General features: G+C 43.2%; 1 protein-coding gene across 1 annotated transcript; it reads left to right on the forward strand.

Annotated features, from left to right (window-relative positions):
* Window positions 1-1,041: 1,041 nt before the first annotated feature.
* Window positions 1,042-21,154, forward strand: RNASEL (ribonuclease L). Its single transcript, XM_080825287.1, is given in 9 exon segments — window positions 1,042-1,149; window positions 3,636-3,750; window positions 4,039-5,682; window positions 12,619-12,704; window positions 13,891-14,096; window positions 15,124-15,256; window positions 18,017-18,150; window positions 18,802-18,910; window positions 18,912-21,154. Coding segments are annotated over 7 exon segments (2,415 nt in total). The 5' UTR covers window positions 1,042-1,149; window positions 3,636-3,750; window positions 4,039-4,208; the 3' UTR covers window positions 19,185-21,154.
* Window positions 21,155-72,089: the final 50,935 nt, after the last annotated feature.

Here is a 72,089-nt window from a genome sequence, read left to right on the forward strand (position 1 = left end):
GACCCCATTGTGTCCTGGCCAAGATTGAGGAAGAGCTTCTGGTGAGCCAAATGCAGTTTTCTCTCTCTTAGAGCACATCCTTGCAGCCTCAGGGATCTTTCTGGACCAAAGAAGGGGAGGGTGAGGACACTGTGTCCACATATCAACATGTTGTGTGTGGAAAGGGGACACCCAAGGGATGGAGGGGGACAGCCTTACATTTATAGCCTTGGCCTAGGCTTCTCTGCATGTTCTCCCCCTTGGTTTCCCACCAGCTCCCGGGCTTGCTTGCTTCTGCTCTTGGTGGTGGCTCCTTCTTCGGTCTGGAGCTCTGGACCCAGCCCTGTGGCTGGGGTCTCTGGGCATTCTGAAGTCTCCTCCTACCAGAACACGTGTCACTCCCCACATGTCTCTTGGGCCACCCCTCCTCGATTCTCCTGGCTCAAGATGGTCAGGAGTTGGTCTCCCCATCAAGATGGGCTATTCCTTGAGGACCGGAATATTTCCCACGGCGGCCTTCAGTACACAGTACGCACCTCCATGCTAGGAAAGTGGCAAGAACAGAACTTCTAGAGCAGAAGGAATGTTAAAAAAACATGTTACATGGGAGACCTGAGACTCCACATGGTTAAGCCATCCACCCATCTGAAGTCACTCCCCTAGAAGTCCACCGCGCTGGCTACAGGACCAACTGCCAGGCTGGTGGCCTTCTGGGCAGTGAGAGCGTTGCGTGTGCCCAGATGAGTGAGCGAGCTCGGGCTCTGAGTTTATTGAGCTTCTCCGAGCCTCAGGTGTATCATGATCAGGACTGTCAGGGGTCAACGGGGGTCATGTCACTTGCAAAGCAATGGGCAGGAAATGTTTCTTTACCACTCATTTCCCTCAAACAGGTAGGGGATTTGGAATAAGGTCCAGATGACGCGGGAAGCTGTGGCCTGGAAGCCTCAAGGGCGGGAAGGCGATGGGCTGGGAGTCGGACCCTCTGATGGGCCCCCCGCCGTCCCGCCAAGGGTTAAATGCGCCCCGGCTCCTCCTTCACTCATTCTCTCTCTCAGCCCCGCCCCGCTGGCCCGGCGACAGCCAGAGGAGGTGCTTTCCTGCGGGCCCCCACCTTCGGCGACCGAAGGCTCTCCACGGAAGAGCCGAGGGCCGGGCGTCCGAGTTCAGGAGGTAAGAGGGGCCCCAGGAGGGCAGCGGGGCGGCTCGCGAGGTGGTTCCCTCGGAGGGATTCCCTGGGCTCTGGGGCGGGCAGCGAGTGTGCGGCTCCCCACAGAGCAAGGACCCCCGACACAAGACTCGATCCCAGGACCCTGAAACCATGACTTGAGCCAAAGGTAGACACTTTACTGACGGACCCCCCCGGGAGGGCCGGGGTTCGGCCGCAGGCCCCGCGGCCCCCAATCACCCCCTCTCCCGGCAGCCCCGCTGCGGAAGCGAGAAAACGGAACCGGAAGCGGCCCCTTCCTCGAGGCGGGGTCTCCTCGCTCCCGCAGTCCGTGAGGAGGAAGCGGGGGTCCTCGGCTTCCTCCCCTGCGCTGCTCCGTTATTCCCACCTGCCTGCCTCCCACCTGTGGTAGCCGGAACTTGGAGCACGAACAGGCGTCTCCAAGTTTTCATTGCCGGGCGATGGCGCTTTTGATTTCGGTCTCTGCCGGCGGGGGCTTGGCGACTGTCCCCGCAGCCGGGTGGCAGGAACACGGGCGCTTCCGGGCTCCGGAGCCGGTAGAGTCTTACCGATCTGCGGGCAGCAGGGCGTGGCTGCTGTCCGATGGCTGAACGGCCGCTCTGTTGCCCACAAGGGACCGAGGGCAGCTGGACTCCGCACCACCAGCACCTCCATCTGGGCAGGGTGTGTGCGCGCTCGGAGGGCGAGAGTAGGAATCGCTGAATTTTGTTTTTCCTGAAGGGACGCGATTCAGTCTATCATTTATTGAATGCCTAATTTTCGCCATACTTTACACGCAAGAGGGAGCGGAAAATTGAGAATAACCTAATGTTACACAATTAGGAAGTAACGGCCTGAAGTTAAATGAGCAGGGGTTCAGACTTAAATCTTGGGAGTTTGGAGTCTAAGCTCTTTCCAGTTCTCTCTACTACTTTGAATAGAAGCGCACATGCATAAAGAAGACAGGCCCAGAGCCAGCAAATGCACCGAGAGGTCTAAGACATGCAAATAGGTGTAAGAAATGCAAATTGACACAAAGCACATTCCCCCCCCCCCATATATGAGTGTTCTTTTTCTTTTGAGAGACCATCTATTTCTAGTGAGAGTATGTTAATATGGAAGATATTTATTAACATAGCCTGAGAATTTTTGATATCGTTTTGTTACCGGACAGAGAACGGGTTCCAGACCCAGGTTTGGTTGTTGGCTGCTCACGAATCTGTACCGGAGAGGCCGGTGATGGTGGGAAAGGAAAGGCTGCTTTATTCAGGATAGTGGCAGCCTGGGAAGATGGCAGACTAATGTCTCAAAGGCCATCTTCCCCATCCTAGGGGAAGCAGAAGGGCTTTAGGGGACAAGGGATGGGAAAGACGGTGGGGGTGGGGGGGGGGAAGCTGGGAGCAGGAGTGGCAGGTGGCTGGTCAGTCCTAAGTCAGTATGACCCTGAACAGGCAGGCTGGCGTCTCTGGCAGCTGTTCCCGAATGTAGTCAGGACTTATCTTCTGGGAAATTCTGGTCCTTCACTCCTCAAGGCCAGTGGTCTGCAAATCTCAAGGAAAGTATGTTAGTTCTGCTACAGATCAGGGGACTTAGGTCGGCAAGCAAGAGTGGAGAAGCTTGAAGCCAATTAACACCTCAGACCTGTTGGCATGCTGTTACACTTTGACCGTTCAGTTCTTGGAAATCTATCATAAGAAATCTATGATAAGATTTAGCATAAGAAAACAAGCTTTAAAACATGAAATTTACTGCCACGTTATTTAGAATTGTTGAAAAATCCTAACTTTAAAAGTCTTGTTTAAAAAATTGTTTTTAAAAACTGTTTAGTAATAGGGAAATGAAACAAGTGATTGGTGGCATATTGCAGAGCCATTAAAAGTGTTTGCAAAGACTTTGTGATAAATAGGAAATTATTTATACAATGGCATTAAATGAAAGAAAGCAGGATATTTATACAGTATCCTCACATAACATGATCTCCAACTATTTTTTTTTAAAGATTTATTTGTTTGTTTAGTTGACAGACAGAGATTACAAGTAGGCAGAGAGGCAGGCAGAGAGAGAGAGAGAGAGAGAGAGAGAGGGGGAGGAGGAAGCAGGCTCCCCGCTGAGCAGAGAGCCCAATGCGGGGCTCGATCCCAGGACCCTGAGATCATGACCCGAGCCGACGGCAGAGGCTTTAACCCACTAAGCCACCCAGCTGCCCCAATCTCAGCTATTTTTTAAAAATTTATAGAAATTTACTAAGATAGGGTGGTTCAGTTGGTTGGGTACCCAACTCTAGATATCGGTTCAGGTCATGATCTCAGGGTTGTGAGACTGAGCCCTGTGGCGGACTCTATGCATAGTGCAGAGTCTGCTTGAGATTCCCCCTCCCTCTCCCTCTGTTCCTTTCCTGCTTGCACTGTTTCTCTCTTTAAATAAATTTTAAAAATCTTAAAAAATAAAGAAATATCCTAAAGTCTTTTTAAAATATTTTTTTATTTGTCAGAGAGAGCACAAGCCGGGGGAGCAGCGGGCAGAGGGAGAAGCAGGCTCCTCACAGAGCAAGGACCCCCGACACAAGACTCAATCCCAGGACCCTGAAACCATGACTTGAGCCAAAGGTAGACACTTAACTGACTGAGCCACCCAGGCATCCTCTGAAATCTTAACAATGCCTATTTCTGGGTGGTGGGACTACAGTGTAATAATTTTCTTGTTTTTAATTTATATATGTTCATAATATTCTACAGTAAAAAGTATAGTATAGCAAAGTATAGTATAGTAAAAAGTTCTGTATAAATCAGTAGATGTATTTTGAAGAAGTCGCTAGTAAAATTAACTTTTCTGATTCAAATGCTTTCTTACTCTTATAAAATTACAAAATGGCTCATCTCCTGGTGGAATGTCAGAAGACTTCCAAGAATATTTCCTTCTTCCTAGTGCTGGTCCACAGCCAGATAATCCCTGTTTATCTTGATGGTTCAAAGAGCTCCATGGCTCTTTGATCAAGTCCCAAGGAGAGAAGTTTTCATTTTCTCGAAGAAAAGGCCCGGAATTGTAGCCAGTGGTAATCACTGTCATGGAGACCAAGAGCCCTAACAGCCTTCAGGAGAGTCCCACACCCTCCGGCACTGAGAGGACATCAGGGGATGGCGTTCAGTTACTCAAGGCTGTTAAAGAAGGAAACATCGAACTGCTCCAGCAATTGCTGGAAGGAGGGGCTGAGGTCAACTTCCAGGATGAATGGGGCTGGTCACCTTTGCATAACGCGGTACAAAGTTGCCGGGTGGATATGGTGACTCTTCTGCTTCATTATGGTGCGGACCCTTGTCTAAAGAAGAAGAATGAGGCCACTCCCTTCATCATTGCTGGGATTGTGGGAAATGTGGAGCTGCTCCAACTTTTCCTTTCTAACGGAGCAGATGTCAATGAGTGTGATGCTAACGGCTTCACAGCTTTCATGGAAGCTGCGGTGAATGGTGAGGAGGAAGCCTTAAAATTCCTGTATGAGAATGGGGCAGAGGTGAATTTGAGTCGAAAGACAAAGGAGAATCAGAAGAGGCTTGGAAAAGGAGGGGCCACAGCTCTAATGGATGCTGCTGAAAATGGACATGCAGACATCTTGAAGATCCTCCTTGATGAGATGGGGGCAGATGTCAAAGCCCGTGACAATATGGGCAGAAATGCTTTGATCTATGCATTTAGGAACTCTGATGATAGAAGCATGGAGGACATCACTCGCCTTCTGCTGCACCATGGGGCTGATGTCAATGTGAGGGGAGAGAAAGGGAAGACACCCCTGATCTTGGCAGTGGAAAGGGAGCACTTGGATTTAGTGCAGATGCTTCTGGAACAAGAACATATAGAGATTGATGACACAGACAGTGAGGGCAAAACAGCGCTTCTGTTGGCTGTCGAACTCAAACTGAAGAAAATTGCTCAACTCTTATGCAACAAAGGAGCCAGCACGGACTGTGGGGATCTTGTGATGATAGCGAGACGCAATTATGATGCTCCCCTTGTAAAACTTCTTCTCTCTCATGGGGCCAGAGAAGATGGTCGCCCTCCTGTGGAAGACTGGAAGCCTCAGAGCTCACACTGGGGGGAGGCCTTGGGACATCTCCGCAGAATATACCGCCCTATGATTGGCAATCTCAAGATCTTTATTGATGAAGAATATAAAATCGCTGACACTTCTGAAGGGGGCCTCTACCTTGGGTTCTATGAAGGGCAGGAAGTAGCTGTGAAACGATTCTCTGAAGGCAGCACACGCGGACAACAGGAAGTCTCCTGTCTGCAGAGCAGCCGAGCAAACAGTGACTTGGTGACATTCTATGGGAGTGAGAGCTACAAGGACTGTCTGTATGTGTGTCTTGCCCTCTGTGAGCAGACCCTGGAGGAACACTTCGCTACATGCAGGGGGGAGGCTGTGGAAAATGAGGAAGACGTGTTTGCCCGAAACGTCCTCTCGTCTGTATTTAAGGCTGTTGACAAACTCCATCTGCAGTGTGGATACACACACCAGGATCTACACCCACAAAACATCTTAATAGGTGAGTCCGCAGTCTTCTCTTAGAAATCGTGGGGTCTTTATTTACAGAAAGAAAGGATATTCATTACAGGTTGGAAAGGAGTAGAGTAAATGTGGGTCATTCAGTGTTTAACGCAACAGATTCAGGATTATAGTGCTGACTCTCCTGCTACCAGGTAGAACCTTACCCCACATGGAGGTCGCAGATGCCAATGATACCAGGCTAACTTCATATTTCCTTTGGCAAATACAAGTATGAAGGTTATGTCTTGGATGGAGTCAGCTCCAGAATTTTGAGTTCCTAAAGTAGCCTGCAAATCAGAGAATCCTGAAGGTGTGTTCCTTCAGCCAAGATGGTAGACACTGTGAACTTTTTTTTTTTTTTTTAAGATTTTCTTTATTTATTTGTCAGAGAGAATGAGAGAAGACACATAAGCAGGGGAAGTGGCAGGCCGAGCAGGCAAAGGGAGAAGCAGGCTCCCCCACTGAGCAAGGAGCCCAACATGGGACTCGATCCCAGGACCCTGGGATTATGACCTGAGCCAAAGCCAGACGCTTAACCAACTGAGCCACACAGGCACATTTAATGGCAAAACCAAGGTCAAAATTGGGTGTGCCAGGATAAGATACAGGCAAGTGGGCAGAACGAGTCAGCACCCACTGGCCTCAGCCAAAACTAAAATCAATGAAAGCAACATTAACGGAAAGAAGCGGAGCTGAGTGTCCAGTCCCAGGCCATGTGGTGCAGCAGAAAGAGTCTTGGCTTCAGTCACGTGTAGGGAGGCTTGCAGCCTAGTCCTACCTCTTTGTAGCTTTGCACCCTCCAGCAAGTCACTTAGTTCTGTGAGCCTTAGTTTCCTCACGTAAGATGGACCAGATGTCCATCATAAGGTCGCTATGAGGTGCACCATGTTAGACAAGTTACCTGTATGTTGTAGGTGCTCAGCAAAGGCCAGGTACTCGTCCAGAGGGCTAAGCAGAAACAGATACCTAATCTACAGGCATGCACTGAGATTTAAGGTAGGTGTAAGGGAACAAGACAAAAAACGGTTTCAGATATTGAGGGCAGAGAATAGTATTTAAGGTCCTGGATGAGACCTGGGAAGAAGTAGGTGGACATCAGAATACAACTGGAATCTGGCTTTTAGTTTGAGAACAAGGGCTAGCTAGTGGCACTCCTTCCTGGTTTTAAGCAACTTTGCTGGGGAGACTGACAAAGGCCAGAAATATGTGCAGCTCTACAAAGTGAGGCAGAGTCCTCAAGATGCAGGCAAGGGCAGGGTCCTTTTCAGTTCTAACCGCTGATCTTGATACAGAAGAGTCACATATGTTCACATATCAAGTTCACAGCCACATATCACTAGCTCTTCTTTGGCATTTCTGATACCACGTCTTCTATTCTTTTTTTTTTCCCAAAGATTTTATTCATTTATTTGACAGAAATCACAATTAGGCAGAGAGGCAGGCAGAGAGAGAGAGGAGGAAGCAGGCTTCCCGCTGAGCAGAGAGCCCGATGTAGGGCTTGATCCCAGGACCCTGGGATCATGACCTGAGCCAAAGGCACAGGTTTTAACCCACTGAGCCATCCAGGCACCCCCACCTCTTTTATTCTTAACCTTGAACAATAGAGAATTGAGAATTGCTTATATTTCTGCCTCCAGGTGGTGAACCTAACACATACCACAATCTATTCCTTGTATTAAATCCCTAAAATGACAGGAGAAGATTGTTAAATGAATTTCTAGCTGGGGTCAAAATAACCAAAGAAGTTTTACAGGACAAAATCTTTGAGGAATTGTAAAGAGACTGAACATGATAGGATGGGATGAGAGAAGGACGCAGAAGCCCAGGACAAATGCAGGATGCCACAACTAAATATTACTCATGAAAAGTGGGAGTAGTGCAAAGAAATGCCACTCAGGAGTGATGGAAGCCAGAAGCAGGAGAGGACACAAGACCAGCTAACAGGCAGATTGCTGCATCAGTAAAAACTAGGAAGATCACACCCTGTGCATTCCCCACAGACCAAGCATCTGTGCCCGGCCTGTCTGTCTGCAGACTGGGCTACTACTTGAGACACTAGATGGTTGATGATCTCAAGAGAAACAAAGAACAGTTAAATCCACAAGATTTCTGCCAAAATACCCTACTAAGTGGCACGTCCTGCTTACCTCCAAGTTTCACTGAGTAAAACGCAAAGCAGAAGTTCTGACAACTGCCTCCATCTCTGCCCTGTGTTGGGCGGCATTAACAGAAGCAGTTCAAAGGGCATCAGGGATTCCCAATTGCAAAGTAAGGCTTACGGTCAAAAATCACTGAAGATATTTATGATGTGCTGATACCATAAAAGAGGTGCATGAAAAAGAAGAACTTAGACCCAAAGAAACAAAGCTAATTGAGTATGTTAGTTTCTTATGGCTGCTGGAATAGATTATCACAAACCTGGTGGCTTAAAACAGTAGGAATTTATTCTCTATATCAGATACATGATTTGTAAATATTCTTTTTCCATTCTATACATTGTCTTTTCATTTTGTTGATGGTTTCTTTTGCTGTGCAGAAGCTTTTAGTTTGATGTAGTCTTACTGGTTTGTTTTTGCCTTTGTTGCTTGTGCTTTTGGTGTCGTATCTAAAATATCATTGCCAAGAACAATATCAAGGTGCTTTTTCCCTATGTTTTCTTCTAGGAGTTTTATGGTTTCAGGTTTTACATGTAAGTCGTTAATCCATTTCAAATTAGTTTTTGTGAGTGGCATAAGATAGGGGTCTACATTCTTTTGCATGCAACTATCCAGTTTATCCAACATCATTATTTGAAGAGATTATCTTCTCCCCATTGAGGATTCTTGGCTCCCTTGTCAAATATTAATTGACTGCATATATATGGTGGGTTTATTTTTGGGCTCTTAATTCTGTTTCACTCATCTGTGTGTCTGGTTTTATACCAGTACTGTATTATTTTGATTACTAGGTTTTTGTAATGTAGTTTAAAATCAGGAAGTGTGATGCCTCCGGTTTTGTTCTTTCTCAAAATTGCTTTGGATGGATAATTGCCCTTATAAAAAGAGCTAGCTAGTTGTCTTTTTACCATACGAGGATACAGCAAAGAAGGTGGCTGTCTATACACCAGTATGAGGGCCCTCACCATGAAGCCAATGCTGTTGACACCCTGAGCTCAGATTTCCAATGTTCAGAGCTATGCGAAATAAATTTCTGTTGTTTAAGCCACACCCATCTACTGTAATTTGTTATAGGATCCAGAATTGACTAAGACAACTATCAAATTATTATTGTTCACACATGATTCAAAATAAATACAATATTTTGATATTTTTAACATGCAGTGTTACATTAGTTTCGGGTATACAGTATAATGAGTCAACAATTCTATACATTGCTCAGTGTTCATCATGAAAAGTTCATCATTAATTCCCTTTATTTCTCCCATTCCCCCACTGACCTCGCCTCTGGAAACCACCCGTTTGTTCTCTGTATTTAAAAGTCTGGTTTTTTGGGACGCCTGGGTGGCTCAGTGGGTTAAAGCCTCTGCCTTCAGCTCAGGTCATGATCCCAGGGTCTTGGGATCGAGCCCCGCATTGGGCTCTCTGCTCTCCAGGGAGCCTGCTTCCTCCTCTCTCTCTCTGCCTGCCTCTCTGCCTACTTGTGATCTCTGTCAAATAAATAAATAAAATCTTAAAAAAAAAAGTCTGGTTTTTTGTTTGTCCTTTGTTTGTTTATTGCTTAAATTCCACATTATGAGTGAAATTATATGGTGTTTGGCTTTCTCTAACTGACTTACTACACTTAGCATTATACTCTCCAAGACCATCCATGTTACCACAAAAGGGAAGATCTTATTTTTTGATGGCTGACTAATAGCCTATTTCATATATATATATGCCACATCTCTTTTACCCACTCATCTATTAATACACACTTGGGATACTTCCATATCTTGGTTATGGTAAATAATGCTGCAGCACATAAGGGTACGTATAAATTAGTGGTTTTGTTTTCTTTGGGTAACTACCCAGTGGTGGGATGGTTGGATCATAGGGTAGCTCTATTTTTAACTCTTTGGGGAACATCCATACTGTTTTCCATAGTGGCTGCACCAATTTAAATTCCCACCAACAGTGTGCATAAAGGTTCCTTTCTCTCCACATTATTGCCAACGCTTATTATTTCTTGTCTTTTTGATTCTAGCCTTTCTGACAAGTGTAAGGTGATATCTCTTCCTGGTTTTGATTTGCATTTCCCTGATGATGTATGATGTCGAGAATCTTTTCATGTGTTTGTTGACTGTTTGTATGCCTTCTTTGGAAAAATGTCTATTCAGGACCTCTGCCCATTTTTAATCAAATTGTTTGTTTGTCTGTCTTGGTGTTGAGTTGCATATGTTCTTTATACATTTTTTATATTAACCTGTTATCGGATATGTCATTCACAAATATCTTCTCCCATTCAGTAGGCTGCCTTGTCGTTTTGCTGATAGTTTCCTTTGCTGTGTAGAAGCTTTTTATTTTGGTTTAGTTTTGCTTTTGTTTCCTTGCCTAAGGAGACATATCTGGAAAAATGTTCCTATGGCCAATGTCAAAAAAATTACTGCCTGTTTTTTTTTCCCCTAGGGGGTTCAGATCTCACATTTAGGTCTTTAATCCATTTTGAGTTTATTTTTGTGTATGGTGTAAGAAAGTGGTCCAGTTTCATTCTTTTGCCTGTAGCTGTCCAGTTTTCCTAAGCATCATTTTTTTTTTAAACATTTAAGGATCCAGGAAGACTTTCTACCCACAGACTATATATGAAAGAACTGCTAGAGGATATGCATAAGGAAGGAGAGAAGGAGCCTGGAAGAAAACAGTGACTTATAAGTAGCACAGAATAAACAAACAAAAAAATTGTTTAAGTAACCTAATTATGTGTTATTTAAAAATTTTTTAATAAAAATTATTTTTTAATTAACATTTTTGATGAAAAAATATCATCTTAGATGGTATCCCTTGGGTGGGAGTGAGGAGGAAGGGGTTCTTGATTCACCGACAGCAGGGTGGGATGTGCAAATCTTATCCTAACTCTGCCCATCAACTCCTAGCAGTCTATGATTCTGTAAGTGCAGAAACTAAGTGTAAGAGTTTAAAATTTTTATAGCACTCTAACAGTCGATTGAATCTAAAAATAAAAAAAAAAACAAAACCTGGGGCTTGTTAAAAAAAATTAAGTGTTAGAAGAGTTGTGAAGTGTTCCATTAGACACTTGAAATTTAAGTAAGAGAACTCAAAGTGGCTTTAACAGTGAAGGGGATTTATCAGTTCCAATAGCTGAAACCAGTCCCAGGTTTCCAAGGTGCACCCTCTACCCCTTGAACCTCATTGCAGGCTCCCTTCCAACTTCTTCCCTCCTCTCCAGGCTCTTGGGCCTCCTTGCTGTCAGAGTGAAATTCCTCAGGTTCCTTTCTGCCTTTGGAAATGCTATGTAGAATTCTCTCTTCCCTGTTCCACTCATCCATGTGAATTCTACTGATCTCTGTCCGAGCGTCCTTCCTTAAGGAAACTTCTCTCCCACACACAGCCATGTGTCTCTTGTTATACCGTTTTCGAGCATTCCGCACTTTTGGCTAGCATTTTTATTTTTATTTTTTATTATTATTTATTTATTTTTTAAAAATATTTTATTTATTTGACAGACAGAGATCACAAGTAGGCAGAGAGGCAGGCAGAGAGAGAGGAGGAAGCAGGCTCCCTGGGGAGCAGAGAGCCCGATGCGGGGCTCGATCCCAGGATCCTGGGATCATGACCTGAGCTGAAGGCAGAGGCTTTAACCCACTGAGCCAGCCAGGCACCTTGGCTAGCATTTTTAAAGTTGCAGTTGGGGCACCTGAGTGGCTCTGTCGGTTAAGTGTCTGCCTTTGGCTCAAGTCATGATCCCCTGGTCCTGGGATCAAGTCCTACATGGCGCTCTATGCTTCTCACGCAGAGTCTGCTTGTCTCTCTCTGACCCTCTCCCTCCTTGCTCTCTCTCTTTCGGAAGTCAATAAATAAATCTTTGAAAACAAATAAAGTTGCAAGTAATTTTATACTCACTCGGCATTTGTCTCCTTGCTCAGAGACTCAGAACTCCAAAGGGCCTGGTGCTGTGTTCCCCTCCTTCACTGTCATTCTTCCCCTCTCTGGACCCTTGTTGAATAATTTAATGGGTTTGTTTTCGCTAGACTGTGAGTTTCCACCCAACTTTGATATCTAAGTTCAGAACCAAAGGGGTTTGAGGAGCACACAATTGTGCTGACCATCCTACCGCCCAGAGTCACCCGGCGGCTTTCTTAGACACCTTCAAGCCAGAAGCAGGAGCCCCTCCTTCAAGGACGCAGCACAGACTTGCTCTCCTCTTATCTTGCTCCCGACCTCGCCCATCCATGCATCCTTCTTCTGGAGGACGCAGCGGCTTCCTTCAAGGGAGAACGATTCTGAAGAGGACCAATACGCAGTGGCTCATTTCAAGCACAGTTAATCCGTGATAACTGATGACAGTATCACAGCGGCTGGGGTTGGTGGGCTTGACTGAGTGGGGGGCTGTGGCGAGCTGCTCTTGGATTTGGCGTCTCGTGGGTTAGCTGTTATTTAGCTTCAGGAAGTCAACTGCACCTCCTGCCAGCAGCTCCTTTATAAATCTGTGCTCATTGCCCCCAGGAGTTGCCCGAGCAGGGAACTGGTTAAATTTATCCTCAACCTTCCCCATCCCCAGGCCTAGAAAAATGGAAATTTAAATCCTGCCCTTGGCAGATACCTAACAGGTCAAGTGACACAGTGTACATGACTCTTTTGAGGAGTAAACAGCCATGCAGATATAAGCTTTCTTATTGCCTTCTTCAGAGAGGATAGCGCATCATGGTACATATTTATTTAAGTTAATTACAAGGTGAAGAGAGAGGATATTCATGGCATCTCTACAAATTGTCCCTTAGATTCCAAGAATGCTATTTGCCTGGCAGATTTTGATGAAAGCCTCAAGTGGGCTGGAGAGCCGCAGGAAATCAAGAGAGATCTGCAGGTAACTTCTGCAACTGGTTTACTTTCCTACCTTTCTGCTTCCTTATTTGTTTCGTTCCTTCCCTTATTTCCTGTGGTAAATTAGACATCATTTCTATTTTAACTCTTCTAACTGACTTTCAAGGCGTTCCCTCAGGGCTCACTGCCTTCACCCCCTTGCAGACAATGGCATCTCTCTGGGCCGCAGTGGCTCCTTTCCCTATCTCTTTGGTTTCCTCTCTTCCTCCACCAGCAAGATAGTAAATGAATTGAGCATGCCACAGCGCTTCTAAAATTACCTCCAGGAGATATGTCCAGATGACCTCTAGGGTTCCTGCAGGAGGTACTTCCTGCCCAAAGATAAAGCAAATGGGATCCCCCCCCCACCATTCCTTCAAACTTGTATGCTGAACTCCTAGGAGGGCCAGATATGAAGGCCTTCTGAAACCCATGGGAGGGATGGGATTGATCCCCCGCTTGAAAGAGACTAATCTTGGCCACAGAGGCGAAGAGCCTGAAATAGCTGTTTTTCCTGGGAGGAGACGGCAGAAACAGAGCCTGACCCCTGGGGACCAAAGCTCCCAGACTGACTCTGACACTGTCCAGGCAACTTGGTCCTGCGGGCTTCTCCAGGATGCAGAATGTTCAACCCTGGGGCAAGAGCTCTCCAGCCACCTCTGGCCCTTGCTGCTAAAAGGATTTTAGCTCCTTCCTTGAGTGGTGCCTTGACTGCTATAGGAAGTGCCTATGCTGGCCCCCTCCTTGGCCTTTTTTCCCTGTCATGGCCTAACTCTTGGGGCTGTCACCGTGTCCCATGGACCTGGACTGGCTCCTTTTTCTGCCACCTGACATAGTCCCAACCCAAAGTCCCTGTTTCCAGCCAGAGTCCTGGCATTTCCCTTGTTGAAAACAGTTTTCCTCTCCTCTGTTTATTGACATTCGATCCATACTTTAAGGTCCAGCTCACATTCCTCTTCCTCTAACCACTCTGACCTAGGATTACCTTTTGCTCCTTATAATCCTAAACCATGGGGACCACATACTGTCTTGAAGGGTTCTCCATGCTGAACCTGTGTCTTCTCTCCTTAACAAGCCTGTGGACTCCTCGAGATTTCTCCCACTTTCCATTTGGTCATAACCTGCATCACACCTCCATACGAAGTGATGATTCCCAGATAACTTTGACTTGATTTGTGGCTTTCCTGCAGGCCCTTGGATGGCTGGTCCTGTATGTGGTAAGGAAGGGAGAACTCTCTTTTGAGACACTGAAGACTAAAAGTAATGAAGAGGTGATTCAACTTTCTCCAGATGAGGAAACTCGGGACCTCATTCGTTGCCTGTTTAACCCAGGAGACAACGTGCAGGGGCACCTGAACGGCCTGCTGGGTCATCCCTTCTTTTGGAGTTGGGAGAAGTAAGTAAAAGCTTATTGCATATTCCAGGCCTCCTCCAGAAGAGAGACAGCGAGTGTATTCGTCATGATATCTATCTATCTATGTCCAAATGATAAATATAAATATAGATTTATTTATTTAAAAATATTTTATTTATTTACTTATTTAGAAAGGCATAAGTAGATGCTGTGCTGAGGAGGGAGCCCGATGTGGGGTGCTGTCTCAGGACCCTGAGATCATGACCTGAGCTGAAATCAAGAGTCAGGCCCTTATCAACTGAGCTACTCAGGTGCCCCCCCCCATATATATATTTATTTTTTTTTTTAAATAAGGAAATGGCTCATGCAGTATGAAGGCTGAGAATTCTCACCATCTGCCTCTGTAAGCTGGAGACCCCAGGAAAACCCACGGCGTAACTGAGTCCAAATCCAAAGGCCTGAGAGTCAGGGGCACTGAATGTGGGTTCTGGTAAGGGTCTGAAGGCCTGAGAGCTGGAAGGGCTGAGGCCAAGAGAAGACTGACAGCCCAGCTGAAGAAATCCGATAGGCAGGGGTCAGTTCCATCTTCTGTGGGTTGGATGAGGCCCCTTCACATTGGGGATGGTGATCTGCCTTACCGAGTTCAGCAGTTCAGACGTGAATCTCGTCTAGAAACAGCTCACAGATACACCTAGAATAGTATTTAATCTGGGCCCCTTGTGGCCAGACAATTTAGCACACAGTATTAAGCATAGTGGTAGGGTGGTATGAGAAGGAGTCAGGCTGGGAGTCAATAGACCCAGGCTGTCCTCTCAACTTGGCCTTTCCTAGCTGTGTATCTTTGCAACAGAGACTTAACCTCTCTGAATTCTGGTTTTGTTTTCTGAAGAAGAGAAAAAGAGAGGGAGAGAGAGAAAGAGAGAGAAAGACACCCGCCTGCCTCTCCCATCACGCAGAATTTTTAGAGACACGGTTTTACTCCTTTCATCAAACACCAAAACGTAACATTGTTTTCTTTCTGAAAAGAGAGGGCAGAACGGAATGACCCTGATAATTCTGTCATCCTCAGCCGCTATAGGACCCTGAGGGATGTGGGAAATGAATCTGACATTAAACAGGGTGTGCTTAAAAGCAAGATTGTCCAACTACTGCAACCTGAAGAATCTGAATGTTCCAAAAGTTTTGCCAAGTGGACTTCTAAGGTATGAACCGTTTCTATGGTCTGGAAATCATTCTAGGAATAAGGATCTATGTAATGTGTTATGTGAGTTTTTCTAACTTTTTTTTTATATTGTAGGCCTGGCTCAACCAAGGGGTGGAAAAGGTGATTTCCCTGCCTTCCTCTCCAGCCCAGTTCCCCTCTGCCCTGTTGGGTCAGAGGCCAGGCCCTCCTGACAGACAGACTCTCTCCTAGACTCCTCCTTAGGATTCCCTTATCCCAGGCCAGGAGACTTTTTCCTTTCTTAGGGCTCTTTCCCTCCAGCGCTGGTTCTGAGAGAGGCCTGGCTAATGATCCTATTACCGTTGGGACAAGAGTAGCTGATTAAATGAGGTTAACCCTGAGGAGCTGCCCCACCGTGAGGCTTCTCATCCAGGGAGAGCCCGGCGGCCGCTGCTGTGTACACCCCAATTCTGAGCAGCTGTACACACCTCCCTTCTGCCTGAGAAAACGCACCATGAAGAAAAGGGGATCTTTCAAATTCCTCCTCTTCAGGAGAGGGTCCATTTAATGAACCAAATATAGTAAAACATAAAAAATCAGTCATCATCTTGATCTAGTCAGTGCTAGCAGAACTTTTTTTTTTTTTTTTTAAGATTTACTTATTTATTTTCAGATAGAGCGAGAGCAAGAGAGCGAGCAGGGAGGCAGGAGGGGGAGAGGGAGATGGAGAGAGAGAGAGAGAGAGAATCTTAAGCAGACTCTGTGCTGAGCGTGGAGCCCAAGGCAGGGCTGCATCTCTGAGATCAGGACCTGAGCCGAAACCAAGAGTTGGATGCTTAACCAACTGTGTCACCCAGGCGCCCCCTCCCCCCCCCCCCCCGGAACTTTCATTATTATTACTTAGCAGACATCTATCAAGTACCAGTTACTTGCTGAACCTACACGAGCCCATGGGCATGTGAAACAGAATACAGCATGGTCCATGGGGGGCTGAGAGACCCACAGAAGCATTGCCTGTGTGATGCACGCTGGGGAGCTCAGAGACTGTGCAAAGCACTATGGGAAAATCCATAATCCTCAGGTCTTTGACCGAGACCCACAGCTCTATCCTATGCCTGATCTGGGATGGCTTCTCCCACACCTCTTTGTTTCTGGGTCTCATTTTGCTTTCCTTCCCTCACTTACCTCTAGCTGATACATCACACTCGTAATTGCTGCCTTGGCGTCCATCTTTCCTGCTCCCCTTTAAATTCCACAAGGGAAGAGACTGTCCATTGTCTTGTCCACTGCTGAATTCCTGGCATGGAGTAAGTGTGCCATGACTCTGCTAATGAATGTCTATAAAACTTCAGCTAAGGGGTGCTTACGTGGCTCAGTCAGTTAAGCATCTGCTTTCAGCTTAGTTCCGGATCCCAGAACTATGGGGGGGGGGCTCCCTGCTCAGCGGGGAGTCTGCTTCACCCTCTCCCTCTGCCCCCTTCCCCCTGCTTTCTCTTTCTCTTGCTCTCAAATAAATAAATAAATAAATAAATATTTTTTTTTAAGAAAAACTTCAGCTGAAATGTAAACCTGTAGGAACAAAGACGTTGGAAACCAAAGCAGATAACAATAACAGCTGACAATTCTCTGGTGCTGACTATATGGTGGTTATAGTTCCCAGGACTTTCTGAGAGTTTCCACAGTTCATCCTTATAATAGCCTTTGAGCTAATAACCTTCATGTCACAGGTGGGCCCACGGAGGCACAGACAAATAATTTTTCCAAAGGTCCAGAACCAGCCCCAGGATCTGCTACCAGGCAGTCTGGCTGCTGAGGCCGGGTGCTAAAGCTGCCCACTGCGGGAGGCTGTGATGCCATCAAGTCCACCAGTGCATTTCACGGCTGAGCTCATGGAGACTCAGACGTGTGACCTGAAATAGGCAGGGCTGGAGAGGCGGAGGTTGGCACAACTGGGATGGAAAACCCATTCTTTCTTTTCCCAATTCATCAGTTCTTTCCCCTAAGCTTCACTGACTTATGTTGAATTCTGAGGACTTCAAGTCTTATCTCTCAGTTCCCCTGTGAGATTTTGATTTTCTGTTGCTTTTTGTGACTTGCCCATTTTCATGGTTGGTCGTTCAGTTTTGCGACTGCACGGAGAAGCCAAGTTTTCCAGTGTTTGCCGCTGCCTCCTCTCCACAGGCCGCCCCGTCCTGCCACACAGACATGCTTTCTAAGTATGACAGCTATCGACAAGGGTGCATGCAGAAAGAGAGAGGCATTGACTTGAGAGAAGCTGCTCTGGGACACTTAGAGGCAAGGAGAAACATGACACGTTTGGAAATAGAATTCAAAACAAAGCCAAACAAAAACAATGACACTCATTTTGGCAATGGCTGCCAGGTCTGATGTTAGTCTGAATGAATCCTCTTCAAAGGGGAAACGTAACCAATTACCAACTTGGATGGGTGGCCACAAGGATAAAAGTACTGCGTAGTATGATGAACAAATTTCTCAGTATAGTAGCCAAAGAATTCCTAAACCATGTTTCAATACATTTAGTTTCTCATGGAAAATAGTTTGCTGGGAAAATAGAGACTGGAATATAGAGTTACTTATGATCCTTCATCCAGACAGAACTATGGATAGCATTTTGGTGTATGGTATTTACTTCCATTTGTTTCTTTCTATTAATTTGCATTATTAATTAGTGGTAATTTGGGCATATATCCAAATTTGCAATTTGCCTCTTTGTATTAACATCCCATGAGGATTTATTCTGTGGTGCTACCACATTTTTGTGTAATGTTTTGTTTTTTAGATTGACAAATATGTTATGCGTAAAATGAATGGGTTTTATAAAACTAAAGAGCGTGCTTATAAGAACACTCTGAGTGATCTGTTAAAGTTCATCCGGAATTTGGGAGAACATATTAATGAAGACAGAAATAAAGAGTGAGTATTATTTCTGTTCCTGGAAGTCATATATGACATGAGGATGATTTAAAAAATCCCATTCTAAATTGATATCTGCTATTTGTTAGAAGGAAGAAGATGAAATGAAAAGTAATTCCTTTCCCCTGTTTGGAAAAGGGCCAACACAAGGGTCTTACAATGAATGGACGTGCCCGGCAAGCTCTCTTCTTCCTTCTTAGCTTTTGCTGAGCCCTCTTGAACAGAAGGGTGGTAACTCCCTTGTGGGGAGCAATGTTAGGGACTGGGCAGCTGGGTAAGGTGAATGTAGTGTTGTAAACATCTAAAAAGTAGACCCGTGTTAGTGAAATCAGATTTTGCAACCCAAAATGGTAGCTGCCACAAAAAAACTTGCAGCTTTTATGGCTCTTTTGGATTTTGGAACTGTAGGTAAGAGATTGTGGAACTGTAATATCTTCATGTTCTGGATGATAAAACTGGGGTTCACGAAAATTAAGTTGCTAGTTAGCTGAAGATTTGTTAGGACATGAATCTTGTTCTGTTGGATTCCAAAATCCTTACTTGCTCTGCTCTAGAAATGGAGGGAGCAAAGAGATCTCCGGGCCCAGATGCTATAAAGGGGGAAGATGATCTGGGGGGCAATCACGTGAATACATTTATGTTTCATTTCAGCATGAAGCTGATAATTGGAGAACCTTTCCAGTATTTGCAAAAGAGATTTCCAGATCTGGTCATGTATGTCTATAAGAAACTACAGGACACGGAATACAGAAAGCATTTCCCCAAAAACTCACAATCCGAAAAAGCACTGGCGTGATGAGGTCAGCCCCAAGTGGTGGCTGAGGCTTTCGAATTCAGGGAGGCCCTTATTTAGGCCCAATTCTCTGGGCCTCTCAATTAACCTGATTGCGTGTGAGGATGTGACAGGTCCTGGCGCAGTGTTCAGTATTCTCCACATGTTTATGACCGAACAAGAATACGCTCAAACTACCCTCCAGGACCTTTTCACAGGTAAAGCTTACTGGCAGGAGCTGGGGGGTGGGGTGCCCTGCTAAGACCTCTTTTGTCAGTTGCACCAAAGGAGCCAGTGCCTAGACCTCTAGGGCTGGATTATCTCATTCGGTTCTCCCAATGACCTTGCAAGCTAGGGTTTGTTATCTCCACTGAAGAACTAGCATGCCTGGGACGCCTGGCTGGCTCAGTCGGTAGAGCATGTGACTCTTGGTCTTGGGGTTGTGAGTTTGAGCCCCATGTTGGGTGTGGAGATTACTTAAAAAATAAAATCTTTAAAAAAACAAAAAACCCCACAAGAACTGGCAGACCTGAGACTCAGAGAATTGGACCTACTTGCCCAAGATCATACAACGTGCACAGAGCACTATATAAATGCATGTAGTGTTATTGTTATTGCTCACGTGGGTACTTTTGAACTTAATTACTAGCCCAGGGATCTTCTGGATGGATCCCAAAAGGAATATGTCAAGGGGCTTCCAGGAAGCTCATTCATTCATTGAGTCCACTTACTCATTCATTCACTCTTTGTTGATCACCAAGAATAAGCCTAGGAATGGATTGTATGAACTGCATTCCTTCTAGAACCACCTACACTGGTTTTCCATGACCTTATGGCAGTAGTTCTCAACTGGGGGCAGTTTTGCCCCTGAGGGGCCATTTGGCAGTGTCCGGGTATGCTTTTGGTTTCAAATACGGGAGATAAGGGGGTGTTACTGGCATCTGGTAGATGGAGGTCAGGGATAATGCCAAATATTCTACGATGCACAGGATAGCCCCCCATACAAGGAATTATCCAGCCTAAAATATCAGTGGTGCCAAGACTGAGAAACTCTGCCTTAAGGGATTGGGACACCTTTGAACTGACTTGGGGCCCAGGACCATGGATTATGTGGACCACCTCACAGAGGAGTGACTTGGATTTGTTTTCTTGCTTCTGAATTTGTAGTGAAATAATTCCAGTGTCACCTCCCAAGAAGTCCCCTGAACACCCTCACTTTCCACACCCCAGTCAGGAGCTCTCTCTGGCTCCCTAGCACCCATAGCCACACCAGAGCATGCTTCTCTCCACCTTCACATGCTTCTTCCCTACTGGAATGTAAGATCTCAAGGGCCAATATAGCAGATATGTAGATATATCGATATCTATATATCTATATAGCTATCTATATAGATATAGATAGCTATCTATATAGCTATCTATATAGCTATCTATATAGCTATCTATATAGCTATATAGATAGCTATCTATATATAGCTATCTATATAGATATATAGATATAGAAAATGAGACAGATATCTATAATTTATTTGTATCATTAATGCCTAGTTAAAAAGTCTGCCACATAAATATTCATTGAAAAATGAATGAACCATCTTCATACATGAATTAACAATGCTACCTTACATTTTAATGGTGCTTGATAATTTATAAATTACACCCACATATTTTCTCTCTTAGTTTTCAAAACAATCCTGTGAGGTAGATCTCTATCCTTACCTGTTTTGCAGGTAAGGGTAGAGACATGTTGATTTACTCTAATACATAGCTAGGAAGTACCAGTGTCTTGATTTGAACATATTTTTGTCATTAAGTCTGATGTATTTTCCACTCATTCTTGTGGTGGTGGTCAAGGTGGAGCTTTGTAATGGGAAGATCAAGGAAAACAAAACTAAACAAACACGGGATCATAGGTTCTTTCTGAAGAGATGGTGGCCTGAACCAGGCTTCACTGACTTCATTTAAAGTCGAGAAGTGTTGGAGTTAAACTAAACAAAATTGACATTGATGTCTTCTGCTCTCACCCGTAATTGTATGGATCATTCTCTCCTTGCTTAAAAAAAGGGAAGTACTGGAAGAAAGAAATTTTAGGCTGTTCTATAAGGTTTTAGGAGCAGGAATATTGCTTTGGGTTTTAAAATTACGTTTTGGTTTTCCAGTTTGTTGTAAATCTCTGGATATGTCAATCAAAATGCCCATTTGTAAAGCATATTCAATAAAACTTGGAATCATCTAATTAAGTCTGATTTTCTCAATGTGATATTTTCACTATAAAGAGTAGTGATAGCTATAATAGAAAATGTTCAATGAGTAATCCTGGGTAAGTTTTAAGAAAGGGCATCTTGCTCTTTAGTAATGGGAAAAGGAGCCTATTTTCAGCCCTCCAGTAATTCTGTAACAATAGGCAGCTTGGGTGTCTTTGTAGAGAGGGAAGGAAGGAACTCAACATTTTAACCTCTGCTTTAATTCTCTGAAGGTTTCTGTGGACACTCTGCAAATACGTCTCATGTAGTCGCCATTATCACAAACATTTAATTGAGTCTGTGGCTTGTGTTAGGTGCTGTGTTAGGCAAGGTGATTCTATGCCTGAGCTTGCCAAGCAGAAGCATCAGTTACATAGAGTTGAGGGGAGGCTGCCTGCCTGGAATGTATTGGACAAACCCCATAGGAGAGAAAATTACAGTAAGGTCACAATCTCCACTTCTTGAGCACCTGCTAGTTTCCAGTGCCGAATGCTTTCGTACATGACATCTGGCAACACCCAGGGCAATGCTATGAGATGCAATTATTCCCATTTTACAGAATAGGCAACTACTGTGCAGAAAGAGTTGATAAGTTGCCCAAGTTCATGTAAGGGGTAAGTGGAAGAGCCAGGATGGAAAACTCAGGTCTGCAAACCCATAGGGTGTGGGCTTGCTGGAGTGCCAAAGACAGTGAGTTCGGAGGGTTGCATGATCACTGTGAGTAGTGGTTATTGGGGCTTTTATCTGTTCCCCTAGTGAAGCATAGACGGTCCAAGTTACCCATGACCTTCAGAGCACCAAATCCAAAGGCGTGTCTCTGTTTTCATCTAACAGCTGGCCACTCTTCTGCTTTGTCACCTGTCCTTAGCACGATGCTCACCTGCTTTTTCTCCCCATTGATTGCTCCTCCACGGTGTCCTTTTTTGCCAACTCCTTCTCTGCTCATCCCTAAACATTGAGTGTCCCTGATTTAATCTCTGAACAACTCACCTTTTTCCCTTTCTCCTTAGATGACCTCTTCAAATACCATGACTGATATCATCACAAATTGGCAGATGATATCCATGTTTGGAAATACAGGTTTACCTATGACAGTTACTACCATCCTCTGCCTAATTGCCCCCAAATTACTAGTTTTGTTTCTTTTTTCCAACCTCTGAACATCCAATCTATTAAGTCCAGTTGGTTCCCCGTCTACAATAAATCCCAAATCTGCTCAAAACATTTAGTGTCCACTGGCTGGGTCAAGCCACCATGATTTTTTTTATTGGACTGAAGCATAAGCCTCAAACTGATTATTGGGTTTCCATTCTTGTTCCCTAACAAGTATTTCCTCAAAAAAAAAAAAAAAAAAAAAAAAAAAAGAAGAAGAAGAAGAAGAAGAAGAAGGAAATCAGGTTAGGTTACTTTCCTGCTTAAAATCCTTCAATGACTTTTTTTTTTTTTTTAAGATTTCATTTATTTGTTTGACAGACAGAAATCACAAGTAGGCAGAGAGGCAGGCAGAGAGAAGGGGGGAGGCAGGCTCCCTGCCAAGCAGAGAGCCCAATGCGGGGCTCGATCCCAGGACCCCGGGATCATGACCTGGGCCGAAGGCAGAGGCTTTAACCCACTGAGCCACCCAGGTGCCCCCTTCAATGACTTTTCATTGCAGCTAGGATAAAACCAAACGGTCACCATCACATGCATGGCCCATTGCTTTCATTCTCCTGTTGTGCAGGCTCACCTCCTCCCATCCTGACTTTATCTCTGTTCCTCAAGAATGCTGACACCACTGCCTTCTCAAAGGCGGTGGCTTTTGTGGTCCCCTCTGCCTGGAGTTTTATCCTGCTGATCTTGGCGTGGTAATTCCTTTTCATCTGCTAGGCCTCAGCTGCTGTCCTCTAACAGGCCGTCCTTCTCCAAAGTTGTTCACAACTGTCATTATTTTTGAAGACATAGCACTAATCATTACCAGAAATTATCAAACATATTTGTTCACACTTAGAAAACAACTTCTTCCACATCATGAAGGAAATCAGGAAAATCTTATCAGGAAATTACCTGGCATCTACCTAATTCCATAGCTTAACCTACGCAAGTGGGCATATTTCCCCGGAAAGGTAGAGCTGGGCATGTATGGACTTCTTACCAAGGTGGGCAGGGTTGGGTTGCTGGGCTACGTGCAAGCAGGAGACACCAGGGAGCCCTGGTTGCTGAAGCCTGGGGCTGCATCGGGTAGGCAGTCCAAACGAAGGTTGGCGGTTGGTGTTCACCAACTAGTTCACCGGTTAAAAGTCAGCACCTAGGAAGGATTTCCAAGGGCAGGGCTCTCTCTACCCTGAGGCCAATCAAGTGCTTGGGGTGAGTCCTGAGTTTCACAGGCCTGGAGTGCCCCGTGCAGGCCCAAACTGGCTGACAGCCCGCGACTGCACAGGCCTGGGCATTGCGAACGGGGTTATAACCAGGCACCCGGATCCCGGCAAAGTCAGAGAGGCGCGGTCACAGGAGGGGCCTATTAGGAGTACAAAGCATCTGCCTAATTCTAAGCCTTAACCTACACACACGTGCATCGTACCCTGAAGGCGGAGGCCTGACTGCTTTACCAGGGCTAAATCTGGCGGGCTGGCTGGGGTAACCTCCAATAAGAGACTCCTGGGAGAACTGATGGCACCAGAAGCTGGGACCCTATCGGGTAGACAGTCCACCTGGGGCCTGATTGTTGCCCACTTCAGCGGCCGCCTCAGAGCAGTTTGGCGGGGGAAGGGCAGAGGGGTGGGCTTCCTCCACCCGCAAGGCGATGCAGGTGTTTGGGGATGAGCCCTAGTTCCAAAGGCCTGAGGGTCCCAGCGGCCCAAGTGCAGCTGATGGGGGGGGGGGGGATATATATATATATATGTGTGTGTGTGTGTGTGTGTGTGTACATATATATATGTATATATATGGCACGTGGGAGGCGCACTCGGGACCAGCAGAGAGCTGCTGGAGGTCCAAAACGTGGGCCTAATCTCAAGGCCAGTCTAACAATGTGGAATATTTAATGCAAAGCGGGAGGTTTTTCAACGGCCTTGCGAGGGAGGGGCCAGGCGGGCAAGAAAGGGCATCCTGGTTTTGGTGACACCTGGGAGTCCTGGTTCCCGGAGAAGCCCTGTACCCCACCAGACAAGCAAATCCGCACGGAGTCCTCACCCGTTTGCAGCTGCTGTCTCAGGGCGATTTTTAGAATGTTGGTTCCCTCCATGCCTGAGGCTCTGCTACAGCCTGGCTGGAGCTTCGGAGTGGCCTGAGGCTGGTTTATGGGGGTCTACTGCGCATGTGTGGGCGGTGCTGGACCGGGTAGCCAAGCTGCTGCAGAGCGCCAGCCTCCAGAGCCGCCGGGACCCCGGAGCGGGCTTTCGGGGTTACAAGGCAACGGCCTGGTGATGAGCTTCACCTACCTAAGTGTGTGTATTCCCGCCAAAGGCCAAGCCAGAACCATCAGGACTGCCTCGCCAGGGCTGGATCCCATGGGCTGGCTGGGTATCGTGAATAAGAGACACCTGGGAGCCCTGATTGCTGGAGAAGCCTGGGACCCCAGCACGCAGTAAGTCCACACGGGACTAGGGATGGGCCTTAGCTGCACAGGCCTGGAGGGCCTCTGCCTCCCGAGGATGGCTGATGGGCTATGAAATACACAGGTGTGAGATGCGTTGCTCAGGGAGCCTGGAGAGAGGGAGAGAAGCTAGGTGAGAAGGGCAGGCTCTTGGAAGTACCAGGCATCTGCCTGATTCTAAGCCTTCACCAGCACGAATGGGCACGTTTCGGCTGAGGGCAGAGCGGGAGGATCTGGACTGCTTTGCCATTGTGGGCTGGGAAGGCTATTTGATGCATCCTTCAGTAAGAGACCCCTGGGAGACTTGACTGCTGGAGAAGCCCGGGACTCCATTAGGCCTCGAGTCCCAGTGGGGACTGCCTATTGCTAGTTTCAACCTGTCACCACGGAACGATTTGGGGCAGTGGGCTCCCTCCATCCTGAGGCCATTCAAGTGGTCAGCTTCTGGCCGACAGTACGCAGATTTGGAGTGCCCCTGCAGCCCGAGTTTGGCTGACAGTGGGCCGACTGTGCAGGTTCGGGCAGCCAGGCTCCTGGAGCAGGTAGGGCCGGGTCACTGTAGGGGGCTATTGGCTACGGGCCCCATGGGGACTAACTATCACCCATTTGCAGCTCTGGGCTCAGAGTGATTTTCGGAAGCCTGCATGCCGGAGGCTGCAGGTGGTTGGGGCCCTGCCAGTTTCACAGACTTGGATGGCCCTGACTCCCCAAGACCTGTCTGTGGGCTGCAGGCTGTGCATGTGCGGGCCTCCCAGGTCAGGTTAGCAAGAAACCTGGCAGAAGGAAGGTGGCAGGAGCGGGCTCTTGTACTTACAAGGCTGCCTAATTGCAAGCAGGTACCTACACAAATGGACATATTCATGCTGAAGGCAGAGCTGGAGGACTCTGGACTGCCTTGCCCAGGGTATGCTCCAGTAAGGGACACCTGCAGCCTTAAAAGCCCAGGACACCAGCAGAAAGCTGGTGAGTTGGTCCACACCTGAACTGACAGTCACCAGTTTAAAGCTGCCACTTCAGAATGATTTCTGGGTGTGGGCTCTTTACCCTGAGCTCCACAGGCCAGGAGGACCACGGCTCAACAAGTCTGGGGCACAGGGTGCATACTGTTCATGCAAGGGATTTACATCTCATAATAGCCAGGGACGTGCACCTGGGCAAAATTGGGGGATTCAGGTCTCATGAGTGGGCTCTTTGGGGGGTCCATGGCATCGACCTAATTTTAAGCCTTAATGTAAACAAATTCACACGAAGTTAGTAAAAGCTGGAATCACCTGGATAGCCTTGCCGAAAGGGGGCAGGTGGCCTGTCCCGAGCTATCCTCCACTGAAACGCCTGGGACTTACTGGTAAGCCTGGGACCCCAATGAGGCAGCCAGTCCAAACAGGGGCTGGTTCTTTCTAGAATGCCTCAGAAGGATTCTCAGGAGGCATGCACCCTCCACCCTAGAGGATATGCAGGTGGCTGAGGACCAGCCAGAGGTGCAGAGGCCTGCCGTCCCCTGGCTGCCCAGCGTTGATTGAGGGATGATGGAGTGCCTTTTGTGCATGCTGGGATTGAGCATTTAGGATGCCGGGGCCTCGCTGCAGGGGAGGTGTAAGGAGAAGCCTGGTCACAAGGGATGGCTGGTGGGGTATACAGCACCTGCATAGCCAAGCTCTAACCTACACAAATGTTCGTGTATCCACAGAAGGCAAGGCTGCAGGAAACCACACTGCCTTGCCAGTGTCAAATGTTTTTTGGTAAATCTGAAGCGCCACTTGGCCTTATTAAATGATTTGTGAATTGGGCAGCAACCCATCTAGCAAGCAGAGGAGAGCTCCATTGAGCTAAATAAGAAAAAGGATTTTAAAGGCAGAGAGAAGGCATTAAAAAAAGAGAGAAAGAATTTATTAGCAAGGAATGCTATGTTTAGGTAAGGTTGCCTTCCTGTAGGGAGTGGAAGAGGTTTATGGGTAAATTTCCTGATACTGACCAGGAAATTCCATGTTGGCTGGTTAAAGGTCACATTCCTGGGGTAGGGGTGGGGGTTTAAGCTGCAATTAGGTTGCCTATTAAGTGTGGTTTACTGACTTGGTGCCTTCACCCAGGTGATGGTATTTTGGGCCTGCGGTTTTCTTTTAATAATTTAAAAATTTTAAAAATAAATAATTAATTTTATTTAATAATAAAATTATTAAATTTTAATAATTTTCCCCTTTTGATCAGCCCCAGGTTAACTGAGAGCTGTGATCAAAATTTCAGGCATTAGCGCCACTCTCAGCCTCGGCCCTACAGTTCTTGATGTTTCTGTGGTTCCTTTGCATGGTATGCATAGGTCGTGACTTTCTGGCTTAAATTGTGATCTTTACAGGTTGAGACTTGAGGTTTACTTTCTTTAATTTGGCCATCCTCTTCTTCCTTTTTTGACATTCCAGGTTTAGGGTGATCGTTTGCTTGGTGGTTAGTGGCTATACAGATGTATTTAAAGCTTTTGATGGGTTATTAGGATTACTGTAACCATAATTCCCAATGTTTGGAGAGCAGTTTGAAGCCATGGTACCTAAGACCCAAACCAATTAAAATTAAATAAGTCAAAGTAAAACCCCTTGTGGAAGGAGTCCCCTCCTAAAGCCAAGTGGCTTGTTTTGTGACCTGGTGTCATTGAGTTTTAACTTCCCCAGCAGTGTTAATGCAGGCAGGCCTAGCAGGTGCTGCTGGCCACAACATAGACACCTGCTTGCTTGTTAGAAAATAATCAAGATCCATCCTATTACCAAGAACAACTTTGGCCAATCTAAAGATCTTTGTTGAGCAGCTTTATTTGCAGTTTCTGCAATAATTTTAAGAATTGAGAAGGTTTTTTTTTTTTAAAGATTTATTTGACAGAGATCACAAGTAGGCAGAGAGGCAGGCAGAGACAGAGAGGAAGGGAAGCAGGCTCCCCGCTGAGCAGAGAACCCGATGTGGGACTCGATCCCAGGACCCTGAGATCATGACCTGAGCCAAAAGCAGAGGCTTAACCCTCTGAGCCACCCAGGCGCCCCGAGAAGTTTTTTTTATTTTAGCCTCATTTATATTTATCCCTAACTGGGGTTGTGGGAACCTGCCCAAAGGAGTGAATCCTGTGAAAACCTCCTGCTTGGTCTTTGTAACTCAACAAGGTAGATTCAGGGGAATTGGCCAATGAGAAGTCTTATTTTGCTTTTTTCCTAGCTTGAAATAAAAGGTTTTATTAAGTTCCAGAGGTTACCCCCATTAGCATGGGCCTGGAGGATAAAGATGAGGGTATTGTCTTTCCAGGCTAATGCCAGAGTAAAGGAAAGATGAGAAGGGGTTTTATGTTTAGTTAAAGTATGAAATTTTGATTCGTTGTCTTGGGTAGAAATAGTCTGCCTCAATGTCAGCGACATTTCTTCCTCATTAATTTGATCTGGGGGTCTCTAGTGTCTGTACAGGACCAGGAGGCAGATGGAGTCTTTTTGGGGCATGTGATACGTACCCAAGGCTCAATACCATCTTATTTGGCCGCAGTGTCAGCGATTAGGAGCACTTGGTAAAGTCCCTTCCCATGGGGCTCAAGAGCTCTTTTTTCCTCTGTTGAACTTTATAAAATATCTAATCACCAAGCTCTAAACTGTGGCCAACGGGATCCACTGAATTGGAATCTGCAAGGTTTCTTTAACCTGCGGATGATAGCTGTGAACATAACACGTGAGAGACTTAAGGAGCTGGTCATACTAGCATGGGACAATTCTAAGTTTGTAAGGTTTTGTTAAGGCTTGTGTGATTTGCCCAGTGAAGTTGCTGCCTCAGTTACTGGAGATGAAAGATACATATACCCTAAATGGGAAACATTTTTGAACAGTTTACCACCTCCCACCCCTCACCCCCCGCCCCACATAAGGCATCAGCCTTATGGCCAGGAAAAGCTTTAACCCCTCTGGAAAAACATACACACAATAAAAAATATATATATATTAGTGATGCAAACCAAATGGCAGTTGAAAGAAGTCTAGATGTAGATGTTCAAAGGCCCCAGAGGGAGGAGGTCTGATGCTTCCTGGAGACAAAAGCTGTTTTTTCCAGGGTTATGGACCTGAGCAGTCAGACGTTGTTTGTAGAATGTTTTTGAGTTTTATAGAAGTTTCTCCACTAATGTGTATTTATAATTTGAGTCCTCTTAAGTGCACTTAAAGGGGTGAAGGGATGTAAACACCAAACAATGGGGTTTGTTAGGGAGCTGGGAAGAACCAGGTGACTGTCTTGGTTTTTCCATAGGCCTGACTTATCATTTAATTTACAGCCATTTTTTTATGCACCTTAATTTCTCTGATTCAGGGGCACACTCTTGCCATATTATAAGGATGGCAAAAGTCTGGCAGTGAGGGGCCTTTTTTTTTTTTTTTTCTAGACGCAGAGTGGACTTTATCTAAATATGCCACAATCTTTATAGATGCTGTTTTTGCTGTCTTTACGTGAAAACCAGCTGATGACATATTAACATTTCTTTTTAAAGATTTATTTTCCACAAAACTTTTATAACTTTCTTTTTTACATTCTGATTTTGTTCTTTTTTTTTTTTTTTTAAATGACAAGCCTCCCCCTGGAACAAAATTCCACTCTTTATGCTTACAAAAAAATGCATCTCCATTTCTTTTTATTATGATAATGATGATGGTGATGATGATGTTATGTTAGTCACCATACAGTACATCATTAGTTTTTCATGTAGTGTTCCATGATTCATTGTTTGTGTTTAACACCCAGTGCTCCATGCAATCCGTGCCCTCCTTAATACCCATCACTGGGCTAACCCATCCCTCCACCCCCCTCCCCTCTAAAACCTCATTTTGATTTCCAGAGTCCATAGTCTCTCATGGTTCATCTCCCCCCTCTGATTTCCCCTGCTTCATTTTTCTGTTCCTTTTCCTAATGTCCTCCATGCTATACCTTATAGTCTATGCAAAAGTGAAACCATATAACTGAGTTTCTCTGCTTGACTTATTTCACTCAGCCTAATCTCTTCCAGTTTTGTCCATGTTGATGCAAAATTTGGGTTTTCATCCTTTCTGATGGCTGAGTGATATTCCATTGTATATATGGACCACATCTTTATCCATTCATCTGTTGAAGGGCATCTTGGCTCTTTCCACAGTTTGGCTCTTGTGGACATTGCTGCTATGAACATTGGGGTGCATGTGGCCCTTTTTTTCACGACATCTGTATCTATGGGGTAAATGCCCAGTAGTGCAATTGCTGGGTCATAGGGTAGCTCTATTTTTAACATTTTGAGGAAACTCCACACTGTTTTCCAAAGTGGCTGCACCAGCTTGCATTCCCACCAACAGTGCAAGAGGGTTCCCCTTTCTCCACAACCTCTCCAGCATTTGTTGTTTCTTGCCTTGTCTATTTTTGCCATTCTGACTGGTGTAAGATAGTATCTCAATGTAGTTTTGATTTGAATTTCCCTGATGGATAATGATGATGAACATTTTTTTATGTGTCTTTTAGCCATTTGTATGTCTTCTTTGTAGAAGTGTCTGTTTGTGTCTTCTGCCTGTTTTTTGACTTGATTAATTTTTTTTTTTGGTGTCGAGTTTGAGATTTCTTTATCGATCTTGGATACCAGCCCTTTATCTGTAGTGTCATTTGCAAATAACTTCTCCCATTCCGCGCGTTGCCTCTTTGTTTTGCATCTCCATTTCTTATACCTTCTGGTACTGAAAACACATAGTACTTTCCTGGCACATGGAGATGTTTCCCTAATTATTTTTAGTAGTTTTAGTTATGTACATTAATTGGAATTTTTAACCATTAGAAGCCTTAACTCAGGGAAAAAAGAAAAAGAAGTCTTAACTCAGTAAAACTCAGTAGTAAGCAATTTTGAACTGTTACACTGGTATTCTTTAGATTCATAAATTTATGCACACATTTTATAATTTCTAGAAACATGCTTCTTCGTAGTATAATCTTTCAATAAGTCACAAAATATGTTTACTAATAGACTCAAGTTTATTTTTAGTTTCTCTGTAATGGAAGCCCAAAGTACATAAACCTATGTTCAGTAATTAATGTTTAGTAGCTTATCTTATGTGGAAATAATCTAGTTATTTAGTGAATTTAACTCATCAGTTGATTTAGTAAAACTTTGATTCAGCTTACCACAAAGATTTGGGGAAACTGTTTTTGACTACATATACCATAAGATGTAATAGTTGAGGGGCGCCTGGGTGGCTCAGTGGGTTAAAGCCTCTGCCTTTGGCTCAGGTCATGATCCCAGGGTTCTGGGATCAAGCCCCACATCGGGCTCTCTGCTCCACGGGGAGCCTGCTTCCTCCTCTCTCTCTGTCTGCCACTCTGCCTACTACTTGTGATCTCTGTCTTCAAATAATAAATAAAATCTTTAAGATGTAATAGTTGAAAAAATATATCCATAGTGGTGCCTGGGTGGCTCAGTTGTTAAGGGCTGCCTTGGGCTCACGTCGTGATCCCGGGGTTCTGGGATTGAGCCCCATGTTGGGCTCCCTCCTAGGCAGGAGGCCTGCTTCTCCCTCTCCCACTCCCCCTGCTTGTGTTCCCTCTCTTGCTATCTCTTTCTCTCTCTCTCAAATAAATAAATAAATAAAATCTTTAACAAAAATGTATCCATAAACTCTTGTTTTACTTATGTGTAAATCATTTGCTCTCAATAATTATGTTTCAATTATCCATGAAAATTTTATGAGCTATCAGACAATGTCAACCATTCTTCCAAGCTATTCTTTTTTTGTTGACAGATCTTATAAGAGGTAACATAAACTTATTTGGCTAGTAAACTGAAGAATAAGAGTTTCATATTTAATATTGATAAATCTTAAAGACCTGTTTAATTAAGACAACAACATTAAATTAACCTTAATATCAAATATTTTCCCAGACAAAGTATATTTGAAAAACATTTGTAGCTGTCCAGTTTTCCTAACACCATTTATTGAAGAGATTGTCTTTCTCCCCACTGTATATTCTTTTTTTTTCCCCCACTGTATATTCTTGCCTCCTTTGTCATTTACTAATTGACCATGTAAGCCTGGGTTTATTCCGGGCTGTCCTATCCCATTGATCTATGTTTTTTTAAAAAAAGATTTTATCTATTTATTTAGGAGAGAGAATGTGCATGTGACAGAGTGCGAGCATGAGTGGAGGGATGGATGGAGGGACAAGTAGACTCCCTGCTGAGTAGGGAGCCCAATGCAGGGCTCAATCCCAGGACCCTGAGATCATAACCTAAACAGAAGTCAGACATTTAGCCAACTGAGCCACCCAGGTGCCCCTCCATTGATCTATGTTTTAATTTTTGTGCAAGTATCATGCTGTTTTGATTACTGTAGCTTTGTAGTATGTCTTGAAATCTGGGATTGTGACACTGCAAGCTTTGTTCTTCTTTCTCAAGATTTCTATGGCTATTTGTGGTTTTTTTGGTTTCATACAAATATTAGGATTATTTGTTCTAGCTCTGTGAATAATACTGTTAGTATTTTGAGAAGGATTACACTAAATCTGTGTATTCTTTGCCCTTCTAACAATATTAATTCTTCCAATCCATGAGCATGGTATGTCTTTCCATCTGTGTCCTCTTCAGTTTCTCTCATCAATAGTTTTTTTCAGAGTACAGATCTTTTACCTCTTTGGTTTATTCCTAGGTATTTTATTCATTTTGATGCAATTGTAAATGACATTGCTTTCCTAGTTTCTCTTTCTGGTACTTTGTTATTAGTTTATAGGATCACAACAGATTTTTGCATATTAATTTTAGATCCTGAAACTTTACTGAATTCATTTATTACTTCTTTTTTTAAAAAAATTTTTATTTATTTATTTTCTTGATGAAGAGAGAGATCACAAGTTGGCAGATAGGCAGAGAGAGAGGGGGGGCGGGGAAGCAGGCTCCCCACTGAGCAGAGAGTCCAATGCAGAGAGTCCCAGGATCCTGAGATCATGACCCAACCCACTGAGCCACCCAGGCGCCCCCTCATTTATTACTTCTAATAGTTTTTGGTGGAATCTTAAGGGTTTTCTATGTATAGTATTATGTCATATGCAAATAGTGACAGTTTTACTATTTCACCAATTTGGATACCATTTATTTAGTTAGTTAGTCTGATTGCTATGGCTAGAATTTCCAGTACTATGTTGAATAAAAGGGAAGAGAGTGGATCTTCCTTTCCTTTTTCTCAACTTAGAGGGAAAGCTCTGAGTTTGTCACCACCAAATACAATGTTAGGTGTGGGTTTGCCATATATGGCCTTTATTATGTTGAAGTATGTTCCCTTTAAATTCCTTTGTGGAGAGTTTTTATCATAAATGGATGTTAAATTATATCAAATGCTTTTTCTGCATCTATTGAGATGATCTTATGATTATTATCTTTCCTTTTGTTAATCACATCACATGGGTTGATTTGTGAATATCAAACCATCCTTGCATCCCTGGAATAAATTCCTAACTTGATTGTGGTGAATGAGCCTTTTAGTCTATTGTTGAATGAGGTTTGCTAATATTTTGTGAGGATTTTTACCTCTATGTTTTTCAAGGTTATTGAGCTGTAGGTTTTTATTTGTTTTTGTTTTTTGTACAGTCTTTGGTTTAGGTATCAAGGAAATACAAGCCTCATAGAATGTATGTAGAAGTTTTTCTTCCTCTTCTGTTTTTTGGAATAGTTTGAGAATAAGTATTAACTCTTCTTTATATTTTTGGTAGAATTCACCTGGTCCAGGCCTTTTGTTTGTTGGGAGTTTTTTGATTACAGATTCAATTTTGTTACTAGTAATTGGTCTGTTGAGGTTTTCTATTCTGGATTCATTTTTGGAAGATTGTATGTTTCTAGGAATTCTTCTATTTCTTCTGTGTTGACCATTTGTTGGCATATAATTTTTCACAGTAGTATGTTATACTACTTTGTATTTCTATGGTATCTGTTATTTCTCCTTTCATTTCTGATGTTATTTACTTGGCTCCTCTCTCTTGTTTTCTTGATGAGTCTTGCTAAATTTTATTTTATTTAATTTATTTATTTTACAGTAATCTCTACACCCAACATGGGGCTTGAACTCATAACCCTGAAGAGTTGCATGTTCTTCCTACTGAGCCAGCCAGATGCTCTAAGTCTGGCTAAAGTTTTATTGTTTTTGTTTATCTTTTTAAAGAATTAGCTCTTGGTTTCCTTGTTTTTTTTTTTGTTTTTGTTTTTTTTTTAAGTCTCTATTTCATTTATTTCTACTCTGGCCTTTATTATTTCCTCCCTTCTACAAGCTTTAGGTTTTGTTCTTCTTTTTCTAGTTCCTTTAGCTGTAAGGTTAAATTGCTTACTTGAGATTTTCCTTGTTTTTTGAGGTAGACCTATATCCCTATAAACGTCCCTCTTTGAACTACTTTTGCTGTATCTCTAGATTTTGGACCATTGTGTTTTCATTTTTGTTTGTCTTCTTCTTCTTTTTTTTTTTTTTAATTTCCTTTTTGATTTCTTGGTTGGCTCATTTGTTGTTTAGTAGCATGTAGTTTAGCCTCTGTGCATCTGTGTTTTATTCAGTTTTTTTTTTTTTTCTTGTAATTGATTTCTAGTTTTATACTGTTGTGGCCAGAAAAGATGCATGATATGATCTTCAGTCTTCTTAAATTTATCAAGACTTGTTTTGTGACTTAGCAGGCAATCTACCCTGGAGAATGTTTTAAGTGCTCTTGAAAAGAATGTGTGTTTGAATGGAATGTTCTGTATATATCTGTTAAGTCCATCTGGTCTAATGTGTGATTCAAAGACACTGTTTGCTTGTTGATTTTCCGCCTGGAGATCTTTCCATTAATGTATGTGAGGTGTTAAAGTCTCCTACTATTATTGTGTTACTGTCAAGTTCTCCCTTTATGTCAATTAATATTCGCTTTATGTATTTAGGTGCTCTAATGTTGGGTGCATAGATATTTACAATTTTTACATTCTCTTGTTGGATTGACCCCTTTCTCATTATGTAATGCCCTTCTTTGTCTTTTATTACAGTCTTTGCTTTAAAATTTATTTTGTCTGATATAAGTATTGCTACCCCAGTTTGTTTTTTTGCTTTCACTTATGTGGGATATTTCACTTTTAGTATGTATCTTTAGGTCTGAAGTGAGTCTTTTGTTTTAATCTTTTAATCCATTCAACCACCCTGTGTCTTTTGATCAGAACTTTTAGACCATTTACATTTAAAACAATTATTGGTAAGTATGTATGTAGTGCCATTTTAATTGTTTTCCTTTTTTTTTTTTTGTAGTTCTCTGTTCCTTTCTTCTTTTTGTAATCTCTTTCCTTGTGGTTGAAGACTTTCTTTTCTGTTATGCTTGAATTTCTTTTTCTTTTTCTTTTTTGTGTATCTATTGTAGGTATTGTAGGTTTTTTGTTTGTGGTTACCATGAAGTTCATATATAACATCCTCAGTGTATGGCAGTCCATATTAAGTTGATGATCACCTAATTTCAAATACATTCTAGAAGAACTTCATTTTTACTCCATGTTTGATGTGTATGTGTTCGTATTTTATATCTTTTTTTGAGTCCCCTTACCTAATTTAAAGATATAATGGATTTTACTACTTATGCCTTTTAACCTTCATATTAGTTGAATAAATAATTGCTCTACCTCCTTTACTAGATGTTTGCTTTTACTCATGATTTTTTTTTCCCTTTTATAACTTCCTTCTAATTATTGACTTTTCTTTTCCACTTGGAAAAGTTCTTTTAACATTTCTTGTAAGGCCAGTTTAATGATGATGAACTCTAACTCTTGTTTGTCTGGGAAACTATGTCTTCTATTCTGAATGATAATCTTGTGGGTAGAGTATTTTTTGTTGTAGGTTTTTCTCTTTTCAATACTTTGAATATATCACGCTACTCCCTTCTGACCTGCAAACTCTCTGCTGAAAAATCAGCTGATAGACTTATGGGGTTTCTTCTGTACATTACTAGTTGCTTCTTGCTGCTTTAAAAAATTCTGTCCTTATCTTTAATCTTTGACATTTTTATTATGTGTCTGTGGTGTGGCTCTCCTTGCATTCATGTTGTTTGGAACTCTCTGTGCTTCCTGAGCCTTGATATCTGTTTCCTTTTCCAGGTTAGGGAAATTTTTTATTTTTTATTTTTATTTTTTATTTCTTCAACTAAGTTTTCTGCTCCTTTCTCTCTCTCTCTTTCTCCTTTTGGGACCCTTATAATGCAAATGGTTGTCTGCTTAATGTTGACCAAGGATCCCTTAACATATCTTCCTTTTGTTTTATTCTTTTTTTTTTTTTTCCTTCTGTACAGCTTGGGTGTTCACATTACCTGTCCTCCAGGTCACTGATCTGTTTGGCATCCTCTAATCTGCTGTTGATTCCTACTACTGTAGGAATACAATCCTACTGTATTTTTCATTTCAGTTATTGTTTTCTTCAATTTAAATTTCTTTAAATTTTCTATCTTTTTGTCGAAGTCCTAAATTCATCTCTTCCTCTCTCCAGTGCAGTAAATGTCTTTATGACCATTAATTTGAACTCTTTATCAGGAAGATTGGTTATCTCTGTTTCATTTAGTTCTTTTTCTGAGATTTTTGGCTGCTTCTTTTGCTTGGATCATATTTCTCTATCTCCTAATTTAGCTTGACTTTCTGTGTTTATTTCTAAGAATTCGGCAGAATACCTGCTTCTCCTAAACCTGAAAGAATGGTCTTGTGTATGTTCATTTCCTGTGTAGTCTGTGTGTGGCTGGTGACTTTGGCTGGCTGGCTGGAACTGTGTTTGGGGTAGGCTGGGGTTCCTGGGGTACTACATGCTGGAGTTGCCCTGATGCAAAGGCCAGAGCTAAAGTGAGCATGGGCTGGGATGGTCTCAGGACTCTCCATGCATAGGGTACACTGGCTGGACATCTGAATCTGAAATGGGTGTGGGCTGGGGTCATCCTGTGGCTTTCTATACAGAGGGCTCCCAAGCAGTACAGCTAAAGCTGAAGTGGGTGCAAGCCAGTGCGTCCTGTGTACTCCATAGTGGAGGTACCTGGGTGGGAAGGTTGAAACCAAGGCGGTCACGGGCCAGGTGTTCCACTTGCTTTGGAGGGGTGGCGGGAGCCAAAGTGGGCATGAGCTGAGAGGTCCCAGAGTGCTCTCTGCTGGGGTGCCCTAGCAAGCTGTCTGGGGCTGAAGTGGTGTAGGCCTAGTGTATACTGGGGTGCTTTGCACCTGTGTCACCTTGTTGACATGCCTGGAGCTGTAGTGAATGCTGAACAGGGGTGTCTCCGTGTGTGCTGTGTTGGGGCTTCCTTGGTGGGAGAGCTTGGGCGGGTGTAACCTAGGGGCCCAGATCTCACGGTGGCAGTAGGTCAGCTAGAATAGGACCCTGCTCCTATCCCTGCTGTCAAGGTGGAGGGGGAACATAAATTGTGTCCACCAGGCTCTCTGACCTGGAAATCATTCCAGTAGTTCCCCTAACACTTGGTGAAGTTCTGGGATTGGGTCTTTTTATATTCTAGCTGCTTGGGTTTTGTTTTGTTTTTTTCCCCTTTACCCAGGGTGTCCATGCTGGCTTCAGCAATGGAACTTGTTCCTGTCTAGCAGTTTGTATTTTAAAGAGGCTTCTTTTCTTTTTTATCCTTTTAGTCTCAGGTGACTGTGGGCTGTGTTTACATTCCAGTGGCATGATAAGATGTATAACTTCAACACAGAGAGAAAGAATGTAAGTTCTAAAGACTTTGGTTTTCTAAGGCCAAAAATTTACAAGGCTTTTGAGATAAACAGTGGAAGTTTTGTGATTGGTAAGGGAATAGGTGAAGTTTGAATTGGCTCCAGAACTGACTTTTGTTTTGCAAAAGATTTGTAAGAAAAGGACAGTTGCTCTCAATTTCTCAAACTTGGGTTGTAACTTAAATTACATCAAAAGTTGATCCCCCTATCTAGCTACATTATTGTTTTTTTCTTTTACAGTCTTTTTAAAAAAATTATTTTATTAACGTATAATGTATTATTTGCTTCAGGGGTACAGGTATGTGAATCATCAGCCTTACACAATTCACAGCACTCACCATAGCATATACCCTCCCCAATGTCCATCACCCAGCCACCCTATCCCTCCCCTCTCTACCCTCCAGCAACCCTCAGTTTGTTTCCTGAGATTAAGTCTCTTATGGTTTGTCTCCATCCCTGGCCCCATCTTGTTTCATTTTTTCCCTCCCTTCCCCCCACGACCCCCCACCCTGCTTCTCAAATTCCTCATATCGGAGGTATCATATGATAATTGTCTTTCTCTGATTGATTTATTTCGCTTAGCATAATACCCTCTAGTTCCATCCACGTAGTTGCAAATAGCAAGATTTCGTTGCTTTTTAATGGCTGCATAGTATTCCACTCTCTATATACACCACATCTTCTTTATCCATTTATCTATTGATGGATATCTAGGCTCTTTCCATAGTTTGGCTATTGTGGACATTGCTGCTATAAACATTGGGGTGCAGGTGCCCCTTCGGATCACTCTATTTGTATCTTTAGGGTAAATACCCAGTAGTGCGATTGCTGGGTCATGGGTTAGCTCTATTTTCAACTTTTTGAGGAACCTCCATACTGTTTCCCTAACTACATTATTCTTAATGTACTTCTTTCTAAAAAATTTTTGACAATATTGAATAACTACCCCACCTTGGGTTAGGATGGGCCCCTCCAAAGGTGCAAAAGATATTACCTTCCCAAGCTCCAGAGTCACTCCCAATGCCAGCCAAAAGAAAGAACCAACAACTTTTATATACAGGCAGAAAGCCAAGCCCAGTTATGTAGAATGAGACAAGCAAGAAGGCAATGCCTATCTCTGAGAAAGGATTATAATTAACCAGTGGGTTTGGATTTGGAAAGGAAAGGGCAGTGTAAACTTTTATTTTTACCTCTTGCCTGGGGGCTACAGACAGAGATTCAGAAGAATTGATTCTGGTAAAAATTTCTACCCTTTGCTGGCTTCTGTCCATTTTTCTAGGATCCCCACTGTAGGCTCTGGTATCTACCAGAGTTGCCCCTTGGCTATTTAAGGAATCATGTAATAGTTTACCAAAAATCCCTCAGTGTCATCAATTCTGGCCATATGAGGACTCTCCTTGAAGGTAAATATGGGGTTCTCTGTAAGGGCATTAACTTGGAAAACATTTGTTTATGGCTGTGTAGTCTTTCAGAGTGGACGAAAGATTAGACTAGAGTGAGCACTCAAAAGAGGAAAGGGGGTGGCGCCTGGGTGGCTCAGTGGGTTGAGCCTCTGTCTTGGGCTCAGGTTGTGGTCTTAGGGTCCTGGGATCGAGCCCTGAATCAGGCTCTCTGCTTGGCGGGGAGCTTGCTTCCCCCTCTTTCTCTCTGCCTGCCTCTCTGCCTACTTGTGATCTCTCTCTCTGTCAGGTAAATAAATCAAATCTTTAAAAAAAAAAAAAAAGGAAAAAGGAGAGTCTTTTACATCTCTTTTGCCAGAGCAGGGCCAAGAGGGCCTGCTGGGGCGCTTATGAACGTGTCTAATAAGTCTGGTTGATGGAGAATTCCAGGACTCCTTTAGGCAGTAAGTCCAAACCAGGACTGATGGTGGCCACCTTGTAGCTTCAGGGTGATTTGGGGGAGTGGTCCTCCTCCACACCACAGTTCATGCAGGCTTTTGGGTCCAGGCCCTGCTCCACCAGCTGTGAGGGACTGTGAGGCCTCAGGCCAGCTGAAGGGGTGCTAGCCATGTATGGTCGGAGCAGTTCAGGGTAGCTAGGAATCTGGAAAAAGGCACAGATCCGGGGAGGTTGAGTCCTGGAACAAGATCTTTGGGACAAAAGGCATCTCCCTCAATTCAAGCTCTCACCTATGCATTTGTACGTACTTGCTTTGATGACAGAACTGGAGGATACTGGTCTGCTTTGCTGGGGTGGGGTGGGCATGCTGGCCAGGGTCATCCAGTAAGTGACATTTGGGATCCTGGTTGCTAGAGAAGCCCCAAGGACTCTGTCAGGCAGCAAGTCCAAATCAGGACTTAAAGTAGCCAATTTGCAGCTGTAGGCTCACGGTGATTTTTGGTGGTGCGCTGTAGCCCGTGCAGGGCTTCCAACTGTGAGAACCCGGCAGTGCAGTTCTGGATGGACAGGAAGTTGGGATCGCTCGGGACGTGGGAGAAGCTAGATCTCAGCAGTGGAATATTCAGGGTGCCCAGCCTAACCTATGCAAATGCACTTCTGTCTTCTGAAGGCAGAGCTGGAGGAAGCTGGACCTACTGGCCAGGGTATCCTTCAGTAAGAGGCTCCTGGGAGCCTTGATGACTGGTAAGCCTGGGAAATCAGCCACAGTAAGTCCACAGGGGGACTGACTGTCATCTCTTTCAATTGCTGCCTCACAGTGATTTTTGGAGTGTAGGCTCCCTCTGACTTTGAGGGAATGCAGGTGACTGGGGACAGGCTCCAGCTCCACAGGTCGGGAGGGCAGCCCAAGGTGGCTGGAGCAGCACTTACTGTCCATCCCTGGGCGGTGAGGTCAGGTTATCCCTCCATGAGGAGACAGGGTTATCCCTCCATGAGGAGACACCTGGGAGTCCTGATTCCTTGTTCAGGCTACGACCCCCTCAGGCAGCAAACCCACAAGACGAGGGACTGTTGCACATTTGCAGGTGCTGCCTCAGGGCTCTTTCCAGTAGGTGGGCTCCCTCTACTCCAGAGGATCTGCAGGTGGTTGGGGCCCGGCTAGAGATCCCTAAGCTTGGAGGGATGGGCCCGCACAGGGCTGGCTTCTGGGTATGCACACATGCAGTCCACACAGGCAGCATAACCTGGGACTATTATAGGAAAAATGTCGGCAGGAGCTGTTCATGAGAGCAGGCTTCTGGGTTTAGAAGGCATCTGCCTGATTCCAAGCCGTGACTTAAACAGTGCACTTATTTACCCTGAAGGCCGATCGGCAGGAAGCTGGACTGCCTTGCCAGGGTGGTGCTAGGGAGAGTGGTGGGGTGGCCTCCTGTAAGACACACTTGGGAGCCTTGATTGCTGGAGAAGCCCAGGACGTCATGGGCCAGCGAGTCCAAGTATGGTCTGACACTCACCTGTGTGAAGCTGCCACCTTGGGAAAGGGATTCCTTGGGAAAGGGAAGGAATCCCTCCCCCCAGGAGGCTATGCAAGTAGTTAGGTACTGGCTTGAACTGGAGGGCCCTAGCTGCCTGTGGCCAGCTGATGGGGTGCACACGGTGCATGTGTGGGCCGTGTGGGTCAGTGTAGCCAGGGAACAGGGCAAGTGTCCAGAGAGGCTCTATCCTTGGTGAAGGCTTTTGTGGGTCAAAAGTATCTGCCTCATTTCTCCTCTCCATCTCCCAATGTCCTCCGTGTTATTCCTTATGCTCCACAAGAAGTGAATTGGGGGAATTGGATGGGGAGACAAACCATGAGAGACTGTGGACTCTGAGAAACAAACTGAAGGTTTAGGAGGGCAGCGGAATGGGGGGTTGGGTGAGCCTGGTGGTGGGTATTAGGGAGGGCACGTATTGCATGGAGCACTGGGTGTGGTGCATAAACAATGAATCCTGGAACACTGAAAAGAAATAAAATAAAAGAAATAAAATAAAATAAAAATAAAATGGGGGGGGGGGGAAGAAAGAGGCATTTAACCCAGAAAAAAAAAAAAGTGCCTTATTCTAAGCGCTAACCTTTACAAATACACACATTTCCCCTGAAGTCAGGGCTGGAGGAAATTGGATGCCTTGCTAGGGGAGGGCTGCGCAGGTGGGCAGGGGTGTCTTTCAGTACAGGACACCTGGGACACTTGGTTGCTGAAGAAGTCCAGGACCCCATCAGGCAGCCAGTCACATGGGGACTGAGAATTCCAAGTTTAAAGTTGATGCCTCAGATTTTGGGAGTGGGCTCCTTCTACCCTGGATGGTACATCGTGTTGCCAACTGGCTCAAGCTGCCCAGGTCTGGAGGGCCCTAGCTGCCAACGTCTGGCTGTCCTGGTGTGGGCCGCCCAGCTCTGGGAAACCAGGGATCTGGAACTGCACAGTGTCTGGAGAATCCAGGTCCCAGGAGGAGTCTCTCCAGGGCTCATGGCATCTGCCTTATTCCAAGTCCTAACCAATAAAGATGCACCCATGGGGGCCAGGGATAAGTTACCCTAACATGTGTCACTTTGGTATATTATTTTGAATGAACATTACTTAAGAAGCAGCCAGTACAAGAAGGTCACCCAGACCGCCCTTTGTCTCCAGAAGGCAGGAAATCAATCTCACGTTTGAAAAGTACCCTCCCTGAACCAGAGGTGGGGAACACCCTTATCACCAGAGGTGGGGGATTCAGAGTTGAGAAGGCTGTAAAAACAAATCTTGTTACTTTTACACATTTACTACCTCAGCCCAAATTCTGTTTAGAATTCCTTGCTAATTGGAGCTTCCAAACATAAGTCTTCTTTGTTCTGTCAACTTCTCACAGACCTATGGTTTCGTCTAAAAAGTATAAAAGCTGTCTGCCTTGGTTATTTCTTTGGGTCTCAATTTTATTGTGTGCCATGAACCTTTGTTTTCTTCTCCTGTGAACCTGCCTCCTGTCACTTTAATTCTTAGGTAACTTAGAGGAACTTTGAGGGTGGAGGAAAATTTTTCCTCCTCAACAGCTGGCATAGTCATCGGGATAAACTTCCGTGGCTGGACGTTGTTTGCTTTGAGGTTGCCACAGCTGAGAAATCCTGGAACATCTGAGAAATCTCTGGCAGAGGTAGCCCCTGGCTCTCTGCCTGCTGGGTCTAATGGAGTGAGAGGGGGAGGAGCCCATTTTCTCTCATTTTCTAAATCTAGATTAGTAAGATACATCATTTGTGGAACTAGTTTCTTGGGCTTAGTGACTGTTAAATTTGGTAGAGTACTCCTGGTGTGACTGGTCCATTTCCATAGATGGATACTATTTTTCTTTGTCTTTCGTGTCATTTGTCATAAAAAGGAATTACCACAGGGAAAGAACACAGGTCAGAGCCCTTATAAGCCTGTTGTCTAAGCCAGCCTCACAGACAGGGGAGTTCATAGTTCTCAGAAGACTAGTGTCTAGACAAACTTAGCTGTGGGTCCTCTCTGTAAAAACGAGATGAAGTTTCCCTTTCGTCTTGTTCTGTGGCCTAAGAGCTTGGCTTTGTGACCGGTGAGAATATCCTCTCTGGTCTCTGTCTTCTCTGGTATACTTACTGGGGTGCGCCAGGTGGCCAGTGGCATAGAGAGCGGTTCTGGAACACAAGTCTACCAGCAGCACCCTCTGTCCAGCCATGCCAGCTGTCAGTGGAGTTTGTCAGAAGAGGTCCCAGCCCGTAAGGGACGTTTGTCTCTCAACCTTCCCTGCTTGTTAAAACTGGAAAGTCCCATTCTAGTAGTGCCTGCCTGATATCACAGATTAGAGGTCTGTGACTGGAGGTGTCTCACATTTTCATGAAGAACAGAGACACTGTCTTCACTACACCATCCTTACTGCCTATGCAATGAACACCTATGCTTTGGGAGTAAACTTTTGGATCATGGGGTTACACCGTGGATGCCCTCTCTAAGCATGCCTCTTGCACACATGGTCTAAGCCTGGAATGTTGACTTTGGATCTTTCCATTAAAATGTGTGTTAGTTTTGAGTAGACATGGAAATTAATAAGCTCCTACTTGTTCATGGCTAGACGATGGATCCTTTAAATATGTCATATTTGAAAGAAAAGAAAATTCTTTGTAGAGAGCTCTCAATTGTCTTATTAGTATTCACAGCTAGCCTTAGGGACTCCCTTGATAAGATGAAAGAACAGAAATTATTCTTAAGACCAAATCTGGGGGCACCTGGGCGGCTCAGCAGGTAAGCCTCTGCCTTCGGCTCAGGTCATGATCTCAGGGTTCTGGGATCGAGCCCCGCATCGGGCTCTCTCCTTGGCAGGGAGCCTGCTTCCCCCCTCTCTCTGCCTGCCTCTCTGCCTTCTTGTGATCTCTCTCTCTCTGTCAAATAAATAAATAAAATCTTAAAAAAAAAAAAAAGGCCAAATCTGATGTCCACATCCAACTTAAATACCTCTTCTCACAATCTGGCACCATCTACCTGTTTTAATGTCTTTTTCTCTATATGACTTACAGAGAGCATTCTGGCCTAATCTCTAGGTTCAAAGTACACAGATTACTAATGTAAGGGCTGAGAGCTAGGAAGTGAATTTCATACATGCTCCTGAGACTGGTAGTAAGTAGGGCTGTGCTCCTACTCTCCAGGGCTCTGTGATGGGGCATTGCCAGCTTCAGGCATTCCTATGCAGTGTCCTTTGCAGATGGATCCTAGACCACCACCCAACTACTACCACCAAAAGGAAATTCTTGTCCCCTGAACACCAGCAGGTCTTTTCAGTCATAAAGCTATTTTACCTTCCTTTTCAGAAGATCTTCCCAAATTTAGGGAGAAATTAGATCAGTGGCCATTCACAACACCACCTCACAGAGAAAACAGGTGGCCAATATATCTCCAAGACCTGCCTACAAATGATCAGCAGAAGACTGATGTTCAGAGACTAACAGAAGCCAGTGTTGAATTGCATACTCAGAAATGAGACTTTGTTAAAATGCTTTATATAGACTTTACAAAGGCGTAAGTCTCTTGATTCTTATTCAAGTTAAAATCTCCTGCATATGAAGTAGAAGTTTAATTAAAAAGGTGGGTCAGTCCCTTAATACTTAGGCTGTAATCCAGTTATCCCCTTCGTTGGGGGACATTAAAAACAACTGCCTTTGCCTTGCAAAAATCTCCAGAAATGCAACTCCAGAAAGAAGTCAAAGCCCACCTATCTTTACTAACCCCCAAAGCTCCCCTGTTCCTCTCAGAATGCTTATAGGTAAAGATCAGGATATTGGGAAAAAATTGTCCTGTACTTATAAAGGGTCAATTACAATTACCCCAAATCTCTTAGGGAAAAAAATTGCATTTATCTCTGTTCCTTAAAGTTATAAATCTGGGGCACCTGAATGGCCTAGTTGGTTAAGCACTGACTGTTGGTTTTGGCTCAGGTCATGTTCTGGGGGTCCTGGGATCCAGCCCTGTGTTGTCATCAGGCTCTGTGCCCAGCGGGGGTGTCTTTTTGGGGATTCCCTCCCCCTGTTCCTGTCCCTGGTCAAACTAGTGTGCATGGACATACCCATACTCTCTCTCTCTCTCTCTCTCAAATAAACAGATCTTTTAAAAAAAAAAACCCAAAGTTATAAATCTTATCATGTCTTTGAAATATAATCACAGCCCACAGTAACCTGAGACTAAAGAAAAAAGGAAAGAGGCATTTTAAAAGTACAAACTGCTAAAATGAGTCTTGTGCCCACATGCCAGCACAGCCTCCTTAAGGCTGCTGCTAGGGAAAGAGGCAAATCACAGATATCTTCCCCGCAGGTAGTAAAAGACTTTAGTCATCTGAGTAAACAATTTATTCCAGCTATTATGTATAAACTAGTGAGTTTTATGGTGTTTTAAAACGGAGGCTGCAAGACCTCTGTGTTTGTCTCTATATGTGTCTCTATATGTGTATATATGTACGTTACAGGTGTCGACATTAAAAAGGGTTAGTTATTTTATCAGCAAAATGAGTTCATTTAGGAATAGCAGCAGAACTGTAATTCAGGACAAATCAACCATGGAAAAACCTAGGCGAGTCTAAAGAGACAAAGGGAAGGTTAGCTTTCATTAGGTTTTTAATAGGAAATGGGGAGGCATTGAACAGAAGTTTGTTGGAATAGAAAAGGAGTTTGAGGTTAAGGCAGTGTCTCCTTGGCGGCCGGTGGCATTGTTGCTAGGGTAGGGAGAGAGCCTCCTCCTTTTCCTTAAGGGTGGGGGATGAATTTTATGTGAAAAGGGTCCCTTGTCAAGAATTAGCTTCCTTCTCTGTCTGGGTTATGCGGGCCGAGTATGTAATAAGTGCTCCCCTTTTGGGGCTCTGACTCCATTTTATTTTTTATTTTTATTTTTATTTTTTATTATTTTTTTAAAGGTTTTATTTATTTATTTGACAGAGAGAGAGATCACAAGTAGGCAGAGAGGCAGGCAGAGAGAGAGGGGGAAGCAGGCTCCCTGCTGAGCAGAGAGCCCCATGCGGGGCTTGATCCCAGGACCGTGGGATCATGACCTGAGCTGAAAGCAGAGGCTTAACCCACTGAGCCACCCAGGTGCCCCTATTTTTATTTTTTAAAGATTTTATTTATTTATCTGAGAGAGAGAGAGAGTGCGCACTAGTGGGGGAGAAGCAAAGGGAGAGGGAGAAGCAGGGAACCTGATAAGGGGCTCGATCCTGGGACTCCACCTGGGACTCTAGGATTATGACCTGAGTTGAAAGCAGACCCTTACCCAGCCACTCAGGCGCCCCTTCTGACTCCATTTTAAATGAGGGTTTCTTTACTCATTTCCACATTACCCCCTTTCATCTAGAATGTTCCTCAAAAGCATTCTTAATCAAGAGTCAGGCTTTCTACATTCAGTGGTTTTGTCCCTCAGTGTCAAGAGGGGTCTTTCCTGGTTGTCATGTCCCATGTTGGAGAGAACGTGTACCAGATAGGAAACCATCAGAGCCATGTTTGAGTAACAAGGAAGGGTAGGAGGGAGAACTCTCCGACATCTTCCACCCAAAGTCTATGACTTCTCTGGGTTGTGAGCATTGGACACCATCCTGGAATCATGAACCTGCCTCATCCTATTTGGTGAGTCACTTCTGCAGAGATGTGATAGGCAGTGAACAAGTATGAAGTTTAAAACTGATTGTACACAATAAGACAAGGAGCAGAATAATGACCTCAGTTTGTATAATAGTCCTAAACCAAGAGCCCCTACCTGAAAGCAGCCAGCAAATAGATCAAAGGATCATGAATCACTGCGTAGAATTTCTGTAGGCAATGTGCTTGTTCTCTGATTTTATATAATTGGGTTTCTACTTATCCAGAGGAATTCACACCATGTGTAACAGGTGGTGTTCGGTATCACATAAATGCCTTATAGTCCAGCAAGTAGATAATCAAGGGCTATACAATTATTATTTAGCCAGTGAATCAAGTGATCATTTTTGGGTTGTTTTGCTTTAGTTGTGGAGCTGGCTAGCTCTTGGAATGCTGGCGATTTCGGATCGTGCATTTCTGGTTCGTTAGCATTTACTCCAGTCCATGAGAGAAATCTCTCTCTGTGGAGGCAAACCCAGAATCGTGTATGCCTCCTGGAAGTTCCCATGTAAGGCATCAACAGAAACTCAATAGTGGGGATCAAGGGAGGCTCCTGATTTATTATGGATATTGATAGGGGTAGTTAAACATCCCTATAGGCATTGCCCCCTAACTTAGCAGCTGTCTAAATACTCACATATCCATGGGGAGTGCCATCCACTGCAGACAAAAATTAAAGCAGGTGGAGCACAGACTCCCGCTAATGTCTGGTTGTTGCTATTAGCTGGTAGAAGGTCTGATATTAGATCGATACTGAAATTAGCTGGAATTTTCTATTGACCCATTCAAGCCGTGGGTCAGAAGAGTTGGCAGGACATTATCTGAGAAGCTATCCCTTCCTAGAGGATCTTTCCTAAAATCCTTATAAAGAGCTATAAACCCATTTCTGTTTCCCTTGGGTGCAGGGGGGCAGACGGTATTTAGGGAAGAAAAAGAACGTGTAGGAGCAAGGGTCATACAGCTGACAAAGCTGGAGGTGTCTAGTTGAGGCAATAAGGTGACTGGGGAAAGGTCGAAATAAGTTATGAGAATACCTGCTCATAACAACCTAACCTGATATGTAACATCCATAGGCATATATAAATATATATATATAAAATATATATATACACACACATATATATACAAAAATATGTGTGTATATATATATTTTATATATATATTTTGTATATATATATATTTTATATATATATATTTTGTATATATATATATTCCCCCCCCCCAGCCATGGCATCTGGGACTACAGAGAAATTAGTTACAAGCCCAAGGGTTCTCTGACATTGTGAATAAATTGGAGTTTTTGGTGATAGATGTAGCACTCAGATTTTTTCCTTTTTGCAACAGACTGAGAAATGCAGAGAAGGGTATTATCTCTCAAAGTGAAAGAGGAAGGAAAAACCAGGTAAGAAGAAATGATAAGAAGAGAACATACTGGGGCGCCTGGGTGGCTCAGGTCACGATCTAAACGTCCTGGGATCGAGACCCGCATCAGGCGATCTGCTCAGCGGCAAGTCTCCTTCTCCCTCTGCCTCTGTGATCCCTCTCTCTCTGTGATGGCTTTCGCTCTCTCTCTAAAATAAATAAACTCTTAAAAAAAAAAAAAAAGCGCATGCAGGCTTGTTCTGATCATCCTGGGAAAGCTCTCTGCTTCAGTTCCTTGAGATCTTTACTTTGAGGTCACCAGCTAGTGTGCAGGCCTAGTCAGAGTTTGGTGCTTTCTTTAGATGTGGCACATGAATCCAAAAGTCTAGTCTTGGTGAGTTTGGTGGCACAAGGGCTGGTTTAACAGTACCTGATGAAAGTCTTGCCAGTGGGGTTGAGGAGAGTCTTTCTGGAGATGTCTTTTCTAATAGATGAAGCCCTTGGGTTGCAAGGTGAGGTGGTTAAGATCTTCATCTCTGGAGCATGCTGTGAAAAGATTGCTCTACTAAAGTATAATTGACATTTGTTTCCTAGTAAATTTGTTTTTCAGTTAAAATGTGAGTCTTTTTTTTTTTTTTTTTTTTGGTTTAGGCAATGGTTTGTTACCTTTTTTTTTAATTTAATTTTTGTGTGTGTTCCAAAATTCATTGTTTATGTACCTCACCCAATGCTCCATGTAATACATACCTTCCTTAATACTGAGTCTTAATGTAATTGAAATGACCCTACAGTGAATTAAGACAGCAAGGTAAGAATAAGAATAAATTTATTGTGTAAGAATAGGAATAAATTTGTTAGGATATCTCTTTTCAATTGAGTTCAGTACCACTATCTGTTACTTTAGAAAACTTAAGCTTCTAGGGGCGCCTAGTAAGTAGCCCATTGGTTAGTTAGGACCTATAGATACTGTGAGGTTGGTCGTCTTGTGGGCCTGCCTGTATTCAGCCAGGGGGGTCACTGTGGCCCTTTCTGCATTCCATTGTTCAAGACTGTTTGCCTAAAAGCAGTCTCTACAGCCCATATGGCTTTTTCTTTCTTTCTTCCTTTCTTTTTTCTAATTCTTAAAACATTTTGGATGATCAGTCCAAAGGAAAAAACAAACCAAAACAAACAAGCAGCTGGATGAATGCTATTTGTAAGAAGTTAGTTCCTCAGGAAGAGTGGACTATAATTCCACAAAGGGCTTAGAAGCTTGAGTTTTTATTACCATCTGTTTTGTTGACCTTACCCGATGACGGACAATGATATTTTTCAGAAGTTCGTAAGGTTTTCATTACGGCTCGTATAATTTTCCCAGTGAACTGGGTGCCTTGATTACTGGAAGTTGTGGGAGTTAAGCCTCAAATGGGAAACGCATTTCAACATAATTAGAATACTGTGATCACCCATAGTACATGGCAGTTGAATGAAGTCCAGTGTTCAAAACGTCCAGAGGGACAAGATCTGAGGTCTCTGGGGACAAAAATAGTTTTCCTTAAATGCACTAAGGTAGGTGAAGGAATGTAGAAACAGAAAATGGAGTTTGTCAGGGAGATGGAAAGAACCAATCAGCTGTCTTGGGTTTCTCATAGCTCCAACCATTTGTTTAATTTATAGCCCTTGTTTACCATCTTAATTTCATGGATTCCGGAACAGAAGGTTGCTTTGTTACAAGGGTGTTAGAATGGCAAAGTTTGGCAAGGGGTGCCTGGGTGGTGCAGTCGGTTAAGCGTCAGCTCTTGGTTTTGGTTCAGGTTATGAGCTCAGGGTCGTGAGATCGAGCCCCATGTTGAGGCTGCATCAGGCTCCGCACTCAGCACGGAGTCTGCTTGAGATTCTCTCTCCCTCTCCTGTCCCTCCTGCTCAGCTCATGCTCTCCCTCTAGATAAATAAATGAATACATATATGTAAAAAAAGAATGGCAAAATTTGGCAATAAGTTTGGCCATTTTCTGTAGAAGTGGAGTAGACGGTATCCACCTGTACCACAATCTTTACAGATTCTATTGCCTTTGCACAGAAGGCAGCTGGGGCATTTTCCTGATTTTCAAGCCTTTGTCTTTTCAATGTGAGCCTCTGTTTTGCAGACCGCAATTGTAGAAGGCAAAAGAATTTCCCATAATTTTTAGAACACTTATATACCTGTCTGTACAAGTAACAACATAAAGAAAGTTTAGCATTTTTTTTTAAGATTTTATTTATTTATTTGACAGAGAGAGAGATCACAAGTAGGCAGAGGCAGGCAGAGAGAGAGGGGGAAGCAGGCTCCCTGCTGAGCAGAGAGCCCGATGCGGGGCTCGATCCCAGGACCCTGGGATCATGACCTGAGCTGAAAGCAGAGGCTTAACCCACTGAGCCACCCAGGCGCCCTTCTCACATCTTTTTGACTTCAAATCATTGAGTACTAAAACTGCCTTCCCCAACCCTAGCCCCTGCAAATTAAATGTGAATGCGTTGGTGTAAACTTCAGGGAAATCCCCACAATAGCTCACTTATGGGCAGTCTTCGTGCCTGTCATGCTGGGCCACTCAGTAAGATCACCAGAGACAAACTGCCAACCCGGACAGTCTCTCAGATTGCTCCTGCCTGCCCTCATACTCTCTGAAGATGCTTTGAACCTTACATCTCTGCAGGTGATTGTGAAGAGCCCCAGGTCCACAGGCCTGGCGGGCCCCAGCAAACTGCGTGTGTATTTGCACTTGCTTGAGTCATGCAGGTCAAGCTAAGCAGAGACTTGGAAGCAGGCAAGTGTTGGGAGAGTCTGGGTCGTAGGAATAGGGTCTTGGAGGTCCGTGAACTTCTTATTTAAGACAGTCATGGAGGCTCAGTGGATATACCAGTGGGAGGCCCCTGATCTGTTATGGGTGTTGACAGGGACACTTGTGTCCCAATATGCACTGACCTCCCATTCACCGGCTATCTAAACATGCCTATGCCCATGGGAAATGCTGTCTACTGCAGACAAAAATGAAACCAGGTGGAAAGTTAGGGCCCTAGCTAAGGTCGGGTTGATGGATCCTTCCCAGACATCAGTCAGAGCAGCTGGAATGCTTTTCTGTGAGAGGCTATTCCTTCCCAGAAGGGTCTTTTCTAAAGTTCTTGCAAGTTAGGTGTAAACCTGTTTGTATTTCCCTTGGGTGGAGGGGACCAGGGGGAACAAGGTTGTATGATTGACAGTAGGGAGGTGTTTAGTTGAGCTAGTGTGGTTATGACTGGGGAAAGGTGGAACAAGCTATCGGAACACCTCGTTGTAACAACTTCACCTGACAGGTCATACCCACAGGCTTGCAGGTAACCGGGAGTGGCATTTGGGGCTAAAGGGAAGTTGGTTACAGGAAAGACCAAGGGGTCTCCAGCATCACGAACAGATCAGAGTTTCTGGTGACAGATCTAATACTCAGAGAGGTGCCCCCTTTTGCAAGAGACTGAGAAATACAGATGAGAGCATTGTCTTTTCAAATGAAAGAGGAGGCGAAAAGCAGCAGTGAGAAAAGGGTAGCCGGGCCTATTCTGATCATCTTGGGAAAGTTCTCTCCTTCAGCTGTCTGCTTCCGTTCGTGGAGATCTGTACTTGGTCACCAGCTGGTGTGCAGGTCTAGTCAGGGTTTGGTGCTTTCTTTAGATGTGACACATGAATCCAAGAGTCTAGTCTTTAGAGTTTGGTGGCACAAGGGTTGGTACAACAGTACCTAATTAAGGGCTTTCCAGTGGGATTGAAGAGACTCTTCCCAGAGATGTCTTTTCCAATAGATAAAGTCACCAGTTTATAAAGGTGATGTTTTACGTTTCTGTCTTCCAGAGTGTGCTGTGGAATGATTGCTCTATAAAAGCATGATTATTATTATTATTTTTAGATTTATTTATTTGTTTGACAGATCACAAGTAGGTAGAGAGGCAGGTGGAGAGAGAGAGAGGAGGAAGCAGGCTCCCCACTGAGCAGGGAGCCTGATGTGGGGCTCGATCCCAGGACCCTGGGACCACGACCCAAGCCAAAGGCAGAGGCTTCAATCCACTGAGCCACCCAGGCACCCCAAGCATGATTATTTTTAATAGGAGCAATTAGACTTTTTAATATTGAGTGAGGTATGTCTCCTTTTATCAACTGTGGGTCAAAGCAGGGGTTAGGAGTACCGGGTATCCTGTTTCAAAGAGAACAGATTCTTACTGAGAATTATGTAACTTATGTAAATGCATACATTGTCATAAAAATAAGAATACTTAAGCGTTTAATAATAATATTTAATAAGAATTTAATAAGAGTTTGAGAATGCTGGAAGGATCATGTAGGGAGAAAAAGTTAAATGTTTTACTTTTCATTTAAAGATATACTTTACCAAATTGCTGTGAATTATAGATAGCTTATAGAAGAAATAAAACAGAGGTCCTTAAAATCTTGAAAATGACACATTAAAGCAATCTAGTTTCCATTGGTTTTAGAAATTCTTACCCAGTTCAGTGTTATGATCTTAAATTTATTAAAACCTGTCAAATCTTTCTCATAAATCTCCTGGAAGATGAAGTACTTAAAACAATAACTGTAAATGACAGAAGATTTAAAAATAGCAATGGTTAGAGACCTCATGGGAGTTTATTATGATGTAACTGGTGAGGAAGTTTGGTTATTTCTGTGACATACTTCAAGATAATAGCATAAAAGAACATATCAGATTTTTAGGAGTTTCACATGATTTATAGAACACTTATTTTAAGACGTATCTATACAAATATAATCAAAGTTTAGCATCACTTCTTCTACACTACTTGTCATGTAATTTAACATATCAGATAAGCCTATTTAGTATACTGTAACATTTCCCATTTTACAATGAGAGGAAACCTTTTGAGAGCTTCTAAGCATCTTGTAGAAATACTCATAGTTACTTTTGGGTAAAAAGACTTTATGTATAATTTAATTTTGGGAAGTTGGTCAAAAACATCAAAAGGTGTTGGATGATTGCCCAAAGAAGAGTATAGATGATTATGGAGCAATATTTAATTATCTATTTGACCAAAGTGACAATTAAGGACTTCAGAGGCAAATACAAAGGGTCACAAAGTTGTAAGAAAAACTTAGCTGTCTTAATATCCAGAAGGTTTGGTTTCCTTGAGTACTCAAAGACCTGATGAAGACACAATATATAATCTTTGTTTTCTATACATATTACCTTAAGGTAAAGAAAAACCTTTGTATACAACTTATTACTGAGAAGAGACCTGTAAGAAAACTTTGTTCTTTTAACTGAAGGAAAATTCTGCTTATGTACCAGTGTATTTTTGATATTAAAACTCTTTTTTAACTTAAATAAATCCATTCTAATTTTAGGATGACTACATATAGAATATCTTCCTCACTATTTCTTTTCCATAAACCTACACACCTTTATATATCTATTTAAAATTTTTTAAAAAATTAAAAAATTCTGGAGCAATCATTTTACTTTAGAACAAAATTACTTTTTTTTTTTTAACTTTACTACCAGCACCACCAACAACAAACCTCATGTCCTTCATACCTTTCCTTTTCTAAAACATGCAATCTACTTTTTAAAACCTGTTTTTCATATACAATCATTTTCTTTCACTTTTATTATTTCTAGTAGTTTTATTAAAAAAACATTTTTGGTGACAATTTTAACTTTATCAGTTCAAATGTTATTTTCTCAATCTCAAAAACGTACAAAGCTTATCTAGAAAAGAAATGATGCAATGTCGTTGTTACAGAGTAATTGCAGATTAACTCTTAGAGGATAGCATAATTGCTTATGCATTACATTAAAAAATGTAAACTTCTCTTGCATAATATAGTTATAATAAACCATATGCTTTTTGGAAATGACGGTATGAGAGTCACTCGTGTTCCTAGGCTCATCCTCACTTTGCTCTGTTGGACTGGGAATGACAGAACAGGCAAGTCAACGGGATCCTCATGTTATTGTTGAAGAAAGCTGCTCTACGTTGAGTCGGCAGAATCAAGATCTGAAAAATAGGACAACTTTTAAACTGATGGCAGAGCTGTAAATATCTGGGAAGCCTTCACCAGAATTCCAAGCCTTGCAAATAGTTATAAGAAATGGGGAGGGCGCCTGGGTGGCTAAGTGGGTTAAAGCCTCTGCCTTCGGCTCAGGTCACGATCCCAGAGTCCTGGGATCAAGCCCCGCATCGGGCTCTCTGCTCCGCGGGGAGCCTGCTTCCCCCTCTCTCTCTGCCTGCCTCTCTCCCTACTTGTGACTCTCTCTGTCAAATAAATAAATAAAACCTTTAAAAAAAATGGGGGGAAAGTCTAAAATAGATTGCTGCCTGGGTGCAAATCTGAAAAGACACGGCACCAAAGTATGAGCCTATCGAAGAGTGATTACGTGATTATAGTTTGCCTGTGAGGAGTTATCACTGTGTGTACAGGACAGAGGGGGTTGGTTTTGCATTCCCCATTTCAGCTGGCGACGCAAACCCCTTTGAGGCTCATATAACCGTGATGTAAGAGCAGTGACCTTCAAACACGGATCATTCCACAGCAAGAATATAGTGTATATTCGGGCCCGTCATATACTTCCGTATGCAAAACTATGTAAGCAACAGGGAGCCGTGATTGCTAGAGAAGCCCGGGACCACATCAGGTAACCCATCTAAATGGGGACTGATTAAAGATTAAAGCTTCACCAAGATTTTCTGGACGGCTCTCTTTGCTCTGAGGCCACTCAAGGGCTTGGGGTCACTTGGAGCTCCACTGGCCTGGAATGCCCCTTGGAACCCAAGGGACTACTGCGCAGGTGCCTGCCTGCAGCTCAGAGAAGTCAGGGACCTGAAACAAGACCCGTCCACCTGCAATTAAACATCCTTCTTTTTTTTTTTTTTTTTTTGTGAATCTGTTTTTGGCATAGTTTATAAACTGGGCCTAAACAAAGATAAAACTGAGCACCATTCAGGGATCTGTATCTGGCTTGAAAACTCTGCATATTAAATTTCAAGGCATATTGCAGGTTCCAATAGGACTGTGGCAAGTTTTGCTGATAGAGGTTCCCATATTCTTGGGGTAGAAATACGTGGTGTAAAATAGAAGCCTCATGTATGCCATGAAGGACAGTGGTAAGTGTTACATGCTCAGTTTCCTATCTAAATCTCACTGTACACCTTAGAAGGTGTCCCTGTTCATTTAAAGGCTGGACGTGATAGCCATGGGACTATTGTTCATAGGTGATTATGGATTAAACTGTGTTAACTGGGAACATAGCAAATGATCAATTTTTTGGCTCATTTATACTTACAGATAGAATTGCCCATTCTGCATATTAAGCAGCTGCTTTCTTACAAAATGCTAACGCACAGAATACAACAGGAGTTAAATCTGGGTTTTCGTCGCAAAGACTCTGCCACGTATCCAGTGTAGAACTCAACGGTAAGGGAAAGGTAGGAGAGTCAGTCAGTACCCGGTTGACTTGATACACACACCGGGTTATAGTAACCAAGGCCAGTTAGTCATTCAGGTGAATCTTCACCCTCCAAGCCAATGTCCAGTAGAGAGTGTTGTTCAGGATCCTTACCGATTCTTTTTTTTTTTTTTTTTTTTTTCCTTACCGATTCTTGTGTAAATTTCCACTACTTCAGCCTGGCCCAAGTATTTGGTTTCTCCATTGATTGGAGGATTCCCAGGGGGTCGATGGTGCTCGTAGTAAAGGATGAGATGGAGAGGGGTTGGGCTTGGTGATGCAGATGATGTTGGTGATGCTGGTGAGTTCTCAGCTGCAATAAGGTGACGAGGATGGTGATCTGTAAAGGAAGTAGAGGATGTCACAGACACTGGAGTATCTGGACCAGAAGGTCGTATTCCGCTTGGGAATTGTGGCTCTCGGAAGAGTATCCTAGCTGCAGTGAGGATGGGAACCAACAGTAAGCAGTAGGCAGAAGAAGTAGCCAGCAGGCAGCGGGCTGCACTGACCAGCTTCGTAATGTTGATAGAGTTCAAGATGCGTAGTGGATTCATGCCTGTAGAATAAAGGTAGGTGGCCTGTACGTTTTCAATTCTTCCTTGTTGTTCTTGCCTCTCAGAGAAATCTGTAGTTATCGTGGCCATTATTGCCAGTATTCCTCCCAGTCTAATCATCCTGCACATGCTAGGCTGAATATTAGGCATCTCGTATTGATAAAAGACGGTGTTGTCTCACCCTGAAATTGTTATAGAGATACCACATTATTTTCCTTAATTTCATGTGATATTTTTTTTCCTTTGGTCACCCGATAGGTTTTATTTGTGGCCAATGCTATGCCTCCACCCCTGCCCAGGACTATATATATTATTATGTTTTCAATGAATACTTTTTTTTTTAAAGATTTTATTTAATTATTGGTTAGAGAGAGAGAGAGAGAGCACAGGCAGACAGAGTGGCAGGCAGAGGCAGAGGGAGAAGCAGGCTCCCCGCCGAGCAGAGAGCCGGATGTGGGACTCGATCCCAGGACGCTGGAATCATGACCTGAGCCGAAGGCAGTTGCTCAACCAACTGAGCCACCCAGGCGTCCCTCAATGAATACTTTTTAAAAAAAGATTTTATTTTACAGAGAGATCACAAGCAGGCAGAGAGGTAGGCAGAGGGAGAGAGGGAAATAGGCTCCCTGCTGAGCAGAGCGCCTGATGCAGGGCTCGATCCCAGGACCCTGGGATCATGACCTGAGCTGAAGGCAGAGGCTTTAACCCACTGAGCTACCCAGGCGCCCCTTTAATGAATACTTTTAATTCAGATGCTGGGGTGTTCTTGCTAATTCTTACCTCTGGGGATAACAGCCATATTCATTCAATAGTTTTTCCATCCTTTCTATAACTATGATTTAGAGATCTGGCCGCCGCCAGATTGTTTTAGTCCAAGCTTTCGTGTCTGGATTGTTAGTAAGCAATCAATAAGCTTTTGCTTGAATAAGCCATTATACGTGTCAGTTGATCCCGAGGCAACTGTAGGGTAAGTTGAAGTTCCAGCTTCCTTAACTCATTCTTGTATTCAGTTTCCCATGAAGTGGATGCTGTAATCGGATTTTATGATGGTTGGAACACCATAGAAAGTATTGATATTTCTATCCTGATGGTGGATTTTTTTTTTTAAGTTTTATTTTTTTTTTCAGTGTTAGAAAATTCATTGTTTATGCACCACACCCAGTGCTCCATGGAACACATGCCCTCCTTAATACCTGATGGTGAATTTTTATTTTTTTATTTTTTTTTTTTATTTTATTTTTTTTTTTTTAAATTTTTTTTAAATTTATTTATTTGTTAGAGAGAGAGAGAGCGAGCGAGCACAGGCAGACAGAGTGGTAGGCAGAGGCAGAGGGAGAAGCAGGCTCCCCGCCGAGCAAGGAGCCCGATGTGGGACTCGATCCCAGGACGCTGAGATCATGACCTGAGCCGAAGGCAGCTGCTCAACCAACTGAGCCACCCAGGCGTCCCCTGATGGTGAATTTTTAAGAAATAATTTTCCTGCAAGGTTAGGATGTTCCTGTTCGGGACCACGTATCTATCTACAATGGTGTATGCATATAGTTCACTCTTCGATGTAGGCGAGAGTCCTATATAATCCGTTTGTATGATTTTGAAGGGTCTGTCTGCTTTAACCTTATCTGGAGTATTCATTAATGACCCCAAGCTTTAAACTTTCAGTAAGTCTCATATTTCTTAATTTGAAATGGGAGATATATAGTAGTAGGTTTCTTTTCTCTAACCATGTTCTAACGCCATGTGTGCCAGCATGACTTCTTTGGTGATGTGCCCATGCAAGGACCCTATCATTTGTATTTTATATTCCAATGTCTGTCCTGTTTATATATGGTTATGTTTTGAATTGGTTACCTCCTTAGCCACGAGTCATTGTTTTTCTGCTTTAAGATAAATTTAAACTTCTTTATTATTCTCTGGGAGAGACAGTCTACCTGGTTATTAAATCTAGCTACTTCAGAGTTTTCCGCCGTGCAAAGACATGAATGATGAATAGGGAGGTGGCAGCCAGTGTATTTTCTGCCATCTGTCCTTACCACATAGCTTACTTCCCATTTTCTAGTCATTTTCCTGCCATGTTCTTGACCAAAGAGCTACTGTTAGCTCTATTAGCTACTGCCCATGGATCTGATAAAACATATGTCTCATTCTAATTTTCCCTGAGTGTCCAATCATTGATTTGTTGATTAGTTCAGTGTTTTGTGCTGATTTTCCAAAGCCTGATTATGCCAGGATTAGACCATCACTATCCTCAAGGTAACAGCCTGCTAGAGTAATTCAGACAACATCATGAGGCTGATCCATCTGTAAAGCACACATTGTTGAGTGCCAAGGACCAGGGCCCTCCCCATCATCCAAGTGCTCAAGCTTGGCTAAGCTCACCCCTTGGAAATTCCAGCCGTTCTACTACTGGCATTGTAGACATTTCTTCAGTTCATGCAGGTGGTCAAAACTCCATCCATTAGTCCTGTTTGGAAGTACCCAATTCCCATGTTAGGATTTTATGGTCAGGAGCGGTTCCCCTCTGTCAGAGGTCTGCTTCACCCACTCCAGAATAATTTATTTTCTGTTAGTGGCTCTGTGTTTTGTAAGGTCTCATAGGTTGTCTAAGTGAGCATTTCAGTTGATTGGTATCTAGTCTTGGACTGTGGGAACTTCTTAGGCCTAAATGCAATCCGGTAGGATGTGAGGCCTTGCAGTGTTTTGGTCCACAGACACCATGTTGCAAACCCGTGTGATTACAGGCCATTTAGCTTATGGTAGGAGTCCTCACTGGCTGATGCCAACGTGTTAAAAGTTTAAGAACTTTTTAAAGTAAGTTAAGGCTGCCTCTTGAGTCTCTGTCCATCTGAACTCCCTATCTTCCTTGTTATTTTACAAGTGTTTTGATATTATCCTCATTTAGTGGCATGGACTGTTTCCAATATCCGAACAGCCCTATCAGTTTCTGAGCCGCTTTCGTGGTAGGGATTGGGATGCAATCTAGCTTATGACTGCATCTGTTAATTTTCTGCCTTCAGAAGACTAAACTGTACCTAGAAATTTTCCTATAGTGTGGGGGCCTTGAACATTACTTGGACAATACTTACTCTGTTGTAACACTAGTCCGCTCTTTCTGATGAAATAAGCATTTCATCAATACAAGAAATGCTGGTTTGTATGTCTGTTGTGTTTTCCTGAAAGGCCTGGAATTCTTGCGTTAGAAGGTTGTGGGCTAGTTAGTACTAGGTTGTTCTCTGAAAAGATCCACATCAGCTGTGTTTTTTTTTTTGAAAAGGGAAAATTTATTCTAGAAACCTAACAGAAAAAGCGGAAAGGAATCTGCCGCAGACGAACGTAGTAGTAGGCAAGAAATGAGAAGAAGGCAAAGTCGCATCGAATCAGGTACTTACAACATCCGGTCTCCTCAGCTGGGAAAGCCTGGTAGAAACAGCCAGGCTGGAGTCCCTGAGCGGCCTGGGCAGTGTCCTCCCCTCAGGTGACACTTCAACTGCCCCTCCCCATAGGGCCATATTCATAGGCCAAACAGCAGGGTTTGAAGTTAAACATTCGTTTGCCTATGTGCAGTATGGAGCGAGCTGCATTTCTATGTTATCCTGTCATTGTATTTTTAAGGAGCCCCGGCTGGGTGTCTGCCTCCCCTCCCAGATTTCATTCCGGGGGCAGGGTTGGGGGGGCTGGGGGGTGGGGCAGCCCAGCCTGGAGCAGGAGGGGAGGTGAGGCAAGATGTTTAACTTTAGGCATCCAGAATAGAAGAGCCAGTTCTGACCTGGAGGCCAGATAATATATTTTAAATAACCAGGCTGCCAAGGTTATTCACATAGTGTGAAGGTCACAAACGCTTCTTAGCTGCTTGCATGCGTGCAAGTTCAGATGATCAATTATGCAGGACAAATCACGGAGACATCCACCCATCCGAACGAGTTGTTCCGGGATCCTGTTGCTAACCTAGTAAACGTATCGGCCTTCCCAGGTGAATGCGGTTGTGGGCTGGCTCTCCTTATCAGCTGAAATAGCAAAGAACAGGCCAGATAAGTCTGTCCCCCTGCTGTCAGTTCCAGATCCAGTGGTGGTGTTGCTGATGATAGCACCTAGATTTGCGGGTGCTCCCTCAGCTTGGGGAGATTATCTGTTTCAATTCCTAAAAATCTGCAAATCTCTATGAACCCCGGCTTTTGGACAGGCCAGATTAAGTTATTTATATGGTGAAAGAGTAGGCACAAGAATTTGTTCCTTTAGAAGTTCCTGAATGTTTCCTTATTATTTGTGTATCCTATTCTATCCATTCAAGAATGTTTTCTAAATTGGGACTTATAAGGCATTTAGGTTTGTTTTGTTTTTAAAGATTTTATTTATTTATTTGACAGACAGAGATCACAAGAAGGCAAAGAGGCAGGTAGAGGGAGGGGGAAGCAGGCTCCCCGCTGAGCAGAGAGCCCGATGCAGGGCTCGATCCCAGGACCCCGAGACCACGACCTGAGCTGAAGGCAGAGGCTTAACCCACTGAGCCACCCAGGTGCCCCAAGGCCTTTAGTTTTAAAGTCTATCCTCATTACTAGGAATCTATGTACCCATGTGTGTGGGGTTAATTTTCCTTCTCATTCTCCAATCAGTCCCTTTTTATTGCTTAAGTTTTCTAAATTAGTAGGATATCCTTGTGTCTTTGTTATTAGGATCCTGTATCTGACGACCTAGTGGTTTATGTAGTGTTTTATTTGTAAAACAGGTTTCTGTTGATATGAGCGATGGTCTCTGGCTTGAGCCAAGAGGAGAGAGTGCTGAATCCCTAGGGGGAGCTCAGAGGATTTGCTCTCTGGCTAGCAGTGATTTTTCTATTAATGGGGTTAGGTTTTATAAAGGGACAGTATTTACAGCAAGTGGATGAGTGGTATTATGTGGGTTTATTTTCTGTAGGTCTGTTCACTGTACCAGGTGGTGGTTTCTGTTTGTCTGCTTCTCCTATGTAGTTTCTGGGGTATCTGTTTGAGCTTCTACTTTTATGATTTGTTTTCAAGGGTGGTGGTCTAAATGGTGTAGGTGGCCAGAAAGGCCTTGTAGACTTGGGTCTAGATGGTCTATTGTGGTTTGGCCTATTTTTATTAGGTGTAGGTCTGTTTTGTCTACATACATGAATGTTAAAGCTACAGCCTTTATCTCTTGCTTTTAAAGTTTATTTATTTATTTATAGCAATCTCTATGCCCAAAGTAGGTCTCAAACTCCCAACCCTGAGATCAAGAGTCGCACACTCTCCCAACTGAGCCAGCCAGGCGGCCCCCTCCAGCCTGTTATCTGGCTTCCTCAGCTGTTCTTTTCAATCAGTTCTCCCGTGTTTCTGGTGCCTGCAAAGAACATAAATAATGCTGTTCTGTCTTGTGGGGGTGCCGCTTTTACACTTTTTAATTTGTTCTGTTGCTTCCACATCTAGCAGTGTGGGTGTCTATTCCTACCATAAATCGTAGTTAATAGTTTGACTTTCATCGCATTAGTAGCTTCCCCTGATGTTTTCCATGGAGATGTTAAAAGGGATGATAGATCTGGAATAGGCCATCTTAATCTCCAGGTTGCTGCTACCAAAGATCTTGTAAATTACTACTATTTTCTCCAGATGCTCGAAGGGGCCGATGCAGCGTTAGCATCGCTAGTAATGGGTTTGAGGGGCAGTGTCTGCTCCTGTGAGCAGGTTTTGTTCTCCTTTGGGCCATAAATCTAACAGTCCCTGAGGTTATGTGTCACAATCAGTATGTTGGAATCCCATTTTAATTTTTGTTATTTCTTGCCTGGTATCAGCTTTCTCTTCAGTGACTGATTGGTTCTGTATTATCCTTTGTTTTATCTGTTTTCATGAACCTAGCTTCTAGTTAGTTAAACAGGGTCAAAAGGGTTAAAATAATTGTCAGCTCGTGTCTAAGCTGGTGCCCTAAGGAGCAAAAGGGGCTGGATTTCTCCTTCCCCTGGAGATCACTTTTTGTGCCAGCACTTCTCCATTCTGCCTATAGACATCTGTGTGACTTAATGCTCCTAATAAGAGTACGGTAGTGGCTTTAGTTGTTCTAATATAGGATATAACTCATTGGGTTGGGTGAGCGAGCCAACATCTGGAGTCTCCTTAAGGTTTTTTCCAGCCCGTTTCCAATAGGTCTCTAGAAGTCCTCTGAAGTTTATATCTAATCTATTTTACCTCTAAGCCGCCTCTTGGGTAATTTTGGTGGGGTCAGTGAGCATGGTATATTTTCTGTTTCCTCTTGCCTTTCTCAACTGTGTTCAAAATAGGTTTGTTTTTTTTTTTTAAGATTTTATTTATTTATTTGACAGAGATCACAAGTATGCAGAGAGGCAGGCAGAGAGAGAGAGAGAGAGGAGGAAGCAGGCTCCCTGCTGAGCAGGGAGCCCGATGCGGGGCTCGATGCCAGGACCCTGGGATCATGACTTGAGCTGAAGGCAGAGGCTTTAACCCACTGAGCCACCCAGGTGCCCCACAATAGGTTTTATTATAAAGTCTGATGGGGAGGGACTAGTGCATTAAAAAGACAGGCAAGTCAGCTAGGGACCTGTTTCAGAAAATTGTCAGGAGGATCCTGGTCCTGGGAGTGGGCTGTTGGGGGTACACGGCATCTTCCCAGTTGTAAGCCCTAACCTACACCAATGCCCATATTCTCCCTGAAGGCAGAGCTGGAAGAACTTAGACTGCCTTGCATAGTCTGCCTAGGCAAACTGGCCTGAGTATCCTCCCATAAGGGACACTTGGGTGCCTTGATTGCTGGGGACCCCAGAACTCATCAGAAAACCAGTGAACATATAGACAAACACCAGTTTAAAGCTGATACCTCGGGAATATTTGGGGGGTTAGTCTCCTACTGCCACAGAGGTGATACAGGTAAGATTGGGGACCAGCCAGAGCTCCACAGCCCAGGGGCTTGTGGCCCTTGGCCTTGTGGCCAAGGCTGGTTGGTAGGTATGTACTATTCACGCATGGGCCAGGCAGGCCAATGTAGCCAGGAACTTGGAACACGGGAAGTGTCCAGAGAGTCCTGGTGTCAAGAGCAGGCCCTTGGGTGTCCGTGGCATCTACCTATATCTAAGACCCAACCTACACTAACGAATCTATTCCCTCTGGGGGCAGAGCTGGAGGAATCCGGACTATCGTGCCAGGGTGGGACCAGCTGGGCTGGCTCGGGTGCCTTTCATTAAGAGGTACCTGGGAGACTTGACTGTTAGACTTGAAGGATGGAAGAAAATTCTTCCTCCCCACAAACCAAGAGTTAAAGTGACACGAGATAGATTAACACAAGAAAAACAAGTTTTATTTTGTACACACAGATGTCCACTAATGAAACAGAGAGCAGCCTCCCAAATGACCAAAGCATGCAGCTTTTATGTTTAGGCAAAGAAACATAAATCTGTGAGGAATGAACAAACAGAAAACTTATGTTCATTAGCCTTAATTAGTATAAATCTATAAACAGAATTTGGGCTAGAGTAGTAAATTAGTAAAAATAGCAAGGCTTGCTTACTTATACAATCTTCTCTCAGGTGATAAGGTCTTTCTACCTCCTGATGTAGGAAGTGTATCTTTCACACTGGACATTTCTTTTCTGCCATCTAGAGACAAAAAGGGTCTGAGCATTCTTCCTACATGGGCTGTTTCTCAAATCACTTTAATTCAAAATAATGTGAAAAGCAGCATATTTTGGGGTCTAAGGCCTGTCCTGGGCCCTTAGAGTTCCCAAAGACACCACAGACTAAAATCTGACCTGGTAGATTGTTCTGTCATGGAAAGTCTCTTAGTGTCGACAACAGGTCAGTTCGATTAAATCCCTTTCAGGAGGTGGTGATGCACGTGTATTCCCGCAGTTAGGCTTATGGTTCTAACAGGTGTTAAGTGGCATTTCTGTGGAAATAAGCGAAAAACAATGGTTAAGGACTGGAGAAAAATGCAACCCAGTTGCAGAGTTCTGAGACTACCAAGTTGAAAAGAGTTTTAGATGTCAAAATTACTTTTAGATGAAGTTCTTGGGGTTCAGTGTGGATATCTCCGGGAATCCTTCGGGCGGCCTCACAGCAGCCTGCACAAGGTCCTCCATACACGTGCTGTTGTGTTGATTTCCCTGAGGTTTGCACCAAGTCGTTCGTATTCAGTTTGGAAGGCTTCGGGAAAGCTGAAGGAAGTCTTCGGGGAAAAAACCGCCAGACTGCAAGTCAAAAGGATGGGAGAGAATTGTAAATGTCAGTTTGGAGCACTGTAGCCAGAGTCTGGAGGAAACCAGAACAGTTCAGGATCTAGTTGGGTTTACAGGTAGAAAACAAAATCTCAAAAACAATGAACAGACATAGAATCTAATATCCAAAAATAAATATTACCATTTCTAAGGAAGCATTTTTTTTCTCTCTACAATTACCCCATTTCTATCAGTGATTATTACAGTAAGTAATTGTTCACAAATTAAGCATGATTTCAAAAAACTTAGTTATTTACAAGTGCAGCAAGAGTAGCGATCAGCCCTATAAGCCCTTTTAAATCTGCTTTGGTATAAGGAATCTCCAGACTGAGCTCTTAACAGCCCCTTGAAGGTCAAAAGCCAAGTCAAACACTTGCCGTCAGATTTTACCTGCAACATCCATAGAGTTGAATTACCTTCTCTCTTTTCAAGATCCCCGAATCCCCTGAGGTTTCTGCATCTGCCAGGAAGTGACTTTTACTCACCTGATGAGGCTGCTGAGATCCTGGTAAGCAAGATATCGGGCTAATATTTCCAAGGGGATTTATTGGCTCCATAACCTCATCCTTAGGTTCATAAAGCTGTCTGCTCATCTCTGAGGATATGCCTGTCTTTCTCCAATAGGACGTTCCAGTCAAAGCCTTGGTTTCCAATGGTGTCTTGTCACAAAGAGAACAGATTCTTATTGAAGTCAGACAGATATTTCTATGAAATGGTAAGAATACTCATTAGAGAAAGTCCAAATCCTGGAGAGATCAGATAAGGGGAAAAAGACAGAGGTTTCAAGTCTGCTTACAAAGGTTCAATTTACCAGATTGCTGCGAGTCATCTTCAGCGAGAAAAGGCTTTCTTGGATCTTGAAAACAGAAGATGAAATAAGCAGTATTTCAAACAAAAAGTCATACAATTATAATCCTTCTCAGTTTCTTCAGTACCATGTGGTTATTTTTTTGTTGATCTTTTGTTAGTAGTTTTATGAAGCCTTCAGTTTCTCTGTTAGAGTTCTGTAAATTCTTACCCAGTGCAGGGCTATGAGCTTAAAGCTATTAGAGACCTGTATTCTAGAGTACTTGTCAGAGTCTTTTCCCTGAATCTCCGGAAATGAAGGACTTTTGCAAAAGTATCAGAGCAAATCTTTTGTCTGTAAATGACAAAAGTCTTAAAAATTGCAGTGGTGAAGGCTCTGATTAGAGTTCATTACAATGTAACCAGCAAGGTAGTTTGGTTATTTCTGTGACACACAGCACTTCAAGATTAGAACTAGAATTGCAAGTGATTACATACCAAGATGTATCAGATTTCTAGGAGTTCAACACAATTTCTAAAACACTAATCTTAACATATTTAAATATAATCTAAGAAAGTGTAGCATTGCTTATTTGACAATGCTTCCCATGTGATTTAACATAAATAAGACAAATTCTTTTATAAGGAGAACAAATCCTTCAGATGTTGTAGGAATCCTGTGGAATACTTTAAAGTTAGTTAGTGTTCAAGACTTCATTTTAAAATTTGATTTTGGGAAGTTTGTCAGATATCAGAAGCTTTGCACATTTGATTAAATAGGATCACAGAGCATTATGTAACCATACTTATCTGTCAATTTAACCAAAATGCCATTTAAAGACTTCACAGGCTTCATAAAAAAGAGTCTGGAAGTTTTCCTTCTGCTTCAATTTTTTGAAACAGCTTCAGGAGAATAGGTGTTATTTCTTCTTTGAAAGTTTGATAGAATTCCCCAGGGAATCCGTCAGGTCCTGGGCTCTTGTTTTTTGGGAGGTTTTTGATCACTGCTTCAATCTCGTTACTAGGTATTGGTCTATTCAGGTTGTCAATTTCTTCCTGGTTCAATTTTGGGAGTTTATAGTTTTCCAGGAATGCATCCATTTCATCTAGGTTGCTTAGTTTATTGGCATATAACTGTTGATAATAACTTCTGATGATTGTTTCTACTTCCTTGGTGTTAGTTGTGATCTCTCCCTTTTCATTCATAATTTTATTAATTTGGGCTTTCTCTCTTTTCTTTTGGATTAGTGTGGCCAATGGTTTATCGATCTTATTGATTCTTTCAAAAAACCAGCTTCTAGTTTCATTGATATGTTCTACTGTATCTCTGGTTTCTACCTCATTGATCTCTGCTCTAATCTTGATTATTTCCCTTCTTACGTGTGGGGTTGGTTTGATTTATTGTTGATTCTCCAGTTCTTTAATGTGTAGAGACAGCTGGTGTATTCTGGATTTTTCAATTTTTTTGAGGGAGGCTTGGATGGCTATGTATTTCCCCCTTAGGACCGCCTTTGCTGTATCCCATAGGTTTTGGAGTGAAGTGTCTTCGTTCTCATTGGTTTCCATAAATTGTTTAAGTTCTTCTTTGATCTCCTGGTTGATCCAAGCATTCTTAAGCAAGGTGGTCTTTAGCTTCCAGGTGTTTGAGTTCCTTCTGAACTTTTCCTTGTGATTGAGCTCCAGTTTCAAAGCATTGTGATCTGAGAATATGCAGGGAATAATCTCAGTCTTTTGGTATCAGTTGAGCCCTGATTTGTGACCCAGTATGTGGTCTATTCTGGAGAAGGTTCCATGTGCACTTGAAAAGAATGAGTATTCTGTTGTTTTAGGGTGGAATGTTCTGTATATATCTATGAGGTCCATCTGGTCCAATGTGTCATTCAATGCTCTTATTTCTTTATGGATTTTCTGCTTCGATGATCTGTCTGTTTCTGAGAGAGGCGTATTAAGATCTCCTACTATTAATGTATTCATATCAATATGACTCTTTATCTTGATTAATAGTTTTCTTATGTAGTTGGCTGCTCCCATATTGGGGGCATAGATATTTACAATTGTTAGATCATCTTGGTGGATAGTCCCTTTAAGAATTATGTAGTGTCCTTCTGTATCTCTGACTACAGTCTTTAGTTTAAAATCTAATTTATCTGATATGAGAATTGCTACCCCGGCCTTCTTTTGAGGTCCATTGGCATGAAAGATGCTTCTCCATCCCTTCACTTTCTATCCAGGATCTATAAAGATCTCCTCAAACTCAACACACACAAAACAGACAATCATATTAAAAAATGGGCAGAAGATATGAACAGACACTTCTCCAATGAAGACATACAAATGGCTACCAGACACATGAAAAAATGTTCATCATCACTAGCCATCAGGGAGATTCAAATCAAAACCACATTGAGATACCACCTTACACCAGTTAGAATGGCCAAAATTAGCAAGACAGGAAACAACGTGTGTTGGAGAGGATGTGGAGAAAGGGGAACCCTCTTACACTGTTGGTGGGAATGCAAACTGGTGTAGCCACTTTGGAGAACAGTGTGGAGATTCCTCAGGAAATTAAAAATAGAGCTTCCCTATGACCCTGCAATTGCACTGCTGGGTATTTACCCCAAAGATACAGATGTAGTGAAAAGAAGGGCCATCTGTACCCCAATGTTTATAGCAGCAATGGCCACGGTCGCCAAACTGTGGAAAGAACCAAGATGCCCTTCAACGGATGAATGGATAAGGAAGATGTGGTCCATATACACTATGGAGTATTATGCCTCCATCAGAAAGGACGAATACCCAACTTTTGTAGCAACATGGACAGGACTGGAAGAGATTATGCTGAGTGAAATAAGTCAAACAGAGAAAGTCAAGTATCATATGGTTTCACTTATTTGTGGAGCATAAAAAATAATATAGAGGACAAGAGTAGATGGAGAGGAGAAGGGAGTTGAGGGAAATGGGAAGGGGAGGTGAACCATGAGAGACTACGGACTCTGAAAAACAACCTGAGGGTTTTGAAGGGGCGGCGGGTGGGAGGTTGGGGGAACCAGGTGGTGGGTATTAGGGAGGGCACGGATTGCATGGAGCACTGGGTGTGGTGAAAATACAATGAATACTGTTACGCTGAAAATAAAAAAAAAAAAACAAAAAAAACTTCACAGGCAAACACAGAAAGTTAAATAGCTGTAAGCAGCCTTAGCTCTTTTTTTTTTTTTTTTTTTTTTTTTTTTTTTTTTTTTTTAATTTTTTTATTTATTTTCAGCGTAACAGTATTCATTGTTTTTTCACCACACCCAGTGCTCCATGCAATCTGTGCCCTCCCTAATACCCACCACCTGGTTCCCCCACCCTCCCACCCCGCCCCTTCAAAACCCTCAGGTTGTTTTTCAGAGTCCATAGTCTCTCATGGTTCACCTCCCCTTCCAATTTCCCTCAACTCCCTTCTCCTCTCCATCTACCCTTGTCCTCTATATTATTTGATATGCTCCACCAATAAGTGAAACCATATGATACTTGACTTTCTCTGTTTGACTTATTTCACTCAGCATAATCTCTTCCAGTCCTGTCCATGTTGCTACAAAAGTTGGGTATTCGTCCTTTCTGATGGAGGCATAATACTCCATAGTGTATATGGACCACATCTTCCTTATCCATTCATCCGTTGAAGGGCATCTTGGTTCTTTCCACAGTTTGGCGACCGTGGCCATTGCTGCTATAAACATTGGGGTACAGATGGCCCTTCTTTTCACTACATCTGTATCTTTGGGGTAAATACCCAGCAGTGCAATTGCAGGGTCATAGGGAAGCTCTATTTTTAATTTCCTGAGGAATCTCCACACTGTTCTCCAAAGTGGCTGCACCAGTTTGCATTCCCACCAACAGTGTAAGAGGGTTCCCCTTTCTCCACATCCTCTCCAACACACGTTGTTTCCTGTCTTGCTAATTTTGGCCATTCTAACTGGTGTAAGGTGGTATCTCAATGTGGTTTTGATTTGAATCTCCCTGATGGCTAGTGATGATGAACATTTTTTCATGTGTCTGGTAGCCATTTGTATGTCTTCATTGGAGAAGTGTCTGTTCATATCTTCTGCCCATTTTTTAATATGATTATCTGTTTTGTGTGTGTTGAGTTTGAGGAGTTCTTTATAGATCCTGGATATCAACCTTTTATCTGTACTTTCATTTGCAAATATCTTCTCCCATTCCGTGGGTTGCCTCTTTGTTTTGATGACTGTTTCTTTTGCTGTGCAGAAGCTTTTTATCTTGATGAAGTCCCAGAAGTTCATCTTTGCCTTTATTTCCTTCACCTTTGGAGACATATCTTGAAAGAAGTTGCTATGGCTGATATCAAAGAGGTTACTCCCTATGTTCTCCTCGAGGATTCTGATGGATTCCTGTCTCACGTTGAGGTCTTTTATCCATTTCGAGTTTATCTTTGTGTACGGTGTAAGAGAATGGTCAAGTTTCATTCTTCTACATATAGCTGTCCAGTTTTCCCAGCACCATTTATTGAAGAGACTGTCTTTTTTCCACTGGATATTTTTTCCTGTTTTGTCAAAGATTATTTGACCATAGAGTTGAGGGTCCATATCTGGGCTCTCTACTCTGTTCCACTGGTCCATGTGTCTGTTTTTATGCCAGTACCATGCTGTCTTGGTGATCACAGCTTTGTAGTAAAGCTTGAAATCAGGTAACGTGATGCCACCAGTTTTATTTTTGTTTTTCAACATTTCCTTAGCAATTCGGGGTCTCTTCTGATTCCATACAAATTTTAGTATTATTTGCTCCAGCTCTTTGAAAAATACTGGTGGAATTTTGATTGGAATGGCATTAAAAGTATAGATTGCTCTGGGCAGTATAGACATTTTAACGATGTTTATTCTTCCCATCCAAGAGCATGGAATGGTCTTCCATCTTTTTGTGTCTTCTTCAATTTCTTTTAGGAGTGTTCTGTAGTTCCTCGAGTACAGATCTTTAACCTCTTTGGTTAGGTTTATTCCGAGGTATCTTATGGTTTTTGGTGCTATAGTAAATGGAATCGATTCTCTAATTTGCCTTTCTGAATTTTCATTGTTAGTGTATAAGAAAGCCACTGATTTCTGGACATTGACTTTGTATCCTGCTACATTACTGAATTGCTGTATGATTTCTAGTAGTTTGGAGGTGGAGTCTTTTGGGTTTTCCATATAAAGAATCATGTCATCTGCGAAGAGAGAGAGTTTGACTTCTTCCTTGCCAATTTGGATACCTTTTATTTCTCTTTGTTGTCTGATTGCTGTTGCTAGGACTTCTAATACTATGTTGAACAAGAGTGGTGAGAGTGGGCATCCTTGTCGTGTTCCTGATCTCAATGGGAAGGCTGCAAGCTTTTTCCCATTGAGGATGATATTTGCTGTGGGTTTTTCATAGATAGATTTGATGAAGTTCAGGAATGTTCCCTCTATCCCTATACTTTGAAGCGTTTTAATCAGGAACGGATGCTGGATTTTGTCAAAAGCTTTTTCTGCATCAATGGAGAGGATCATGTGGTTCTTCTCTCTTCTCTTATTGATTTGTTCTATCACATTGATTGATTTGCGAATGTTGAACCATCCTTGTAACCCAGGGATGAATCCTACCTGGTCATGGTGGATAATCTTTTTAATGTGCTGTTGGATCCTGTTTGCTAGGATCTTGTTGAGAATCTTAGCATCCATATTCATCAGTGATATCGGTCTGAAATTCTCCTTTTTGGTAGGGTCTTTGCCTGGTTTGGGGATCAGGGTGATGGTGGCTTCATAAAAAGAGTCTGGAAGTTTTCCTTCTGCTTCAATTTTTTGAAACAGCTTCAGGAGAATAGGTATTATTTCTTCTTTGAAAGTTTGATAGAATTCCCCAGGGAATCCGTCAGGTCCTGGGCTCTTGTTTTTTGGGAGGTTTTTGATCACTGCTTCAATCTCGTTACTAGATATCGGTCTATTCAGGTTGTCAATTTCTTCCTGGTTCAATTTTGGGAGTTTATAGTTTTCCAGGAATGCATCCATTTCATCTAGGTTGCTTAGCTTATTGGCATATAACTGTTGATAATAGCTTCTGATGATTGTTTCTACTTCCTTGGTGTTAGTTGTGATCTCTCCCTTTTCATTCATAATTTTATTAATTTGGGCTTTCTCTCTTTTCTTTTGGATTAGTGTGGCCAATGGTTTATCGATCTTATTGATTCTTTCAAAAAACCAGCTTCTAGTTTCGTTGATACGTTCTACTGTATCTCTGGTTTCTACCTCGTTGATCTCTGCTCTAATCTTGATTATTTCCCTTCTTACGTGTGGAGTTGGTTTGATTTGTTGTTGATTCTCCAGTTCTTTAAGGTGTAGAGACAGCTGGTGTATTCTGGATTTTTCAATTTTTTTGAGGGAGGCTTGGATGGCTATGAATTTCCCCCTTAGGACCGCCTTTGCTGTATCCCATAGGTTTTGGAGTGAAGTGTCTTCGTTCTCATTGGTTTCCATAAATTGTTTAAGTTCTTCTTTGATCTCCTGGTTGATCCAAGCATTCTTAAGCAAGGTGGTCTTTAGCTTCCAGGTATTTGAGTTCCTTCTGAACTTTTCCTTGTGATTGAGCTCCAGTTTCAAAGCATTGTGATCTGAGAATATGCAGGGAATCATCTCAGTCTTTTGGTATCGGTTGAGCCCTGATTTGTGACCCAGTATGTGGTCTATTCTGGAGAAGGTTCCATGTGCACTTGAGAAGAATGAGTATTCTGTTGTTTTAGGGTGGAATGTTCTGTATATATCTATGAGGTCCATCTGGTCCAATGTGTCATTCAATGCTCTTATTTCTTTATTGATTTTCTGCTTCGATGATCTGTCTATTTCTGAGAGAGGCGTGTTAAGATCTCCTACTATTAATGTATTCATATCAATATGACTCTTTATCTTGATTAATAGTTTTCTTATGTAATTGGCTGCTCCCATATTGGGGGCATAGATATTTACAATTGTTAGATCATCTTGGTGGATAGTCCCTTTAAGAATGATGTAGTGTCCTTCTGTATCCCTGACTACCGTCTTTAGTTTAAAATCTAATTTATCTGATATGAGAATCGCTACCCCGGCCTTCTTTTGAGGCCCATTGGCGTGAAAGATGCTTCTCCATCCCTTCACTTTCAGTCTAGGTGTATCTTTAGGTTCAAAATGGGTCTCTTGTAGACAACATATGGATGGGTCCTGTCGTTTTATCCAATCTGCAACCCTGTGTCGTTTTATGGGTGCATTTAGGCCATTCACATTGAGAGTGATTATTGAGAGATACGTTTTTATT

Source organism: Martes martes (genome assembly GCF_963455335.1).
Source record: "Martes martes genome assembly, chromosome: 15".
NCBI classification, from domain to species: Eukaryota; Metazoa; Chordata; class Mammalia; order Carnivora; family Mustelidae; genus Martes; species Martes martes.